General features: G+C 50.0%; 2 protein-coding genes and 1 long non-coding RNA gene across 5 annotated transcripts; all 3 read right to left on the reverse strand.

The window, feature by feature from the left end:
* Positions 1 to 27,224: 27,224 nt before the first annotated feature.
* Positions 27,225 to 34,229, reverse strand: LOC309801658 (BCL-6 corepressor-like). 3 transcript variants are annotated; one of them, XM_082646737.1, is made up of 4 exons: positions 34,073 to 34,229; positions 33,357 to 33,410; positions 32,699 to 32,885; positions 27,225 to 27,314 (listed from the first exon to the last, which is right to left on the reverse strand). In XM_082646737.1, exons 2-4 carry the CDS (start codon positions 33,408 to 33,410, stop codon positions 27,304 to 27,306), a joined length of 252 nt encoding a protein of 83 aa, XP_082502863.1. In that variant the 5' UTR covers positions 34,073 to 34,229; the 3' UTR covers positions 27,225 to 27,303. The 3 variants fall into 3 exon arrangements, 1 of the variants encoding a protein (XP_082502863.1); XR_014293630.1 differs by lacking the exons at positions 27,225 to 27,314; positions 33,357 to 33,410 and adding an exon at positions 32,194 to 32,337; XR_014293631.1 differs by lacking the exons at positions 27,225 to 27,314; positions 33,357 to 33,410 and having other exon boundaries at positions 32,608 to 32,885.
* A 6-nt stretch (positions 34,230 to 34,235) lies between these two features.
* Positions 34,236 to 37,119, reverse strand: LOC309801710 (interferon regulatory factor 6-like; the record flags this gene model as incomplete). Its single annotated transcript, XM_082646776.1, has 3 exons — positions 36,914 to 37,119; positions 35,763 to 35,891; positions 34,236 to 34,462 (listed from the first exon to the last, which is right to left on the reverse strand). Exons 1-3 carry the CDS (start codon positions 37,005 to 37,007, stop codon positions 34,236 to 34,238), a joined length of 450 nt encoding a protein of 149 aa, XP_082502902.1. The 5' UTR covers positions 37,008 to 37,119.
* A 3,652-nt stretch (positions 37,120 to 40,771) lies between these two features.
* On the reverse strand, positions 40,772 to 42,279 carry LOC309801656. Its single transcript, XR_014293629.1, has 3 exons — positions 41,970 to 42,279; positions 41,459 to 41,541; positions 40,772 to 40,913 (listed from the first exon to the last, which is right to left on the reverse strand). It is a non-coding gene; the product is annotated as an uncharacterized lncRNA (long non-coding RNA).
* Positions 42,280 to 64,951: the final 22,672 nt, after the last annotated feature.

Below are 64,951 nucleotides of genomic sequence, written 5' to 3' on the forward strand. Positions count from 1 at the left end.
GGGCTTAGTTGCTCCGTGGCATGCGGGATCTTCCTGGACCAGGGCTCGAACCCGGGTCCCCTGCGTCGGCAGGCGGATTCTTAACCACTGCGCCACCAGGGAAGTCCCTGTGCACGTGTTTTTAATGCATTTTCTTCCTTCAGACTAGTGTTTCCCTGCACTTGCCTGTGTGGAAATCATCAGATCAAAGGAGTGTGATGTGATCTTTTTGTAATTTCTCCTCCTTGGGTCCAAGGAAAAGCTGGTGGAGAGTAAAGCATTAATTGCGGCTCCCTGCAGCTCCTAGTCTTCTGGGAAACTCTGGGTTAATTCTGGGGTCAGGAACCTTGTTTGGCCAGGGGAAACAGTGCATATGTGTAGGTCTTGGGCTGGCTCCCTTTCTCATCAGTGCTCCCCACCAAGTGCCCACCATTCCGTCCACCAACAGAAGAGACCTCTCCCCAGCCCCCCGTGATGAGGTCTGTGGAAGTCACAAACTGGAGGTCCAATCAACAAGGATGCTCTGACCTAACAAATACTCTCCCTCATGTGAGGTTTAAGGATTTGGTTTTGGAGCCCCAGAAGAAAAAAGTTCCTGCAGATTTGGTGTGGAGAAACCCTTGTGAGCAGGGCATTCAAAAGTTGAATTAGTGGCTGGAGGAGGACTGGATGCTGGACGTTCCAGGAGTGAACGCTGGAATTCCAGGTGGGAGCCTGTTTCTGGCCGCAGCCCGGGTCATGCCAGAGGCTAGAGGTAGAAGCCTGGGAGCCAGACACAGCTCAAGCGTGGACTGGATGCTCTCGAGGTAAGGCCAGCTAAGAGCTGTGAGCTCACTGAAGTTCGAAAACCGGCTCCCGGCCCCCACCCCTCCCTCCCCTCAATCTAGTAAAATTGATGCTCATCTCTGTAGTGTTGGAACATGATGGTAAGAATGGTGCTGCCGCGGGTTCTTGTGCTGGTCCTAGCTCAGGCTTGTTTGCTTGCTTCCTTCGCATACTACAGACAGGGCTTTGCATAGAGAAGTGGGCTGGTGGATCACTGTTCTGCAAAGATCCCATTGTGCGACTGCAGCAGGTTACCTTCTCTGAGCCTCAGTGTTCTCATCTGTAAAATGGGCATATCGTTCCTTCTTTTCCTAATAACCAAACAAGAGTTCTTGTACTTTACCTTAAATAAATGTCCTTTAAAAATGCCAAGCCTTTCTGACATCATTTTTGTGCATAAATACAAGTGACTAAAAGAGAAAGGCATTGGCCAATAACTTCATCACAACTGCCACGGTGATTGTAGGACCATCCTGATTTCAGTGTTAGTAAAATGTGAAAACTACAACACCTGTGTACCTACCATCTTGCTTCAGAGACAGAACAATTCCCAGCAGCACTAACAGCCTTGTGTCAACCTCCTTGACTTAGGCTTTCCACCCTAGAGTAAACTGTCCTCAATTTTGTGTTTACTCTTCCCTCAGGTTTAGCTACCGTTTTTTTAAACATGGACCCTATGCAATCCGTTGTTTGAGCTTGTTTCAGAATGGTTCCATGAGTGGAACTGTATCCCATTCTTTTGATGTTTTTAAAAACCATGAGCAGTTAATCTATGCTAATGTGTGTAGCTCATTTATTTTTCACTATTGAATATTCCAATCTCATCCTATCCTGCTGTATGAATTCTGCTGATGGAAATTTGGGCTGTTGCCCGTGTTGTGCTGTTAAGTTATTTTTGCTCTAAACATTCTCAGAGTTGTTTCTTAGATCATGTGTGTTTCTCCAGGGTATATACCTGGGCAGGGAACGGCTAAGTCTAGATGAGAGTGCTTGCTGTTCTGATTGCTAGCTAATACTGCCGCCCTTATTTCTGTCCACTGAATAGCCCGAGGGGACATGAGTCCTGTTCTGGCTCTGTTTACAGACCTTCAGGGGGAATAAGCGTTTATAAAAAGAATGGGGGGGGGATTCCCTGCTGGCGCAGTGGTTGAGAGTCCACCTGAGGATGCAGGGAACATGAGTTCGTGCCCCGGTCCTGGAAGATCCCACAGGCCGCAGAGCGGCTGGGCCCGTGAGCCATGGCCGCTGGGCGTCCGCGTCCGAAGCCTGTGCTCCGTGACGGGAGAGGCCACAACAGTGAGTGGCCCGCATACCGCAAAAAAAAAAAAAAAAAAAAAAAAGAATAGCGGGATAGTGAAGGAGAGCTTCCAAGACCATAGTCTGACATTGAGCCATGGCCCAGAGGGGCAAAGCCAGAAAGGAGTGGAAGCCAGATGGAGCAGTGCTGTTGGCGCTGAGCATGCGTGTGAGGTGGGGCTGCCCTTGCCTGGACACTGGGTCTCAGACTGTGGCACAGCTGACATCACAGAATCCACTGTGAGGCTACGGCTGGGCTTCGGGACCTAGAAATTCAGACAAATAACTGCATGCGTTCTCAGACTGTATGTTTTTTTATTTAAATTGCAGTAAGGAAGCTGAAATGGGCTCTCCGGGGGTATTTCCCAGAGCCCTGGTCCCCTTTGCAGCTCCCAGCTCTAGGTCCTATTGATGGGCTTCAACGGTCACTGGCTCCATGGTCTCAGATGTCACACCGGTGATTTCCAGGCCCTGGCCACTCTCTGCTGTCTCTGTCATGGCCTCCACTCGGGTCCCTTCCACTGGCTCCGCCAGGATGCTCCCATGTTTATTTCGTGATGAGGCCACTGTCTTTTTTGTAAGTCTGGCTCTCACATTCCTGAAGAAAGAGCTGATCCTGCTGAGTATGTTGGTGGTGGGACCAGAACGCGCTGGAGATAAGCTCCTCCCCGATTTGTGCGAGGTCTTGGACTCACTGGTGATAGGAGCACGGCTGATGCCTTTGGGAGCAGCGCCCTGCTCGCTGCCCCCCGGGCTGCCGTGGCCTTTGGCCTTTTGGTCTTCTCTCGTGGCACTGCGGCCGCCTGAGCACGGGCCAGCTGCTTTGGGGATTGTCTTGCTCCCCGCTGCCTTGTGGTGGCTTTCCACGGAACTGCAGAGCTTGGGGCTCGTCAGAGCTCTGTCCTCTCCCCAGTGCTCCCTCCTCTCCCTTCTTCCCTTGCGGGCCTGGGACACTCTCTGTGAGCTGCCATCCTGTTCGCTCACTTTGCCTTCCTGTGGCAAGCTTGAGACGAGGGTCCCCTCATCGTCCTTGTCGGCTCTTGCTTTGACAGTCTTGCTGGTAGGTTCTGCTCCGACCACAGTCATGCCGGCCCCTGGGGAGAGGCTGGTGGACGTGCTGGAAGCATACTCTGAATTGTTCTCAGCACCTGCCAAGGCCGTTTTCCCGCTCCTCAGGGATGTTGTGGCAGTGTCCCCAGTGGCTATGTTGGTTTTGCTTCCTCCGGGCCCGTCGCTGGCTGTGGCTGCTATGGCCGTGCTCCGCTCTTCAGCGGCAGGAGACTTGATCACTGCCGTGCTCAAAGCACCCGCTGCGGTGCCTCCTGCCACCCCTGCTGTCTCCACCTTTCTCGTTGACTGCGATGCTGACGCTTTGTCTAGCCCTGTAGTAGGTTTTGCTTTCGCAGTGGCCACATCAGGCATGGTATCGGGCTTGTGGGAGTCCAGTTGGATTCCGTGCCCCTCAGCAAAAGCTGCAGGCGTGGCCCCGGCCACCTCAGGGCACGTGTGCAGGCTGCTGACGTTCACCTGGTCCTGATGCCCCTTTCCTTGGAAATCCTCCACGGCCGGGCTCCTCCCGTCCTGCTCCTCCTCAAACACAGGCATGCAGGGCATGTCCCAGACGGGAACGGCATAGGTGTTGCTTTCACTATCCACTGGTGGTCGCAGGAGGTAAATCAGCTGTTCCCACTCGGCGAAGAGGTCTTCCTGCACGTCCAGAGGGGGACACAGCTGCAGGTAGAAGGAGTGGCCAGTGGCAAGCTTCACGCGCAGCTGTTGTTTCTCACGATTGTGAGTGGAGATCCTCACGAACTCCAAGGGAAGGAGCCTGGTGAGCTCTAAGGTCTTTGCAGCCTTGTGGCTCTTGCCCTTGGTGGCCTGGCTGCGCTCGGCGTGCTTTTCACAGCCGGTGGCCCGATGGGCCAGCAGCATGATGTCTGGGAGCGGGAGGCCGGGGCTGGTGGATGTGATGCCCATGGTCACCAGGCCACGCCAGTTGTGCACGTCAATCGCTTCTCCCCTGTTTGTGACCTGGATGAAGTCGCTCTCGAATATCGGCGCGTACTTGAAATGGTCGTATTCGCCCTTGTGCAGTTGCTGCTGCAGCTTCCCCGTGGTGGTGTTGAACAGGTCCACCCAGGTGCTGCTCCGGGCCGTGTGATACGGGAGCAGAGAGTCCCCACTCATGGCTGTCTTTGATCACGACCGGCAGCGCGGTTAAGGCGGGTCCCTGGTTCTTCCCTCCCTCGGCCTCACTGGCAGAAGAGCGAGCTGCGATGCTCCTGCGTCACACACACGGCCCCGTGGCAGGTCTTCCAAGCCCGCCCCACAGGCCCCCACGTTTGCCTCCGGGACTCCAAGAGGCAGGGGTGTGGTTAGCGGCACAGATGATCACAGTTGGGACGCTGTAGGGCGCCTGGAGCCCAGGCTGAATCTCTTCAAGTGTGTCGAGAGGTACGGTAGGCTCCCCCTCCGCCTCACCTCACTTCTGCTTCTGGGTTTTTATCTCCCCAAGAGGCTGTGGTGAACTTCCGTCCTAGTGAGAGAAGTAACCACTTTGTCAGCCTAAACCCCTGGCACAGCCTATTTATCCTCTGATGCCCTTTGTGACCTATCAGTGTCACAAAGCCCTTTGTGACCTATCACTGTCACAGAGCCCTTTGCCTCATCCCCCAGCTGCCCCCTCAGGGCAGGGCCCCCATCCTCTCCCAAACACCCCATTGCCCCCACGGAGTTCAGGCCCATCCTGCCAGGGACTCAGGTGCATTACCAAAATAAAAATGTCTTCAAGTGGGAAAGTTTTGTGGGGGTCCATTTTCTTTTCCTCCCCCAAATTCAGCTACTGGATGAAATCTATAGCAATGTAAGACGATGGGATCAATTTGAACCATTTAAGCTCATGGTTTAATTGTATCGAATAGGGCAGAGTTGGCAGTGGCGGTCCTTAGTCTGTCCTTTCATAAAATCTCAGTAAACGTGGACGATGGTGAGTGCCAGTTCCCCTGTGAAGCCTTCCCTAACCCAGAACTCCTTCCCATGCCCCAGACCCCCTCCTCTGAATAGATCCAGTCCCCAAACACACGTCTCTCATTGTATTTGTCACTCAGAGTTGTGATCATGACTCGCGCTGTCCTGTCTCCTCCACCATCTGTGTACCTCTGTGCGGGACCGGGGTGGCACACTGTCTGAAAGTTGTTGCACCGAGGTAGCTCCCTCTCTGCACCATCACCTGCCACCTTGAGCAAGTCCTTCAAATGCTCTGAACTTCCGCTTGCTTATCCGCAAAGTGGAAAAACGTGAGAATCGGAAGGGGGCACACACATTCAAGAACTTTATAAACAGCTAAGGGCTATGCACGTGTTGTTTTTCCCGTAAATTTATTTTATGATTTATTTTTGACTTCTCTTGTTGGGGAGCACGGGCTCTAGGCGTTCGGGCTTCGGTAGTTGTGGCTCGCGGGCTCTAGAGCACAGGCTCAGTAGTTGTGGCGCACGGGCTTAGTTGCTCCGTGGCATGTGGGATCTTCCTGGACCAGGGCTCGAACCCGGGTCCCCTGCGTCGGCAGGCGGATTCTTAACCACTGCGCCACCAGGGAAGTCCCTGTGCACGTGTTTTTAATGCATTTTCTTCCTTCAGACTAGTGTTTCCCTGCACTTGCCTGTGTGGAAATCATCAGATCAAAGGAGAGTGATGTGATCTTTTTGTAATTTCTCCTCCTTGGGTCCAAGGAAAAGCTGGTGGAGAGTAAAGCATTAATTGCGGCTCCCTGCAGCTCCTAGTCTTCTGGGAAACTCTGGGTTAATTCTGGGGTCAGGAACCTTGTTTGGCCAGGGGAAACAGTGCATATGTGTAGGTCTTGGGCTGGCTCCCTTTCTCATCAGTGCTCCCCACCAAGTGCCCACCATTCCGTCCACCAACAGAAGAGACCTCTCCCCAGCCCCCCGTGATGAGGTCTGTGGAAGTCACAAACTGGAGGTCCAATCAACAAGGATGCTCTGACCTAACAAATACTCTCCCTCATGTGAGGTTTAAGGATTTGGTTTTGGAGCCCCAGAAGAAAAAAGTTCCTGCAGATTTGGTGTGGAGAAACCCTTGTGAGCAGGGCATTCAAAAGTTGAATTAGTGGCTGGAGGAGGACTGGATGCTGGACGTTCCAGGAGTGAACGCTGGAATTCCAGGTGGGAGCCTGTTTCTGGCCGCAGCCCGGGTCATGCCAGAGGCTAGAGGTAGAAGCCTGGGAGCCAGACACAGCTCAAGGGTGGACTGGATGCTCTCGAGATAAGGCCAGCTAAGAGCTGTGAGCTCACTGAAGTTCGAAAACCGGCTCACGGCCCCCACCCCTCCCTCCCCTCAATCTAGTAAAATTGATGCTCATCTCTGTAGTTTTGGAACATGATGGTAAGAATGGTGGTGCCGCGGGTTCTTGTGCTGGTCCTACCTAGCTCAGGCTTGTTTGCTTGCTTCCTTCGCATACTACACACAGGGCTTTGCATAGAGAAGTGGGCTGGTGGATCACTGTTCTGCAAAGATCCCATTGTGCGACTGCAGCAGGTTACCTTCTCTGAGCCTCAGTGTTCTCATCTGTAAAATAGGCATATCGTTCCTTCTTTTCCTAATAACCAAACAAGTGTTCTTGTACTTTACCTTAAATAAATGTCCTTTAAAGATGCCAAGCCTTTCTGACATCATTTTTGTGCATAAATACAAGTGATTAAAAGAGAAAGGCATTGGCCAATAACTTCATCACAACTGCCACGGTGATTGTAGGACCATCCGGTTTTCAGAGTTAGTAAAATGTGAAAACTACAACACCTGTGTACCTACCATCTTGCTTCAGAGACAGAACAATTCCCAGCAGCACTAACAGCCTTGTGTCAACCTCCTTGACTTAGGCTTTCCACCCTAGAGAAAACAGTCCTCCATTTTGTGTTTACTCTTCCCTCAGGTTTAGCTACCGTTTTTTTAAACATGGACACTATGCAATCCGTTGTTTGAGCTTGTTTCAGAATGGTTCCATGAGTGGAACTGTATCCCATTCTTTTGATGTTTTTAAAAACCATGAGAAGTTGATCTATGCTAATGTGTGTAGCTCATTTATTTTTCACTATTGAATATTCCAATCTCATCCTATCCTGCTGTATGAATTCTGCTGATGGAAATTTGGGCTGTTGCCCGTGTTGTACTGTTAAGTTATTTTTGCTCTAAACATTCTCAGAGTTGTTTCTTAGACCATGTGTGTTTCTCCAGGGTATATACCTGGTCAGGGAACGGCTAAGTCTAGATGAGAGTGCTTGCTGTTCTGATTGCTAGCTAATACTGCTGCCCTTATTTCTGTCCACTGAATAGCCCGAGGGGACATGAGTCCTGTTCTGGCTCTGTTTACAGACCTTCAGGGGGAATAAGCGTTTATAAAAAGAATGGGGGGGGGATTCCCTGCTGGCGCAGTGGTTGAGAGTCCACCTGAGGATGCAGGGAACATGAGTTCGTGACCCGGTCCTGGAAGATCCCACAGGCCGCGGAGCGGCTGGGCCCGTGTGCCATGGCCGCTGGGCCTACGCGTCCGGAGCCTGTGCTCCGTGACGGGAGAGGCCATAACAGTGAGTGGGCCGCATACCGCAAAAAAAAAAAAAAAAAAAAAAAAAAAAATAGAATAGCGGGAGAGTGAAGGAGAGCTTCCCAGACCATAGTCTGACTTTGAGCCATGGCCCTGGGGGGCAAAGCCAGAAAGGAGTGGAAGCCAGATGGAGCAGCGCTCTTGGCGCTGAGCATGCGTGTGAGGTGGAGCTGCCCTTGCCTGGACACTGGGTCTCAGACTGTGGCACAGCTGACATCACAGAATCCACTGTGAGGCTACGGCTGGGCTTCGGGACCTAGAAATTCAGACAAAACACTGCATGCGTTCTCAGACTGTATGTTTTTTTATTTAAATTGCAGTAAGGAAGCTGAAATGGGCTCTCCAGGGTTATTTCCCAACGCCCTGGTCCGCTTTGCAGCTCCCAGCTCTAGGTCCTAATGATGGGGTTCAACGGTCACTGGCTCCATGGTCTCAGATGTTACACCGGTGATTTCCAGGCCCTGGCCACTCTCTGCTGTCTCTGTCATGGCCTCCACTCGGGTCCCTTCCACTGGCTCCGCCAGGACGCTCCCATGTTTATTTCGTGATGAGGCCACTGTCTTTTTTGTAAGTCTGGCTCTCACATTCCTGAAGAAAGAGCTGATCCTGCTGAGTATGTTGGTGGTGGGACCTGAACGCGCTGGAGATAAGCTCCTGCCCGATTTGTGCGAGGTCTTGGACTCACTGGTGATAGGAGCACGGCTGATGCCTTTGGCAGCAGTGCCCTGCTCGCTGCCCCCCGGGCTGCCGTGGCCTTTGGCCTTTTGGTCCACTCTAGTGTCTCTGCGACCGCCTGAGCACGGGCCAGCTGCTTTGGGGATTGTCTTGCTCCCCGCTGCCTTGTGGTGGCTTTCCACGGAACTGCAGAGCTTGGGGCTCGTCAGAGCTCTGTCCTCTCCCCAGTGCTCCCTCCTCTCCCTTTCTTCCCTTGCGGGCCTGGGACACTCTCTGTGAGCTGCCATCCTGTTCGCTCACTTTGCCTTCCTGTGGCAAGCTTGAGACGAGGGTCCCCTCATCGTCCTTGTCGGCTCTTGCTTTGACAGTCTTGCTGGTAGGTTCTGCTCCGACCACAGTCATGCCGGCCCCTGGGGAGAGGCTGGTGGACGTGCTGGAAGCATACTCTGAATTGTCCTCAGCACCTGCCAAGGCCGTTTTCCCGCTCCTCAGGGATGTTGTGGCAGTGTCCCCTGTGGCTATGTTGGTTTTGCTTCCTCCGGGCCCGTCGCTGGCTGTGGCTGCTATGGCCGTGCTCCGCTCTTCAGCGGCAGGAGACTTGATCACTGCCGTGCTCAAAGCACCCGCTGCGGTGCCTCCTGCCACCCCTGCTGTCTCCACCTTTCTCGTTGACTGCGATGCTGACGCTTTGTCGAGCCCTGTAGTAGGTTTTGCTTTCACAGTGGCCACATCGGGCATGGTATCGGGCTTGTGGGAGTCCAGTTGGATTCCGTGCCCCTCAGCAAAAGCTGCAGGCGTGGCCCCGGCCACCTCAGGGCACGTGTGCAGGCTGCTGACGTTCACCTGGTCCTGATGCCCCTTTCCTTGGAAATCCTCCACGGCCGGGCTCCTCCCGTCCTGCTCCTCCTCAAACACAGGCATGCAGGGCATGTCCCAGACGGGAACGGCATAGGTGTTGCTTTCACTATCCACTGGTGGTCGCAGGAGGTAAATCAGCTGTTCCCACTCGGCGAAGAGGTCTTCCTGCACGTCCAGAGGGGGACACAGCTGCAGGTAGAAGGAGTGGCCAGTGGCAAGCTTCACGCGCAGCTGTTGTTTCTCACGATTGTGAGTGGAGATCCTCACGAACTCCAAGGGAAGGAGCCTGGTGAGCTCTAAGGTCTTTGCAGCCTTGTGGCTCTTGCCCTTGGTGGCCTGGCTGCGCTCGGCGTGCTTTTCACAGCCGGTGGCCCGATGGGCCAGCAGCATGATGTCTGGGAGCGGGAGGCCGGGGCTGGTGGATGTGATGCCCATGGTCACCAGGCCACCCCAGTTGTGCACGTCAATCGCTTCTCCCCTGTTTGTGACCTGGATGAAGTCGCTCTCGAATATCGGCGCGTACTTGAAATGGTCGTATTCGCCCTTGTGCAGTTGCTGCTGCAGCTTCCCCGTGGTGGTGTTGAACAGGTCCACCCAGGTGCTGCTCCGGGCCGTGTGATACGGGAGCAGAGAGTCCCCACTCATGGCTGTCTTTGATCACGACCGGCAGCGCAGTTAAGGCGGGTCCCTGGTTCTTCCCTCCCTCGGCCTCACTGGCAGAAGAGCGAGCTGCGATGCTCCTGCGTCACACACACGGCCCCGTGGCAGGTCTTCCAAGCCCGCCCCACAGGCCCCCACGTTTGCCTCCGGGACTCCCAGAGGCAGGGGTGTGGGTAGCGGCACAGATGATCACAGTTGGGACGCTGTAGGGCGCCTGGAGCCCAGGCTGAATCTCTTCAAGTGTGTCGAGAGGTACGGTAGGCTCCCCCTCCGCCTCACCTCACTTCTGCTTCTGGGTTTTTATCTCCCCAAGAGGCTGTGGTGAACTTCCGTCCTAGTGAGAGAAGTAACCACTTTGTCAGCCTAACCCCCTGGCACAGCCTATTTATCCTCTGATGCCCTTTGTGACCTATCAGTGTCACAAAGCCCTTTGTGACCTATCACTGTCACAGAGCCCTTTGCCTCATCCCCCAGCTGCCCCCTCAGGGCAGGGCCCCCATCCTCTCCCAAACACCCCATTGCCCCCACGGAGGTCAGGCCCATCCTGCCAGGGACTCAGGTGCATTACCAAAATAAAAATGTCTTCAAGTGGGAAAGTTTTGTGGGGGTCCATTTTCTTTTCCTCCCCCAAATTCAGCTACTGGATGAAATCTATAGCAATGTAAGACGATGGGATCAATTTGAACCATTTAAGCTCATGGTTTAATTGTATCGAATAGGGCAGAGTTGGCAGTGGCGGTCCTTAGTCTGTCCTTTCATAAAATCTCAGTAAACGTGGACGATGGTGAGTGCCAGTTCCCCTGTGAAGCCTTCCCTAACCCAGAACTCCTTCCCATGCCCCAGACCCCCTCCTCTGAATAGATCCAGTCCCCAAACACACGTCTCTCATTGTATTTGTCACTCAGAGTTGTGATCATGACTCGCGCTGTCCTGTCTCCTCCACCATCTGTGTACCTCTGTGCGGGACCGGGGTGGCACACTGTCTGAAAGTTGTTGCACCGAGGTAGCTCCCTCTCTGCACCATCACCTGCCACCTTGAGCAAGTCCTTCAAATGCTCTGAACTTCCGCTTGCTTATCCGCAAAGTGGAAAAACGTGAGAATCGGAAGGGGGCACACACATTCAAGAACTTTATAAACAGCTAAGGGCTATGCACGTGTTGTTTTTCCCGTAAATTTATTTTATGATTTATTTTTGACTTCTCTTGTTGGGGAGCACGGGCTCTAGGCGTTCGGGCTTCGGTAGTTGTGGCTCGCGGGCTCTAGAGCACAGGCTCAGTAGTTGTGGCGCACGGGCTTAGTTGCTCCGTGGCATGTGGGATCTTCCTGGACCAGGGCTCGAACCCGGGTCCCCTGCGTCGGCAGGCGGATTCTTAACCACTGCGCCACCAGGGAAGTCCCTGTGCACGTGTTTTTAATGCATTTTCTTCCTTCAGACTAGTGTTTCCCTGCACTTGCCTGTGTGGAAATCATCAGATCAAAGGAGAGTGATGTGATCTTTTTGTAATTTCTCCTCCTTGGGTCCAAGGAAAAGCTGGTGGAGAGTAAAGCATTAATTGCGGCTCCCTGCAGCTCCTAGTCTTCTGGGAAACTCTGGGTTAATTCTGGGGTCAGGAACCTTGTTTGGCCAGGGGAAACAGTGCATATGTGTAGGTCTTGGGCTGGCTCCCTTTCTCATCAGTGCTCCCCACCAAGTGCCCACCATTCCGTCCACCAACAGAAGAGACCTCTCCCCAGCCCCCCGTGATGAGGTCTGTGGAAGTCACAAACTGGAGGTCCAATCAACAAGGATGCTCTGACCTAACAAATACTCTCCCTCATGTGAGGTTTAAGGATTTGGTTTTGGAGCCCCAGAAGAAAAAAGTTCCTGCAGATTTGGTGTGGAGAAACCCTTGTGAGCAGGGCATTCAAAAGTTGAATTAGTGGCTGGAGGAGGACTGGATGCTGGACGTTCCAGGAGTGAACGCTGGAATTCCAGGTGGGAGCCTGTTTCTGGCCGCAGCCCGGGTCATGCCAGAGGCTAGAGGTAGAAGCCTGGGAGCCAGACACAGCTCAAGGGTGGACTGGATGCTCTCGAGATAAGGCCAGCTAAGAGCTGTGAGCTCACTGAAGTTCGAAAACCGGCTCACGGCCCCCACCCCTCCCTCCCCTCAATCTAGTAAAATTGATGCTCATCTCTGTAGTTTTGGAACATGATGGTAAGAATGGTGGTGCCGCGGGTTCTTGTGCTGGTCCTACCTAGCTCAGGCTTGTTTGCTTGCTTCCTTCGCATACTACACACAGGGCTTTGCATAGAGAAGTGGGCTGGTGGATCACTGTTCTGCAAAGATCCCATTGTGCGACTGCAGCAGGTTACCTTCTCTGAGCCTCAGTGTTCTCATCTGTAAAATAGGCATATCGTTCCTTCTTTTCCTAATAACCAAACAAGTGTTCTTGTACTTTACCTTAAATAAATGTCCTTTAAAGATGCCAAGCCTTTCTGACATCATTTTTGTGCATAAATACAAGTGATTAAAAGAGAAAGGCATTGGCCAATAACTTCATCACAACTGCCACGGTGATTGTAGGACCATCCTGATTTCAGAGTTAGTAAAATGTGAAAACTACAACACCTGTGTACCTACCATCTTGCTTCAGAGACAGAACAATTCCCAGCAGCACTAACAGCCTTGTGTCAACCTCCTTGACTTAGGCTTTCCACCCTAGAGAAAACAGTCCTCCATTTTGTGTTTACTCTTCCCTCAGGTTTAGCTACCGTTTTTTTAAACATGGACACTATGCAATCCGTTGTTTGAGCTTGTTTCAGAATGGTTCCATGAGTGGAACTGTATCCCATTCTTTTGATGTTTTTAAAAACCATGAGAAGTTGATCTATGCTAATGTGTGTAGCTCATTTATTTTTCACTATTGAATATTCCAATCTCATCCTATCCTGCTGTATGAATTCTGCTGATGGAAATTTGGGCTGTTGCCCGTGTTGTACTGTTAAGTTATTTTTGCTCTAAACATTCTCAGAGTTGTTTCTTAGACCATGTGTGTTTCTCCAGGGTATATACCTGGTCAGGGAACGGCTAAGTCTAGATGAGAGTGCTTGCTGTTCTGATTGCTAGCTAATACTGCTGCCCTTATTTCTGTCCACTGAATAGCCCGAGGGGACATGAGTCCTGTTCTGGCTCTGTTTACAGACCTTCAGGGGGAATAAGCGTTTATAAAAAGAATGGGGGGGGGGGGATTCCCTGCTGGCGCAGTGGTTGAGAGTCCACCTGAGGATGCAGGGAACATGAGTTCGTGACCCGGTCCTGGAAGATCCCACAGGCCGCGGAGCGGCTGGGCCCGTGTGCCATGGCCGCTGGGCCTACGCGTCCGGAGCCTGTGCTCCGTGACGGGAGAGGCCATAACAGTGAGTGGGCCGCATACCGCAAAAAAAAAAAAAAAAAAAAAAAAATAGAATAGCGGGATAGTGAAGGAGAGCTTCCCAGACCATAGTCTGACTTTGAGCCATGGCCCTGGGGGGCAAAGCCAGAAAGGAGTGGAAGCCAGATGGAGCAGCGCTCTTGGCGCTGAGCATGCGTGTGAGGTGGAGCTGCCCTTGCCTGGACACTGGGTCTCAGACTGTGGCACAGCTGACATCACAGAATCCACTGTGAGGCTACGGCTGGGCTTCGGGACCTAGAAATTCAGACAAAACACTGCATGCGTTCTCAGACTGTATGTTTTTTTATTTAAATTGCAGTAAGGAAGCTGAAATGGGCTCTCCAGGGTTATTTCCCAACGCCCTGGTCCGCTTTGCAGCTCCCAGCTCTAGGTCCTAATGATGGGGTTCAACGGTCACTGGCTCCATGGTCTCAGATGTTACACCGGTGATTTCCAGGCCCTGGCCACTCTCTGCTGTCTCTGTCATGGCCTCCACTTGGGTCCCTTCCACTGGCTCCGCCAGGATGCTCCCATGTTTATTTCGTGATGAGGCCACTGTCTTTTTTGTAAGTCTGGCTCTCACATTCCTGAAGAAAGAGCTGATCCTGCTGAGTATGTTGGTGGTGGGACCTGAACACGCTGGAGATAAGCTCGTGCCCGATTTGTGCCAGGTCTTGGACTCACTGGTGATAGGAGCACGGCTGATGCCTTTGGGAGCAGTGCCCTGCTCGCTGCCCCCCGGGCTGCCGTGGCCTTTGGCCTTTTGGTCCTCTCTAGTGGCTCTGCGGCCGCCTGAGCACGGGCCAGCTGCTTTGGGGATTGTCTTGCTCCCCGCTGCCTTGTGGTGGCTTTCCACGGAACTGCAGAGCTTGGGGCTCGTCAGAGATCTGTCCTCTCCCCAGTGCTCCCTCCTCTCCCTTCTTCCCTTGCGGGCCTGGGACACTCTCTGTGAGCTGCCATCCTGTTCGCTCACTTTGCCTTCCTGTGGCAAGCTTGAGACGAGGGTCCCCTCATCGTCCTTGTCGGCTCTTGCTTTGACAGTCTTGCTGGTAGGTTCTGCTCCGACCACAGTCATGCCGGCCCCTGGGGAGAGGCTGGTGGACGTGCTGGAAGCATACTCTGAATTGTTCTCAGCACCTGCCAAGGCCGTTTTCCCGCTCCTCAGGGATGTTGTGGCAGTGTCCCCAGTGGCTATGTTGGTTTTGCTTCCTCCGCGCCCGTCGCTGGCTGTGGCTGCTATGGCCGTGCTCCGCTCTTCAGCGGCAGGAGACTTGATCACTGCCGTGCTCAAAGCACCCGCTGCGGTGCCTCCTGCCACCCCTGCTGTCGCCACCTTTCTCGTTGACTGCGATGCTGACGCTTTGTCGAGCCCTGTAGTAGGTTTTGCTTTCGCAGTGGCCACATCGGGCATGGTATCGGGCTTGTGGGAGTCCAGTTGGATTCCGTGCCCCCCAGCAAAAGCTGCAGGCGTGGCCCCGGCCACCTCAGGGCACGTGTGCAGGCTGCTGACGTTCACCTGGTCCTGATGCCACTTTCCTTGGAAATCCTCCACGGCCAGGCTCCTCCCGTCCTGCTCCTCCTTGAACACAGGCATGCAGGGCATGTCCCAGACGGGAACGGCATAGGTGTTGCTTTCACTGTCCACTGGTGGTCGCAGGAGGTAAATCAGCTGTTCCCACTCGGCGAAGAGGTCTTCCCGCGCATCCAGAGGGGGACACAGCTGCAGGTAGAAGCAGCGGCCAGTGGCAAGCTTCACGCGCAGCTGTTGTTTCTCACGATTGTGAGTGGAGATCCTCACGAACTCCAAGGGAAGGAGCCTGGTGAGCTCTAAGGTCTTTGCAGCCTTGTGGCTCTTGCCCTTGGTGGCCTGGCTGCGCTCGGCGTGCTTTTCACAGCCGGTGGCCCGTTGGGCCAGCAGCATGATGTCTGGGAGCGGGAGGACGGGGCTGGTGGATGTGATGCCCATGGTCACCAGGCCGCCCCAGTTGTGCACGTCAATCGCTTCTCCCCTGTTTGTGACCTGGATGAAGTCGCTCTCGAATATCGGCGCGTACTTGAAATGGTCGTATTCGCCCTTGTGCAGTTGCTGCTGCAGCTTCCCCGTGGTGGTGTTGAACAGGTCCACCCAGGTGCTGCTCCGGGCCGTGTGATACGGGAGCAGAGAGTCCCCACTCATGGCTGTCTTTGATCACGACAGGCAGCGTGGTTAAGGCGGCTCCCTGGCTCTTCCCTCCCTCGGCCTCACTGGCAGAAGAGCGAGCTGCGATGGTCCTGCCTCACACACGCGGCCCTGTGGAAGGTCCTCCAAGCCCGCCCCACAGGCCCCCACGTTTGCCTCCGGGTCTCCCAGAGGCAGGGGTGTGGGTAGGGGCACAGATGATCACAGTGGGGACGCTGTAGGGCGCCTGGAGCCCAGGCTTAATCTCTTCATGTGTGTCGAGAGGTACGGTAGGCTCCCCCTCCGCCTCACCTCCCTTCTGCTTCTGGGTTTTTATCTCCCCAAGAGGCTGTGGTGAACTTCCGTCCTAGTGAGAGAAGTAACCACTTTGTCAGCCTTACCCCCTGGCACAGCCTATTTATCCTCTGAGGCCCTTTCACAAAGCCCTTTGTGACCTATCACTGTCACAGAGCCCTTTGCCTCATCCCCCAGCTGCCCCCTCAGGGCAGGGCCCCCATCCTCTCCCAAACACCCCATTGCCCCCGCGGAGGACAGGCCCATCCTGCCAGGGACTCAGGTGCGTTACCAAAATAAAAATGTCTTCAAGTGGGAAAGTTTTGTGTGGGTCCTTTTTCTTTTCCTCCCCCAAATTCAGCTACTGGATGAAATCTATAGCAATGTAAGACGATGGGATCAATTTGAACCATTTAAGCTCATGGTTTAATTGTATTGAATAAGGCAGAGTTGGCAGTGGCGGTCCTTAGTCTGTCCTTTCATAAAATCTCAGTAAACGTGGACGATGGTGAGTGCCAGTTCCCCTGTGAAGCCTTCCCTAACCCACAACTCCTTCCCGTGCACCCAGACCCCCTCCTCTGAATAGATCCAGTCCCCAAACACACGTCTCTCATTGTATCTGTCACTCAGAGTTGTGATCATGACTCGTGCTGTCCTGTCTCCTCCACCCTCTGTGTACCTCTGTGCGGAACCTGGGTGACACACTGTCTGAAAGTTGTTGCACCGAGGTAGCTCCCTCTCTGCACCATCACCTGCCACCTTGAGCAAATCCTTTAAATAATCTGAACTTCCGTTTGCTTATCTGCAAAATGTAAAGACGTGAGAATCGGAAGGGGGCACACACATTCAAGAACTTTATAAACAGCTAAGGGCTATGCACATGTTTTTTTTCCTGTAAATTTATTTTATTATTTATTTTTGGCTTCTCTTGTTGGGGAGCACGGGCTCTAGGCATGCGGGCTTCGGTAGTTGTGGCTCGCGGGCTCTAGAGCACAGGCTCATTAGTTGTGGCGCACGGGCTTAGTTGCTCCCTGCCATGTGGGACCTTCCCCGACCAGGGCTCGAACCTGTGTCCCCTGCACTGGCAGGTGGATTCTTAACCACCGCGCCACCAGGGAAGCCCGGAAGATCTACTTGTAGCGGGGGAACTCTGGACTCATGTGCATGTGTTAAGAGACCACCTAGTGCGGATCAGCCAACCTAGACAAAAGCAGGAGCAGTGCCCCTGAACGAGCGTCGTTGCTGCCAGTGCTCTGTGCACTGTGCTCCTTGCTGCCACTGCTGCCTTGGCTCTGGCCACAACTCAGGCCACCCCTCTCCAAGTAAGTGCACCCCGTTCTAGTCACTGGGGAAAACCAGTCTGTATCCCAACCCAAGGGAGATGGCAAACACCTCTTTGACCTCTCCTCTCCTCCGGCCCTCACGGAGAGCGCATGAGAAACACTCGAGGTCACCTGGCTTTCCTTTCCTTTCCCACACCTCCAACCCGCCCCTCAATGCTGCCGGGAGTGAGGTTTTTTCGAGAAGGGAGGTGGTACAATCCTTCCTGATACCCTGCCACGCTTTATGATCTCTATCCCGAATAGAATGTCTCCACAAAGGCAGACACGTTCCCAGCCTCAGAGTCCAAGGAGGATGCTACTCCTTAAGCACCGGGGTCAACACACAGTAGAGCAAGGTCTCCTGATGTGTTCACTCCGAAGGGTTGGTCATGGGGCACAGTGGCCCGACTGTGAGGACAAGACTCGATCTAAGCAAATCTGAAGACACATAAGATCCCAGGTGCCACATACGGCTTTCTCTAATCTTATATGAGAAGAGGGTACATCAGTATCGTCCCGTGGACCTCATGCGCCTTGGAAGGCCCCTATGGTAGCCGTTTGGGGAGGATCCCTTCCCCAAGGGTTTAGTGACTGAAACTGTGCAATTGCAGTCGCTGACTCCCGTGTCCTTTGGGCTCTAGGGGTGTGTTCCAATGAGGGCAGTTGGCTGGGGAGCCCTCCCACCCCCCAAACTTTTCTGGAAAAGTTCTACTGCATTATGTGAGGTCGGTGGACACTTGGTGAGGAATTCACTCACCCCCCAACCCATCCACCCTCATCTGCTGAAGGGGATTTCTAACTCCTGCCACCCCATAGAGCAGCTGGGCTGGCTCTCGACCACACGCTGGCCACGCTCACCTCTGAGCGACGGACACCTGGACATTATAACACGGCAAAAGGGGGCTTTCGGAAAATTCAAATTCCAATAGGTCACCATAGGCCTCGTTGCTGTCATCCTGGTCCTCTGGTCCTGGGGGATTTGCTAAAACATCGTAACTACTTTCATCATCTGGTTCTAACCGGGGGGGCAAACAAGAGAGAGGTCAGTAAGCTGGAGCAAGGTTCCAGCTGTTCTCCAAAAAGGACCCTGGAAAAATTCTTTCCCAAGCAAGCCCTGCTCACAGCACCACCCCCACCCCCCACCCCCACAAGCCCAACTGAAACGAACAAGGCTGCTCACCACACACACAGCTGCCAAAGAACTCCGAAGAGCAACCAGGGTTACCTTCGTCAGGAGCCTGCAGGTTATTTAAACAGCCTGGAGAGAGAGGGGGAGAGAGAGAGAGAGAGAGAGAGACAAACAAGATAACGCCTGCTGGTAAGAGGCAAATGCTGCTAGAGTTCGGGAACATCTCACGCTGGGGCTGGTGTCACCTCCTGACAAGTCCCACTGCACACGCCTCCAGGTATCTGACTGAAAGCTCCCCACACGTCCACCCGCCTTCCTGAGGGACTGCCCGCCTCACCGCCCCAGCCTGCCAAACAAAAGCTAGCCTGGCTAGCTAAGAGTTTTCCAGCCCCCCACCTTGCAAAACTCAAAGTATGTATCTCTTCTTTGACAGACTAACGTTGGGCCGCTTTTCCCAGTAAAGGGTCACTTAGAGTAAACGGGGGGTGGGGGTAGGGGGAACCCAGGTGAAAGGCTGTGAAGTCACCGTCTAGATGCTTGAACAAGACCGTGTCTTGACCTCTGCAGTACCTGTTAAGAACTTCTCCAGAAGTTCGCTGTGGTTCACTTTCTTGATGGTTCTACCTGAGTACGTAGCCAGGGTAGGATCAGCACCGTAGGAGAGGAGCAAGCGGACAATTTCGAGATGATCATTCTTGACAGCATCGTGGAGAGGCCTAGGAGAGGTGCGGGGGATTACACCTGTGCACGCGACGCTTGCTTCTAAGGACACGGGGCAAAATCGAGCGTGTGCGGCCAAGCCTCATAGGCGCGCTATTTCACCGAGGAGGTGAGTGTACGGTCGCTGCGACAAATTACTCTGTTATTTCAACACATAACCCTTTACGGGACAGGTGACAGGACCATCTCAGGCCTAATTCTTCAATGCAAATCTCTCTTAATGCATGGCCCAAGGAGGAACTCAGGCCACGATGAAAACGTTTCCAATGAACTTAAATAGTGACAGACTGTAAGAAGGTAATGTACGGCGGGGTGGGGGGAAGAACCCCAGCATCACGGAAGCAGATACGACAAGCCACTGTTATACCATTACAAACAAAACCCAAAAAGTGCAGTTTGTAAAAGAAACTAGGGGCAAAGTGGAACCTCTCCTGAAACCAACTTGGAGATGAGTGATCAACCCTCTCGCCCAGAAGCAGTCGACAGGCAGGGCGAGTTCTCAGGAGGGTACAGAGTCCTCCTGCCCGTGTCCGCTGGGGTCAGGAACACTGTCCGCAAACCCATCCAGAAAGGATGCTATTTGGAAACCATGAACCACCAAATACCTTACGGTTTTGCTAATTTTATGACTGTCAGGAAAGCCCCAGTGCCCTGCCTCGTGGTGGCATCCCAGGTACAACCAGGAAGATGCTTGGGCTGACTCAGACCTGGGCCTCTGGCCAATAAACAGAGGTCAAGGACAGAGTGGGGGCCAGGCCCGGGGATGTGGGTGGACACGGCAGGTCCTATCAAGCCAGTTGCCACTGGACCTGTCTGTACTCCTGGAACTTTCAACTCACATATATGTTAAAGATTGAGATTCAACACACGTTGGTGAAGAGTCCAGGGTCTTAAAAGAGAACACCCCTGATTATTCATGCAGGCTCAACATTTTCAGGGACTTCTGTCCATAAGAGCGTCACAGAGTTTTAAAGTTCTATGTAAATTTGCCAGAATGATCTGTCCGATTCCATTCTAGAGGACTCCGCCATCAGTGTGCTTACATGGCACTCACTCTCCATCTTTCCTTCTGGGGTTCCCCGCACACCCTGAGAACCACTGCCTATGCCCCAGCAGGGCCAGGCCAAGAGCAAGACCGCCACTGACCCGGTTCCATCCTGGGCACTGCAGTTGACATCGGTGCCATATTCAAGGAGCTGTCGTACGATGTTGAGCCAACCTCTTGCACAAGCCTCGTGCAGGGCACAGTAAGCCGCGTTGTCGCGGTGGTTCACATCACAAATCTTGTTCTCCAGGCAGTACAAGACCACTTCCTACGAGGAGAGGAGAGGAGAGGAGATACCATCAGACCACCATACAGTGAACCTTGTAAGGCTGACCTCCCCATAGCTTGGCGGTGCCCAATTTCAAAGGCATACATCCTTGGGGCCAAAAGCCCACCATGGCGCGGGCAGGCGGCAGGCATCCTGGTGGGGGGCGAGAGTGCGTGCGAAGGGCTTGGAGATGCAGACAGTGTTGTCTAAGGCTCTGCTGCACCAGTGGCCTGGCCATGGGCAGGTTACCCTTGAACTTCTCCAAGCTTCCACAGGGCTGCTGAGAGGACGCATTCGGATAGCGACGAAAGCCCTCAGCCCAGGGGCCGACGTGACCAGTACAGAGGTGTCACGGCTGCTAACATCTTAGATGACACATTGCCAAGCACAGACCATTCTCACTTGATGGGTCTGTTCAGTCGGTGGCAGTGGACGATAACACAAGTTTAGATAAAAGTATGGATGACCAACACTTAAAGGGAGCTTAAATCAGCTGGAGAACACTCCCCAGCTTAGAGAAGCAGGGACACCCAGGTCAGCTACATCCTCGCGCCCCCTGTTAAGACCCCAAATCAGAACCTGGGCCTCAGAGGCTCTTGTCTGTATGTTAAGTAGAGTTAAAGAGAAGCTCTCTCCCTCCATCCTCGAGGAATGACACAAAATGCCTCCAATAACCCCACCCTCTATTTTGCCTCACTCCACCCTCTCGGGGCAGAATCAGTCTAATATTTTCATATTTACTCAAGTTAATGACAGGAACCTGATACACCACAGGCTGCAACCTCCACATTTCAAGAATCAAATAAAACGTCCAGCGCCCCCCACCCCCCGCCGGAGGTGTTCTGTGTCAACTCTGTGCATTAGAATCACTGTTATTAACCTTATTTCTTTGGCTTGTTAAAATATTAATATGAACCACTCAAAGTAAGCAGAGCAGGAATTTATTCAATGTTTTATTACCTTAAGAAAGTTTTCAGACACATCGAAAGCACTTGCCACCAGAAAACATGTTATACTGTTTATACTGGGTAAGTCGTGCCCAGCAGAGAGCTGTCAGGTTCTGAGAGCTGAGAGTAGGCAGAACATGCATGTGGCCCAGCACATGGTCTGCTGGGTAAGGGGGGATGGGATGGGGTCAGAACAGGCCTCCTTGTGACATCTCTCAGGTAACTCATCTGTTAAACCTAAAAGGGGGGTCATTCTAGCCGCCCATAAGTGCGAGATGGGTTCTGTAAAACCTTTTATGCCCTTTAGAGGACACGCCAATCAAAGGTGACCACTCACTTGGGAGCGAACTAGAATGTTCCATTTGCTTACCACGTGAACCTAACGGGGCATGCTGGTAAACCTGGCCATCGGTGCCCTGTTACTTCAGGTCACTGCAGCAGCTCCCTTCCAAAACAAGAGGAGGAAGAGAAAAGGCACACCCACGAATGCGTTTCTCCGTTTACATCCCAACCTGCCAGAAAGCCCACAATCCTCTGGGCTCCCAGGCCACCTGCCCCGAGCCCTGGTATCCAGGATACCGCATGAAGCTGCTGCTCTTTTAGCAGGCCCTCACTAGCCAGACTTGAGTGGACAGCTGCAAGCTAATGAGTTGTGTGCCCCAGCCAGGGAGAGGCCCTGTCACGTGGCTCTGGCATCAGGTCTGGATGCCACCAACTGCTGTGCACAGATCAATTTACTCAACCCAGGGTTTATTTGCTGTGACAATCATGGCCTTCACCTGGAAACCTTCATCACTACTAGGGCAGATTCAAGGGTACCTAGAAATGAAAGGCCGTCCAAGCTGATGGGTAAGTCAACTCTCTTCTCGTGGAAGATGGCAGCAAAGGCAGCAGTAGCCCCACGGCCAGGTCAGACTTTTTGCCACGGGCTGTCCTAACTCAACCACGTTGATCCCACTATTTACACAGTGCTTCTCATTTCCCCAGATGAGGACGTCTTCTGTCACCCACAGGAACCCAGGAGATAGCAGGAAAGGAAGGCAGTACTATCCTCATTCAACACTTGGAAACTGAGGCCCAGAGATATTAAACCCCAAGTTCAATTAACATGAAGTACTAGACCTATAACTCAGGTCTTTGGTACCTGGTCAGCTGGGAAGATTCAAAAGGCCCAAGAGGGCCCCAGTTAGAGGGATGCAATCCAGCTGTGACGAGCATCCCACAGGCCTTCTCTGTTGGGGGTCAAGTGGGCTAACTACACTCTCCTAGCTAGGAGGGTGATGGCCTCTAAATGGATGGCAACCGTCGCCACCAACACTTTCTCTAACTGAAAGGTGAAGAGGCGGGGCGAGTCTGTCGAAGCAACACATTCCTTGGTTTATTTTCTCTGCTAGAAATAAACGGGAGTGTCTGAAGGGCAGCCCACCCATTCCCGAGCAAAGTCAAACTGCTTTTGTTGGACAGCTCTCTGTTCAGCGGCTATAAGCCGAATGCCATTACCTGCAAAATGTAACCATAAAGGCCATGAACCCGACGTTGTTCATTAATTAAATGCCTCATTAACTTTTTAAAAAACATGACTTATTCAATTCATAGAAAATTTAACCATCACCGCTAAAGGCACAAGCATGTGGTTGCACACTGGCGTTTTAGCCTAAGAAATAGAAGCCTTTTTCCCAGGAGGGAAAGGTTTGAGGTCTTTGGCCATGCAAGTGATCTATTTAACGCGGATCTGAAGCCAGAGTGTGTTTCTAAACTTCCAGAACCAGATTATCATGACATAAAGCTCAGACAGCCTTTATACTGCACATGGTACCTTTGGCTAAGCAGAAGAAAATAACCAAGAATGCTGAAGACAGAACTTCAGGGAAACCCTCCCAAACCACACCCTTATCTGGTTAAGCAAACTGTCCTTCAATTTTAAAAGGTTTAAGCTGCCACATCTCCCAACTGGGCCATCATCCCAACATTTAAAATTCTGCCCAGAGAAATCCCAGAAAGTTGGATTCAAAGTTGAAAGCGTTCATCTACTTGTCACAGTGTTCAGCATCAACACTGGTGATCTGTGTAATCTACATATTGAAATTTACATTTGAAGAAAAAAACAAATCCAACCGTACACATTCCCAAGGCTTCCTGTGCAATCAAAGGCCAGGTAGCCTAAAAAAGTATGGATCAAGTGCTCCTTGGTCCAGGCCTCAGAGCCACCAAACCATAATGGAAACTGTCTTAGGACCAACGAGGGTCTTTTGACGTCTCTGGTCCCAAAGGGAGGCTGCTGGAAATGATGCCAAGTTCACAGGTGGGGCTTGGAGCCCCGCCCTCCACGGCGGGTGCAGCAGCACCCCGACCCCCCATCTCTAGCATTTGCTGGAAGCGGGAGTCTACTTTCTCAACCCTAACCTAAAAGTTGGGGTTAGGGGGCTCCCCCCCACCTCCAGCGTTTGCTGGAAGCAAGGAGACTATTTTCTCAACCACGGGGGGTCTAGCTCAACACTATGTGCAACATCTGCTCTGTCCTCCTAGGCGCCCGCTCTCAGCTCTTGGGAAACCAACTGGGTGCTCCTTGGACTTCACCTGCAAGTAACTGCGCTAACTACCAGAAAGTGCTCTCTAGCTAATGGAGAGGTCTCCAAGAGACGTGTAGATATAAACAACAGCACATTCAACCCACAACAACAACAAAAAACACCCCCAAACCAAGCATAGCCCTAGTGCTTCCAACTTCCCACCCACAGTCATGCCTTATGGCCAAGGCAGGCACACCTCGAAGGGCTCACGGCACTATGGACCGGGGCGGGGGGACACGACGGGAGACGGGGGACAGGGGCACAGAGCTGGCTGAGGGTGTGGGCGCCAGGGCTCCGGGCCAGCCTGGGTCCTGCCACCCCAGTGCTCAGCCACACCTCCACGCTCAGCCTGCTGAACCGCATTTTACTGTCACCATTCAACTCCCAGAGGGCTGATGCCAGCACAGAAAAATGCCTTTGCCCTGTGGGCTATTACATCACAATTGCTACTGACAAGTATGGTGGGGGAACTGCACAGGGCAGAGAGAGTCATCTGTCTCACAGAGGTTTTGAACTGTAAAAAGGGCAATTCCAATGTGAGCCAGTCTTGCTGAGGAGCGTGGTGGGCTGTGGAGCACTGCTGGATTGCTACCTGTACGGGTTTCAGCTAACCCCTCTGAGGCTCAGTTTCCTCATCCGAGAGTGGGCTAGTACTCGTTACTCCCAAGTGAAGATGTTAAAAGGGTGAAAGGAGTTACTACAGATCACACGGGCTTAGGCAGATATCAGCTCTCTTTCTATGTTGCTCTAGCAATAGAGGCCATCACTGTCATCAGCCATGCTGGGTTGGGATACAGCAGTGTGGACAGGGAGTTTTGTGCAAGGCTCAACCCCTGCTCCCCGCCCATCAGCCCTCGGCTCCCGTGCCCTCTCAGAAAGAGACTGCTCAGGTCTGTCCCACTCCCACCCCCACTCTGCACAGACACTTCCCACCCGCTACCCCACAGGGGCATCACTCTGCCCCAAACAGCACAAGTTATTAGAGCTAATAACTACTCTCCTTCTTGCTACTCAGAATCCAAAAGGGCTCATTAAAATTCCCCTGGTCGCCAAGCCCTGGGTTAGGTCAGATTTTATATCAGAGATAAGTGAGCCGGACCGGCCGAAGCAGCCTACCTGCCTGAACGGGAACGGGACATCAGAGAGGCCTGCCTTTCTTTTCACACCACGACTGAACAAGCCACCAAAGAGCCCGCAGTGTGAGCGGGGCCAACACAAACACCCTGCTGGAACACCCAGCCCAGCCCGCCACGTGGAGGGGGCTGGGCTCTGAGACCCGCCCCCGATCCCCAGCCAGTGTGTCCCCCACCCAAGGAGCAGCAGCCGGCGGATCCTGATCCGGGGCACCCACAAGGATGCTCACCTCGTAGCCAAGCCGGGAGGCCTGCTGTAGGAGGGTCTCACCCGCGTTCTTATTGACAATAAGTCTCCGCGCTTCCGGTGGCATCGGGCGGGACTGGGTGGTCTCTGGCGGGGAGCTTGAGCATGTCAGCCGCGAGGCCTGGGAAGCTGGTAACAATTGCTGCAAACGGTCCAAGGGCTTCTGTTCCTGCTTGGACGGTGAAAGATCATAGTCGGAACTGGGCTCAGGCCGCTCCTGAGTGGAGGAAAGCACTTTTCCTCCTCTCTGTCAGGGGGAGGCGGCGCGCGAGGAAAGGGTTGCATTTTTACTACCTGGAAACTTCACCACCACCCAGGAGACAGGTCCCCTAGGAAGGGGCAGTGACGTTTTGGGGGGAGGGGTTCAGGAAAAGGAAAGCTTTGTCCCCAGAAGCAGAGAAGTAGGCAGGCGGGATGTGCCTGCACAGGCCCGGGGGGCGGGGGAGAGCCAGGGGCAAGAGGTACCTTGCCATCCGCATTGTCCACATAGGAGTCCCCTGGCAGCGGCAAGCCCCGCCTGGGCTCCTGAGGGATCAAATGCTTGGTTTTGCACGGTCGCTTCCCGGATGGTTTCTCGCTGTTGTCGGTGTATTTCTGCGGCAGGGGCGAAGGCTGCCAATCCATTTCTTCGTCCATGCACAGCACATCTGTCAGGGGGAGAAGAAGCGGGCGTTACACAGTTGTAGCCGGTGAGGAAAGAAAAGCCCATTGTTAGCACTGATGGTTGGAGCAGCTTCAGTTTTTAAAGATATACCAATTATGTTTTCAAAGCACTAATATTTTAATTATCCCACATTCAACCGGCAAATAGACTAACCCACGAAATGCCAAATGGCAAGTCGCTTCAAAGGGCCGCAAGAGAGGGCAGAAGCCAGCCCTTCGTGCGCTCCCGTCCCCACCCGTGGGGGGCCTGGGTGCTCGGGACAGGGCGACTGGGGACAGCCTGAGGCTGGAATGAGAGCACTGACAAGCGTCCGGGGTCACCCAAGACTTCCCTTCCTGCCCAGCCGCGGGCTGGGTGATGAGGAGCAGCCCAGGAAGTCGAGCTCCCGCCTCACTGTCCATTCCATAAGGAAGTGTGCAGGCTGAAAGGACCTCATGAAGAAAACTCCCCGCTCGCCACACGCTACTCTTGTCAACTTGGATGGCGCTCAGGTCCCCTCCAGGGCCGTTTCCCACAGAGGGCGAGTGATTCACCCTCCAGGAGCGCCCCCCGCCCCGTGCGTACCTTGTTCATTGTCACTGCATTTCAGGGACTCCTCCAACCAGCTTCTGTTGCTTTTGGCCTCTGCCCTTTTCCTGCCAGGTTTCTCTTCGGAGATGCTACTGCCCTGGGGGGTGACCGCAGGCTGAACCGCCTGGGTCACTTCCTTCCTGCCCTGCCAGCCAGGTTTGCTCTCTGCTGCCGACACCTGCTGCTCCCGCCGTTCTCTAAGGTGCAGCAAGCGGCGCTGCTTTCTGGGATGGAGCCCTGTTAATTCAATGCACACCTCAGGTTGGTCAGCTCACGATAATGTGGCTCTTCTAAGTGGTTAGAGGAACTGTTTGTCATTTCCCTCTCAGGCCAGTCAGCTAATGGAGAAATAACTACAAATTAATGAAGAAGCCCCCCGGGGCGGGGAACAAACTGTCTTACACATCACTAACAGGGGTGGGGGAGGGGAGGGGTGTGGTCACTGTGTTGGCTGGAACTTGTCACCAAGTCTCGGGAGGGGGCCTATTTGCCTTTGGCCACCTTTGGGCTCCAGCCCCGGCACCTGGCTTTGGGGGGGTGGGGGGTGGGATGGGGGTGGGGGGTGGGGAGGTGTGAGTGGCTCCCCCCAGGGATCCAGGGTGGGACTGGAACTTTCCACTGCTCCGCTCCAGGACTTCCGTAGGGTGCCCTGCGGGCCCGAAGCGAAACCGAGCTCACCTTTGGAGACCCGTCTCCGCTTGGCTTTCAGCAGAGAGTCCTCCGGGAGCTCTTCCACAGTGGTCTCAGTGTGGTTCCTAACGCCAGACACCTTGCGCTTTCTGTTCAACCGGAGGGTGGGGCTGCGTGACGCGTCTGGGGCCACCTGGTCGGCGGGGGGGCTCTCTGGGGGGCTCCGTGTCCATGAAGTAGTCCTCACTGTCTTCTGGGGCTTCGAAGGGGTCAGGTTTGCTTCCATCCTAACACTCCCCTAGGGGAGGGGAGACAACCCGGAAAGGAGGGAACAAAGGTCACCAGGAGCAGGCAGGACCCCCATGCCCAAGGCAATCTGCTACCAACAGACCACCTCCCTTTGGAGACCAGGGGCCTCACACGCTGAAAGCACAAAACCCTCAGAAAGACGTCCCAAAGGAAGGACAGCTGAACACAACCAGCAAAGAAAGCAGAAAATGAGGCACGTAGCCCACTCACGATCCATCCTTCAAGGGTCAAGGTGAGGCATCTACACCATCCCTCTATAGGCATGTGAGATAACTCCCTAACTGCTTAACTCTCCAAGGTGGCTTACTCTTAAAGCGGGGGGGGGGGGTGAGTGACCTCACAGTAAGATCCAACCCATCAGGGCGGAGCTACAAATTACTATGGAAACAGTTGCTAGTAAACAAAAAAGGTTGATGTCATCAAGAGACCAAATAGCCCCCAACTGCCATCTACACAGACATAGCACCAATGTTCACTTGGGTCAGCAGGGGCGAGGGTGAAGAAAAAGGGTAGGGAAAGAATGGTGGGAGGCTGGGAAGCTGGGGAGACCAAGGGAAGAGGAGCCTGGCAAAGGGAAAGGAAAGGCTTCCTGGTGCACACACAAGGGTCAAGGGCAATTTCAAAGAACTCAACCAGATTGCTACAAGTCCGTCTGTCCTCTTTCCACACCCGTGGGGGGGAAAAGCATTTCACTGCCATCAAGGGGCTGCTCCTATTTCCTGTCTAGGAAGAAGGCCCTCAGTGACACCAGTCACCCCACCTGGCACGTCTCCACGCCTTCCTTCCCAGGCAACAAGCATCTAAGGACATTTCAAAGACAAGACTCCAACCCCCTTCATGGGGGGTGGGGGGTGGGGGGGCGGCGGGCAGGGCTGAACTGCTCACACCCCAGCTCCGCCTGTGTTGCTCCTGCCCCCTCTGCTCAATCTAGCATCCACTTGGGGCTTTTCCTCCAATCACCCCAGCCTAACATCACTCCTCACTTTTGCTCTAGCCAAAGAAACAGTTCAACTGCTTTGCTAGTCACACTGTTTCTAACACACGAATAATTCCATAATGATCACTGTGCTGTTAAAGAGTTCCCCGAAGATGACCCTGTGTCCATCACCGGCCGGGGGTGGGGGTGGGTGTATGAGTTTGGTATTTCGTTAACACCTGAGCTAAGCTCCCACAGCCCGTTTTTCTAGATGAAATCATAGACAGACCCCTCACATGATGCTCGCATTCCTCCTCTACTCCCTAGACCACTTCAAGTATCACTCCCACTTCTGCCCAGCCGGCTGGTCCCCTGATCAGCCTCTCTTGGGGGCATTCCCAGCATTTAATGGCAGTCAGTTGTGGGGATGAACCTCACCCTGGCCTGGGCTAGCCTGACCTGTGTTCTCAATGGTGGAACACACTTAGCTTTTCTCCAAGGGTACCCCACACAGATCCCCACCTACTCTTGCCGGAATGGTGGAATCACCCCAACCGCGAGGGTCTCCTGTCATGGCAGCAGGAGGAACCCCAAACTCCTGGCCTGTGCTTACGGGTGATGCAGCCCAGGCTACCGCAGGCCCGGTGAAGACGGCGTGCTGCAACTCTCACTCCGGCTGCTCTGTGACCCTCTTAAACACTCGGGCAGGAATGGCGCCGCTTTACAACTCGGCCCCCTTCACTTGTAAAGTGGGAATGTTACTGCTAGCCTCCCTCCAGGGTGGGCTTCATAATCACGGGCCAGGCTCAGCACAGAGAAAGGCTGGAAAAAGCCCTTTAACCAAAAGATGCCAAGACTTTCAGACCAGCCTGAATCTCAGGCCTGAAATGTAGGAAATTTTAAGAGGTGAGCCCTGCTGGTTACACCATTGGACTTCTCTGGTCCAATCAGCCTTCCCTAAAAGCTCCGTGGGAAGGGATCCATGGAGGAATGGAAGGGCTACCTTAAGAACCCCCATGTCCAATTTTAAAGTTTCTTTTTCCAAACTAGGTCCATCCACCCTTCCCCCAACCCCGGAGCCTTTTAGGGCAAAGATCTCAATTCCCCTCAGCTAAGGCCCCCCAAGACCTTACGCTAGTGTGACCTTACCCAGGCCAGTAATAACCCTGAACGACACCCACCCCGACTGCCCAAGATACCCATGGCCACCAGCTATGGGGTAGAGGCTCCGTGTCACTTGGAGCTTCTCAAAGACTGTTCTAACCACGACCCACAGGAGGATGACCCTTGAGGGCAAAGGAGATGGGGAGATAAATAGATACACGGGGATCCTAACCATCAGGCTTTGCCATCATTGCTACTTTTGGCCCTTCTAAAAGTGGGAAGCCATGTGCCCTTGGTCACCCAGTCTAAGCAAGATGTGAACGTGGTCCCTGCAGCATGGTCCTATGACTCACAGCACATATATCCCAAATTCATTATGGTTGTACCACAGCATCACCTCACAGAAGCATCACCACAGCAACATTTACAAGTCACTGTGCCAACAAAGCACCCTCACCACTGTTGAGCCATGCCCAGTGAGGCCTCAACAAGGTGAGAGGGTTCTGAGTCGCTGGAAGGCTCCCCAGGATTAAAATCCCCTTCTCTGTAGCTTAACTATAATAGCACCTCCAGTCAGGGCTAACCTTGTTCAAAGTTACACCCGCTACAGAAGGAGTGCAGGGGACCTCTGTTCCAAAGTAGTTTACAAACGTGCAGGTGCTCAGCTGGAAGAGAAGTTCCCTGAGCAAAGAAATTTCATGAAGCCCCTTGACTGAGGCTTCCTCCAGCTCCTGGCCAGGCACTGCCACTGAGCAGGTCCTAGGCCTGTCCCAGCCAAGTGGTTGGCAAGGGAGATGGTTACTCCAAGTTTGAGAAGGAAGGGACCAATGCCTCCTTGCCCCGCCCCATCTTCAAATGCCACTGAGGGTTCCTAGTGATGAACTTCCAAGTCTGAGGAACCTCCAAACTCATTTGGTGAACTTCCAAAATAAACATTTCACTCAGCCACCCATGTGACCATAAAGAATAAATGAGTATCTCAGCCACTGTGTTTTCAAGTTAATTTCTTTTTTAAACAAGCCCCTAGCAACAAGATGCACCCGCACCAGGACAACCAGGGCCGCGCAAACAGCACCCACCACCTTAGAAGCTCCTGGTCCCTCCATGGGTAGGGGCTGCCTCAGAAGGGGGAAGGCATCTTGAAGGCGGCCTGGACCCTCTCTGTGACCCCTGCCCGCCCCAAATCCCCGCCCCAGCTCCCATGTGCTCACAGCTCGGCTCTCGGCCACACGGACACCCATGAGAAGGACCTGAGCCCATATCAGCTCAAGACATGATGGCCCAAGTACAAGAAGGCCCATTCATATCCAGCTGAATGGAATGAACGCCTGCTGTGCCTTGGATGTGGAGGCCGCAGTAAGAACAGTGGCCCCTTCAGGTGGCCTTTCCTGACCAGCTATTTACAAACCCCACGTCTCTACAAGACAGAGGGTGGGTGGGGAACCCACCTCCATTGCCCCAACCTTTCAAACGGAGCCCCTCAACTTCCCCAACCCTTCTCCTGCCCTCCCATGGTGGCGATTCATGGCTCATTGGGCCATGTCCCGGGTGCTCCAGGAAGAGACCCGTCGGTCGGTCTGAGATTGGAGGCAGGCAGTGGGGGGAGGGGCTTTCGGAATCATCTGGGGCTCAGGCCCTGCTCCTCATCAGCCATACCGAGTTCTCGTCTCCACGCTCAGCAGGAACGACTGGGAAGGACGCACACAAACGTCTCTGGGAAGAAGGGCGGGTGAGGCCACTGAGACGTGAAGGGCAGCGGCCACCCTGGGTTTGGCCACGTTGCTGGAGAAAAGGGCAAGAAGACTCGAGGCCGGTTAACTGCCCGCTCCCTTCCTCCAGCCTCCCTCACCGTCCACCCAGAACAGGCAGATCCCCTCCTCAGAAAAGTGCATCCCCGTGAACTTGGCCTTGCCCACTTTTATCACATCTCTCTGAGAAACTTCCCCAAGAACTGAGTTATGAGGCCACTCAGGAGGGTAAGGGCTGCGTGTCAGCTGTGAGCACAGGCAAGGAGGGAGGCCTTCTTGCTGCTTCACTCCAGGGTGGCCTGGACCCTCCGTTTTTCATTCCAATCCCGAGGGGAGGAGCTCGGAATCGTCTACTCCAGGCACATCAAGAGCCCCATCCCTCGGGTAAGGCCGCCACTGACTAGCCACAGAAATCCCCTTCTACAGGAGCCACGTAGGACAAACCGGTCCCGGTGTGGCTTACCCAGAACCCTGGCCACAGGCCTTTGTCTGACCCCAAAGATGAGCTGGGGGAGGGCAGTGCTCCAAGCAGCAGAGAGAAGCACACGCTGTTGCTGACCACAATTTTCCCGAACTGCATCAGGCATCCACGACCTAAGCGTGCGGGTGAACGCCGACCCTACGACTGGGTCCAAGGGCCTGGGCCCCCCAAACGTGCCCACCACCCCCGACTGTCCTGTCTCAGGAGGATTTCACGCCCACCCTGTCCTCGACGTTCACCTAGGTGCCCTCACTCACCATCACCGGTGAGGTTTCTGGGGTCCGGAGCAGGCTGAAGGCCACAAGCACGCACACTGAAGAAAGCGGGAGAAAGACCTCCACTTGCTGCCAACACATCTCATTAGCCCAGGAAGTCTCGAGGGCAAAGCCTGAAGTCAACCCCAGTGGGGGAGCAGCTGATGGGACCGCAGAGTGTGACTCGAGGCAAGCACTAGCTTTCTCTCCAATTTTGCCTCCAAAACATAATACACCCTGTCTGGTAGGAAGAACGCCCTCGTTTATCCCACGCCCTTGGAGCGTGCTGTCAACTCCTAATGACTGCAAACAAGCCTGCCACAGAAAATAATTATGCTCATCTTTCTGGTGCCTTCATCAGCCCTCATCTCATTTTAACGAAACCTCTGCCTTTGGAGGGAGAATCCGAGTACTCTCCACTCCCTCCCATAGGAGACTGTCACTCTGGAGGGTCTGGCTCTGGCTGCAAGTGTCATTCCACTGCTACCAAAAACCCGTATCCGTACCTGCTACAAAACAGAACACATACCTGCTACGCTGGAGGTCTTGCACTGCCATTCCTCTGCTCTACTGTATCAGACTATTACTAACTACAGGACTAGCATTTCTCCAGAAAAAGGAGACGCGTGCCAGGAAACAACATTTCATAGGTGCTTCACTACTGGATGCCGCAACGCTCAAAAGGACAACCAGCCTTGCAATCCACAGCTGGGAAGGATGGCCAGAGCAGCCCGTTCTCCGAACAGCCAGCACCCAGACGCTGGGCCATCAGAAGCGTATTGTTTCCTCTCACCTCCCTCGGCACTGGGAGTGGAACCGCCCCGTTCCCACCGACGTGGTACCACACGCGAGCCGCCTGGGTTCACTTACATCTCTCACTGTCGTTCTGGTCGGCAATGGCCTCCTCCAGGGCGACCGACTTTGGCTTTTTGTCCTGACTTCCTTTCAGCCTTTCCCAGTCAGCGAGGCTGAATTTGCACACCTTGGAGTCTTTGGTCGTGGGGTGGCCACCTTCTCGCTCTTTCATCTCCAACTCTGAGAAGCGCATCACTGCACGCTAGAAAGAGAACGGAGATGGAAAAAAGACACACCTTACCACCAAAGCTATTTCACTGCCCTTACCTTAAAGGAAAGTATCTTCAAAGAAAAGTTTGCCCCAAACCAACCACAATTTATGATACAACTGAGATATTTTAAAATTGAACGATAAAAATGTAAGAGTGTCTACGTGTAACTAGTCACACACTCTTTATTCGTAAAGCCGTATGTATGTAGAGATATATGTGGTGTGTATGTATAGCCATACATACACTGTGGCACAGAGATAGACATTCTCTTTCGAAGGTAAATAAAACAAAACAAAAACACAATGCAAAGAAAGCAAAACAAAAACACAACAGAAAAAAAAACAAATGCACAATGAATAAAGACGACCATGGCCCACAAACTTCCCTTTGTATATTTGGAAATGAAATTTAACTCAAAAGGTTTATGTAAGATTCTAGTAATAAAAATTTGAAGAACTGACCTCACAGTAAGCAGCAGGTAGACATAAAATACTGTCCTCTTGTAATCCTTCCATCTATGTAATTAAAATGGGCACTCAATGGATCATTTAGATAACTTCATCCATTTTTATAAACATAAACCAATTTTTTTCTTAACACTGCAAAACAATTTGGCTTTATTTGTCTTTTAATTAAAAGTAAAATATCTTAAGGAAATTCCTATACAACACGTATCCTTCACTAGCAAGTTAAATACATACTCTATCCCTTTAAGCAAGGTTTGTTTTTTTGGTTTTGTTTGTTTGTTTGTTTGTTTGGTGGAAAAAAAAATTGCACGAATCTCACAGACATGCGGCCGCTACACACCTCCACCAAGTATCACATAAGGCATTCTAAGAAGCGCTTTTAGGTATATTTGTTAACGTACAGTAACGGCAGAGAAATCAAAGCAATTGATAGGTAAATGTCATGCAGTCTTTTAGACATCCTTCGCAATAATTAAAACTTCCGTTATCAGCATTCGAGTGGAGTTCGCTTAAAATCTACAGAATAACTTAAAAGTATCCACTTACGTCCCCTTACTGGACACATTTCAAACATTTAAATTATCCTAAGCTTCATTAACCAAATCAGCCCGGTGTCCTGCCCTATCATACCCCCGGCCCCCTCCTCTTCACACATTAAAAAAACCTGACATCTGGTCAGGCTCCTGAAATTCGGGGGGGGGGGGGCTCACCTGCAATGCCCGCTGCTCCCGGCTGAGCTGACTGGAGTCTGCGTACAGTGCGGTAGCGACACACTTGAACCGGTCACCCACGTAACCAGCGGAGTTTGCGATTCTCTTTGCCAGCTTAGATGGCTTCCGTTTCAGAACTTTGCCATCGGTTCATCCTGCCTCGTCAGCTCCGTCTTTGGTGTAGGTGGGGGTGACGTCCACACTCGGTGGGGCACTGCCCACGCAAAATGGTTTGGGATCCTCTTGGGTTTTCCCGAATGTGACCGCAGAGCCGTCGCTCCCCAGGGTCGGCTCCAGGAATGGAGTCGAGACCGGCGTCGCCAGGTTCTCCTTGTTGGTTACTGCTGGAACATTCTCCTTGCTTAAGCCGTAAACTGGCTGGCCCGGAGCCTGTTTGAAAGTATAGGCTTCGTGGAAGTCACTGATGCGCCCCAGCTCCTCTCTCAGGGCAACGAAATCCCGGTGTGGCTGTAGGGCCACATTTTACTTTTTTATTTTTAATATATGTTCACATGTTTCCATAAAGGATCCAAGGTGGCCCATAACGTAAGGACACACAATATTAGCTTTAAAAAAACATGAAAAAAAAAAAAGTGAAATCATGATCCTGGAAACGGGTTGCATCCTTTTAAGGGGTGAGAATAACAGAATGAGTGAGCCAAAGATTTGGGAAAGGATCTCACATTTCCAAATGTCCAAATCTTAAAATTGCACCAAGTGGGAATGTAGCTGTGGCAATATTAACCTGAGAGAGCTCTATGATCGTTGTCTTTACTCATCACTTGGTTGCAAGGTTATAAATGACAGGGTAAGTCAAGGAGGGCAAGTAGACAGATAAGAGTCATTTCCTGATTCTCAAAAGGGGCATCACCTAGGGAAGGGTACTCCAAAATCCTACAGGAATCATCTTGATATACTAATTTTTCTAGGTGACAAAAGTATCTCATTTGACCCTAGCAGCCAGATGGAACTTAGAAAAGTAGTGAAAAGCTACTCAACTGAATGCAAGTCATATGACTAGGAGCATGTCAGTGGAAAGTTCAAGTGAAGATGCTGTGGAAGAGCAATTCACATTGTGTCTGAGCGTCCTCAGAATGTGCAATGGGAGATGCAGTGCCTGCTTTGTCTCACAGGGACCCTCCAACCTCTAAACTCATCTTTCCTGGGAAGCGGAATTCAAAAAGTCAATTTAAAAAAAAGATAAAAGTCTCTAGTAGAGAAATTTTATCAGAGCCTAGTATTAAGAGCTGTAGAGCCACAAGTTTCCCATGATACAGCCTTAGCAGAGGCTGTTAAGGCAGTGACAGAAAATTTGTACCGAGGGAAATAGCAGAAGAGTTTGCCTACAATTCACGAAAATGATCCCTGCACTTGGCCTAAAGGAAATCAGCAAAATTTATAACAGCTTGTGTATTTGTATGCGGGATGGAGAAGGAATTTAATTTTTTAATTTCTCTGAATTATCACATAAGATTCAGAAGATGCTCTCTCTGCCTAGAAGCCACCCCACTGGGATAACTATGCCTACAGGGTTCCTTTGCCTATGACTCCTACTTGCTAACAGACTGGCAGCCTGGCCCCAGGGCCTGGTCGCTGCTCCCAGTGCAATGGTGGATATGGTGTCAACGGTTGCAAAATCAAAGCCCCTTACATCCTCTCCATGCCTCTGTCCCACCCCCACCCCACTCACCATTGATGTTCAGGAAGGGGAAGGTGTCCTGGATGGGAACGTGGTGCTGTGACTGGTCCAGCTCATCTTCCTCATCTTCTTCATCCACATCATTATCTTTCTCATCCCAAGGAGCAGATCCAGTGGATCCTACCCGAGAAACACACACACACAAAGGTCAAAAGTGAGGCGCTCACGTTGCACTGTCATCCCTGCAGCTCACCCACTGTTCAAGCTAGGCACCGCCAGCACAGAGGTTCCTTGGGTTCAGTGTGCACCCTCAATGCCAAAGAGTGGGAACCAAGGGTGTTCTCCCCACTCCCAGCTCCTCCTACGGAGCCCCAGTGCAAGCTCTCATCCCCTCCCCTATCCAGGAGCTGCAGACCCTACTCCCTTCTCCTAGAAATCTTTTAATTCCTACTCTAAACCCCTTTCTGCACATTAGCATCCATTCTAAGGACCCAAGGAGCACAGCTTCTCTCCTTTATAAGCTTACTGTGAAGGCAGACCCTTCCCTCATGGCAGAGCCTCACTAGATTCACTGCAGGTCAAGTCTAAATTATCTGGCTCTTAGTCGGAACTTGCTAAACATTGAGTAAATATAGGGATCAGGTGGTATTCTCCTAGGAAAAATACCATACAAATTAAATGATCACTTACCCATCATTTATAAAGAGAACTTAATAGCCTTCATAATGTCATGTCAATTGATTCTTAGAACAGCCTTTGAAATACGCAGGGAAGATGAGAACCCAGATGTTATAGTGAGAGAAGCTGAGGCTCAAAAGGTTGAATGACTTGATTCAATGTCCCACAAGTAGTGAGATGGAAAGACCGAGGTTTATAACTCAGACCTTCTAAGTTTTAATCCCTCCTTCTTCTAAACTACCTGGCCTCTCTTCTCAGTGTTGAGTCCCAAGAGAAGTTATTTTTTATAGAACTCAATACCCCCTCTTCTTTCTAATGCTTTACTGTTCCACTGCGTGGGCAGGAAGACTGTGCTGAGTTTATATCTTTTGTTCTCTGGGTTCTTTCTAGGGACAGGATTTCTTGCTTTATTTACCAGTCTTCAACTTTGTAAGCGAGGCGACTTACAAGTCGACTATCGCTTTAAGGGCCCAGCCTGGAACCTGGCACATTGTCCACCTTCTCCCCAGCAGCTGGGGCCTCACCTGGGTTAATGATAGAGCCCTGGGGCTGGGGGATGTCACACACTTGATATATCTTCACTGGGTTCATGAGCACCTCCTTGGTGCCGTCGTACATCAGGTTGAATTCCCTGCTCTTGTTGAGCGCACAGTGGAGCTGGGCCTTCCATTTAGCTGGGTCGGGGTCGTCCACCCCTTCCTGGTACTTCCCCTGTCTCCACAGCCCAGGCCCGAGGGATAGGAAACTGCAGTGAGTGCCTGCTTGTTGCCCAGAAACACTGGAAAGTGTGCCCGCCCTCCCTCATACTGACACAGATACACACAGCCCTGCCTGACCGCCCCATCACCCCAACTCCAATTGACAGAGACTGCAGCAGAAAACACCACGCTGGGGACCAGGCAAGGCAGGGCCTGAGAGAAATTAAGCCAAATGCAAATATAGTATTTTAAAAAGAGGAGGCAAATTAAGCCAAATGCAAATACAGTCTTTTAAAAAGAGGAGCCTCATCTCAAGTGCTTGTGCCAGCATCATCTGTCAAGACTACAATGGCCTTAATGAAGGGTTGAAAATAAAGAAAAGTCTGGAACAAGTATACACCAAAATACTAATGGTAACTTTTGGATAGCAAGATTTCAGGTAGTTTTGTTTTGTTTTGTTTGCCGTATTTGTTTTACACATGAATTGCTTATATAATAAGAAGAGAAAGGGAGGTGGCGTATGATATGAAGAATTTAGGCTTCCTGTTCCCTCTCCCTTCAGTCTTTAATCTGATGCACAAATAACTGTTGAAACCAAGTACCTTTAGGAGTAGCAGCCCATAGGAGGGCAGGAAGCACGCTCTGGGGGTTCAGCTTGCCTCAGTGCGAGGCTGAGGGCCTCAAGTCCTAATAAACTCACACCACCTGCCTTTCCCTGCTTCCTCAAACTCCCACATTGGGAACATTTTGCTGGGAACACCAGTGGCTGGTGGCCTGGGCCAAGACCAGTGCGGCCCCACCTCTCTGGTTTTCAATTTCCAGGTCTAACAGGCATTTGTGTGTCTGTTCACGGGATATCAGCCCTCCCCCACTGTTAACGTATCTCAAATGTCTACACTTTCTTCAGGGCTGTGACGTATGTGCTGGTGCAGAAAAGGGGGATGTCTTCTGCAGAGGACTCAAGGTCAGGAAGCACACGGCAGCTTGTTCAAGTGGACAGGGCACATCGCTTGTCCAGTCCCAACTCCCCGCCTCTGCTCCTGAACTAGACTACTTCCTCAAGCCCAAATGGAACTTTTCCGGCCCCGTCCTTTGAGCTCTCTGGTCTCCCTCAGTCAATCCCTGCAGAGCCTCACAATCATGAGGAAGCTTCTCTCAACAGCCGAGCTAAATCCTTCTCCTCCAATGCACTCATTTCTTCTTACCACCTTCTCAGACCTGGGGGCTCCTCCACTTGATGTGCAGTATGGAATGAAGCAGTTTGACAAAGCTGCTGCCCTTGGGCACTCAGCAGGCTCCATTCCATCCAACCCCCTGTAGGGGATTTCAACCTCATCAGTCCCTAGTGTCGGAGAGGCACGTCTCCAGTTGCCCCTGGCAGTACCTGGCTGCTGCCTCCTCATGTTTTCCCCTCTCTTTGCTTGATCCTCTGTGCCCACTCCCGCTCTGGCGCCATCCAGCTGGCTTGGGCTGTGCTGACTTTGGCACAGGTCTGCAAAATTTCTGTGGCTCCATGAATCCCTGCCCCTCCACAGAGAGCAGCCAGACTAACATCCTGCTCACAACACAGCCATTCCCCAGGGCCCACTCAGATGATGCAGAGAACCTGAGGCTGATGCAGCAGAGGGTGGTACCCACCACATGACAATCGTTGTGCTTTATAAACATCCCTTATTCAAAGCCATTCTGAGTCTTGCCTCTGAGATCCTGGTCACTGGGCAGGTCCCTATTTCTCTTCCTAAAATGGACACAGTCTCTGCATTTTCATGGCAATTTATGAGCCCCTTCCCACACACTGATTTCACTCAATTCTCACAACAATCCTGTGAGGCAGGCAAGACTGGTTTTAGCCCCATTTTACTGAAGGGGAAGCTAAAGCCCAAAGAGATTATGTGACTTGTTCAAGACCACACATGCAAGGGATGGTAGTAGGATCTGAAGCCAGGTCTTCCAGCTCCTGGTCAGAAGGGGCCGTCTGATAATGGGGGAGCTGATAGGCCTGGGTTCAAACCCTAACCCCACCGCTTATTGGCTATGTGACTTGGGCAAGTTACTTAGCCCCTCTGAGACTCAGCTTCTGCATCTGTAACATGAGGGTGCCGCCCCCCTTACAGTGTTCTCGAGAAGCAAATGAGATAATGGACCTAGGGTATGCAGCAGGCACCCACTTAATGCTAGTCAGAACGGCCCACACCCCATATCCTGCCAAAGGCCTGTCAGAGCTTGGGATCTGTGAAAGCACCCTCACTCTTCTCCTGACACCCAGGCCCTCCCTTAGCATTCTGCAAACAGATACACAGATATAAGTAGGACAAAGCAGCTTCCCACAGCCAATTTTTCCTCAAGCCCTAAGCATACAGAACATTCTCACGAGTGGAGCTTTCAGGAACCAGTCTCCTCCCACATGGCCAGCCACCACCAGGCACTTCAACAGCAAGTCCAGTTTCAGACCAAGGCCACAGCGAGAGGCCAGCTGGGCCAGGGCAGGCCCATCCCCCTCTGATGCCAGCTCCAGTAGTTGGTGCTGATTTACAGATGTTTTCCTTACCACTTTCATATCATTATTTAATGTTTACATTAAAAGCATTCATTTACTTTCTAATATTCACAGGCCAATTTTTCTTCTACCTCTCATCTCTACACCCAATATAACTGAGTTGGGTGGGAAACAACTCTAAGTTGGCTCTCTCTCCTTTGAGGTATGAGCCCACCTTTCCTGGCCCAGTCTCAGCAAGAACCTGGAGCATCAATCTTGAGAGGCTCAGGGCAGGGACTGGATTTCACTTCTGACTTCCAACTTACAGTCAGGGAAGAAATGGGCAAACTCATTTCTCCGTGTCTCGGGAGTGCAGGAACTAAAGCTACTCATGAGATGGAAGACTGACCAGCACAGAGAAGTTGGTCTGGAGCAGAGGCATGGGCTCCGGAGTTACAAACCACATAATACCCCTTCCCACAACGAGCTTCCCACCTACTTCTGTCTTAGACTTTGGTTTCACTGACATTTTATGAAATGCCACGTGATTCAATCTTAGTTTCAGTGAAGCAAAATAACTCTCACATCAGAGTTACTCTTCAGTTAAGAAAACATATTTGTAGAATAAAAACCTGTAATTAAATCGCCTTTCATTTTTAAGCGGAGGTTATGGATGGGGCAAAAGGTTTTAACATCAAAAGAAAAACTTGCAAAGGGCCCTCGACACCCATTCTACAGGCTGTTAGGAGCCTGCGAACACTCAGGAGTTCTGCCCTGATCTGGACAGCCATTCCCGGGCCAGAGCAAGAGCCCTGAGCGAATGAAGGGTTGATTGCTGGCTGACCCTTGGGAGTTCTAGAACAACATACACAGCATACACACACTTATAGGAGTTTAGCCAATCACACCTGGGATCCCTTGGGATGTGAGTTGAGTAGCTTTCACCAATGGGAAAGAATAAATGGCCTCAACCATAACAGACATGCCCCCACAAGAGAAATTACTATGCCTGCTAAGTTTGCCCCCACCCCCCATCATAAACATTCTTTTTGTTGCATCAGCATTTTGGATCTAGTACCTTCTTCAAGCCAAAATTGAAAACAGAAAAAAATCCAGAAAGGTCTGAGAGAACTGGAAAACACTTCAAGTCAGATGGTAAAAGAATACCTTTACCTTGAAAATGGTATTTTCCTCCTCTTGGTGGGGGCTATGCCGGGTGGCATGTTTCCAGGGAATCTGGAAGCGTTTGGAGTCCCTATGTAGCCAGATGAGCCCAGGGTACAGGCCACTATCCACTTGGGCCACCAACCAGGGCTTCAGCCGAACTCGGCGGGGGTGGAGAGCCATGATCTGGGTTGGGGGGAGGGGGAAGAAATGGGGAGAGGAGAATTAGGCCAGCCCCTGGGAAAAGGTCCCAGCCACTGTTCCCATATGATAGAGCTACAGTTCCATTAGATTACAGCAAAGAAACTAAATATGGGAATAAACTGTGCCAGGTGGGGAAGAAAAGAAAACAGGTTAAAAGGTTCTTTGGATTCTTATTCCAAAGCCATTTATTTTTCATGCTCTAGCCAAATCAGACTTATCACGTAAGTAGGTCACATTTCTTCTATTTAAATCCTGAGGCAGAAAAATAAAGAGATGATGTCATCCCTGCTGGAAAACAGTCCTTCCACAAGTACCAAGGGAAAAGAAGAGAAACTGCTCTTTTCAATCTCATCTTGGGAGAAGGAAGAAAAAAGTTACGAAAATAGCAGGTATATAGGCAAGAACTTGAAGCATGCTCTCTTTTTAGACAACTAAGGTGAATGGGAATATTTTAGTAAGAAATGACACCATCAGGATGAGAGAGAAGTAGGCGAGGGATGGTCCCTGGTTCCAAAGTCCTCACTTACATAGATGAGCAGGCAGTGTATCCACAGGGATCTGAGAGCTGGGCCTCAAGTCAGTTTTCCTTTCTCTAGGCCACCCAAAGTTTCTGCACCAAAAAAAAAAAAATGCGGAGTGTGGGGGTCTGAGCTGGTTAGCCCCACGACAATCCAGTGTCTAGGAGAAGGCTTGGGAGCACTGGAGACATAGTGTAAGAACCCTGCCCTGTATGTGAGTCTGGTAAAGCTAAGATGCCCTAGAATGATCAAATACCACAGTTCCTAACCCTATAGAGTACTAAAGCCAGTCATAAGACAAGCTCTGTACTGCTGGGACAGCCTCCTCACCTGGGTCTGTTTACCTCCCCACAGAGGCTGAATTGAACTGATTGGTTGCTGGAGCCAGCCTGGGTAAAGTCTGCAGTTGATTCTCATAAAGGGCATAGTGTAGCAGATAACATTGGTGGCAGCAGCCGGCACTCACAGCAGGGAAACAAAGGCCTGCCCAGATTGGGTGCCTAAAGGAAAAAGCAGTTACCGGAGAAGTGTTTGCCTGGGGTGTTGTGTTTAGATTTTTTGGCGTTCTCATTTCTCTTTGTTTTTACTTCGGGTGAGAAAGACAGGCCTGCAAAAGAACGTTCATTCAACAAATATTTGTCCGTCAGCTACTGTGTGACAAGGGAGACATTAGTTACTAAACACAATGTTCTCATCAGACTCCCTGAAGAAATCCACATTGGAATTGCTCAAACATCCACTGACCTGAGAAAAGGAAGATAAATAAGTCACCTTCCCACCCAGAAAGATTCCCACCTGGATCGCGGTTCAGAACCCAAACCAGCTGAGTCAGCCGAAGGCTCCCCCTCGGAGGAACTTAGCTTAAGGGGTGGGTCCTAAGGCCACTTCTCTCCCCAGCCAGGCTCCCAACAAATGGGAAAACTCAAGCCCAGCTCGGTCACTGGCACTTTAAGAGCAAGGCAGGACCTGCTCTCACCTGAGCCTTCTGACCCAATTACCAAGTTCTGCAACTGAAACCTTCCCCCCTGGGAGCAGTTCACAGTGGGTAGGTGAGGTAGCACTCGGTATTCAAGTGCCCCCCACCCCCATGTTCTTGGCCTCGGTGTAGGTTGCTCTGTAGGACTGCAAAGTCAAGCTATCAAACCATGGAGGACATTTACCTTATAAGGAGGAGGGAATGCATATTCTCCCCAGGGCAAGTTCTAGCCTTCTCTTCCTCAGTCCTGGCCTGCAGGAAGGGGGATGGGGTAAGGGAAGAACAAAGAGAACAGGGAAATGGGCAGCAAACTGGTCCACCTAGTGAGGGGCTTTCGAGAATTTCTGTTGCAATGTTGGTCAGTCTTGTGTTGAGGTCTGGCAGACACGTGAAATCCACCTCTTGATGGATCATGGGCTTTGAAGAAAAGGGCTTATCCTAGTTGATCCACAGCACATCAAAAAAAATTAAGGCAACCAGGCCAACGCAAGGAACTGCACAGAGTGATGGGGAGGGAGAGGCAGCCACCCTTAGAGGTCGATGACTAAGATCTAGAGCCCTGTGTTCTCAGCATTCTCCCAAGATGGCAGTACACAGGAGCAATGCTGCCCCAGCCTCCTCCTCCTCTATGCCCCACCTCCATCACAGCTAACCCTCTCCACCTTCTGAAAGTCCACCGAGATCTCCTCCACCTGCCACCCAGCACCTAAGACTATAAGAACAGGCAGAGAGGCAAACTTTGGAAGCAACCAAGATCACAGAGAAAAATATCTAATTAGACATTCATAGGTTGCAATAGCAAGTAGCCATTAACATCGAGGCATCTGAAGAATTTTTACTGGATTTGGGAAAATGTTTAAATATGTACTTAAGGGGGAAAAAGGCATCATACAATATTGACTGTATAGTAGTATCTCCATCTTGTAACAGGACGCGCACTTGTGTACATAAGCACAGAGAATTTTTGAAAGGGAAACAAATAATACATTGATGCGACAAGAAGTTCTTAGTGGTTACCTGGTGATAGGACTGTGGGTGAATTTTATACGTGCCTAAGTACTTCTATATACGATTCACATTTTCCTACAATGCCGTGTGTCGATTCACAACTTAAAAACAAAATACTACAAGTAGTATTTTTTTTAACCACAGGAAGCTAAGACATTTCTTGGTCACTGGGAGATATAAAAGATGATGGCCTTCAGCTAATGAAACCATGGTAACAACAATCCTCTACCTACATAGGCTTAACAGTTTTTTCATGCGCTTTTGTTTAACGTGTCTGATTTCATCCTCATAATGAAATGATCATCCCCATTGTTATCAGCCCCATTTTACAGCTGGGTTAACTGAGGCACAGCAAAGTGTTTTATCTGGGGCCTGGACCCAACACTGCTCAGTCAGAGTGTGCTGTACCATATCCTGCCACTGCACCCAGCCTTCTAAGTCCCTCCCTTCTTCTATACACCAAGAAAGTAAATGAAAGACATCAACAAAGATCCAAGCCGCATGGAGGGCCAATGAAGTGGTTAGGGAGGAGACTGCATGACACCCACCCTTAAACACACCTAAACCAGAGTTCTCTTTCAGAACACTCTCACCACCCAAATCCCAATGCCCACAGAACAAGCTTAGCCTACTTTAACTCAGCTCTGGCATCTCTAGCTGCCATCACAGCAAAATTCAAGGCCTGTGTCTCCAACAGGTATTCAACTAGCCAAAGAACAAAGATTTAACCCACCCACTCCCCTCATACTGGGCACTGAGCAGGGACACTATCAACCTCCCCAAGGCATAAACCACCCAATCTCACACCCCCATTCCAGGGAACAGGTCCCCTACAAACACCTGTACTGCCGCCTCTGCAGCCCCTGCCCAGACTAGTTTCCAGGAACACGGCCACCCCAAAGCCAAGATTCAGTCGTCAGTGGTTTTGCTCAGAGTAAAACACACACCCTCATTTCTTGCAGACAGGCCTCCGGAGTGGTCCTGCTTTTTCCCTTCCTCCTGGAGAGACCTGAAATGCCATCTTCCACGTTCCCCAGTCTTTCCTCCGTTTAGTTTAGCCCTGTTCAGGGGTAAATTCTGGGCCTCGAGCCATAATGCCCACACCCTGCCTCTCTGCTTGATTGAGGTTGGCGGCTGGAGAGGGAGCTACAGGGCAGAGGTGCTGCTGTCACCCAGGAGACAAACATCGAAAACTACTCTCCTGGGTCGGCATCAGCTTTCACCAACCCCTACTCAAACGCCTTCTTCCTCTCCCTTCCCTGGCTTCCACTTCTGACATCCACCAAGAGAGCAGGGCTGGGGTAGGGATGACCCCTTTACCACACAGCAGGCTCCCTGTAAACAGTGGCACCCTGGGCCTGCTTTCCAGTCAGGCCTGGAAGACTTTCCCCACTTCTCTATACCAGCCCTCCAGCCCTTTCAGGCGAAGAGGGCCTCACCCCCAGAGCAACCACGCCCGGCGCCGCCCTCGCCAGCACGTAGCTTCGCTACTTGGAAATTCACGGGTGTCTCTCAGGCCCAGGGCAGGGGCCTGACTGTGCTAAACAAATCCCAGGAGAGGAAACAAACGGGCTAAACTTACTGGCCGGCCCGACGCGCAATTTCCCAAAACACCCACCAAGATCAAGCGCCGGCCGGCCTGGGAAATCCCCTCTTCGGGATCCAGGGGCCTGCGGAGCGGTGCGCTGGGAGGACCAGCGTGGTGGAGGAGCCTTAGCGCTCCCCGACGGCTGGTGGGTAGGGGCCCGAGAGCGTCACACTCCAGTTGGGCGGGAGGGAAAGGGAGTCGACAGAAGTAGGGGGTCGGTAAGGGCCCAGCGCCCCCCCGGGCTAGGACCGCCCGAAAGCTACCTGAAGCAGAGCGATGGGCACCCAGCCCTACGGGCTATCCCCAAACAAACAGATGTCCTTAAGCAAGCTTTCCTCACCCCCACAAACTCTGGAGGGGGCGCTTCTTCACCGGCGGGCGTGTCCTCCCTCCCTCAAGCGAGGCTCCAGACGTTGGCGTCCCCACCTTTCTTCAATCCGGCTGCCAGAAGCGAACGTCCCTCCGAACCAAGTCCCCAGTTAGGATCACCCGTCGCCACTGCTCTCCTCGGCCGCTTGGGCAAGCAACACCTGGCTCTGCGCAGGTAGGCACTGCAGGCTCCGCTCCCGGTCCCACACCATCCCTCACCTTCCCCGCCCAGGTGAGCCAAGCTCACGTCAGCGCCTCGCCTCGGGACGCCGCGGACCCATCTGCCGTCCGGCCACGCCTCCCAGGTGTGGCCACGCCCCCCCGCGTTCAGGATTGGTGGGTTGCGAGAAATATGATACTCCGTGTTCCTGGGCAGCCCAGCACCCCACCAGCCCCTTCCCCACTGCCCTCCCCCGCTTCTAATCCGGGCTGAGAAAATTCCGGGACTGGGGCCTAGACCTGACCCCTTGGGGCTAGTGGTCTTCTGAACTGGAAGCGACTGGGAGGAAAAATAAGTCGAAAAGACTTAGATCTAAGTCGAGATGGTGCCTCCCTTCCTTCATGCCCCATAATCCCCCTGCGATGTGGAGACAGTTAACTACAAATAAGGATTTAGAGATTCTGTGTTGGCCCTAATACCTGTGGGCCTGTATAAGTGGAGTGAGGTATGGGGAAGGGAGGGACTCGGGACACTTGGTCCCTTCTAAGGGAAGACCCGTGGCTTACAGGGCAGGAATTCTGCCTTCACTCTGCCTTTTAGCCCTATGACCCCGAGTGAGTTGCTTAGCTGCTCAGTTTCAGTTTCCTCATCTAGTCAATGAGAATAATAGTCCTGCCTTTTCCAAATACTATCAGGTAATGATTAAAAGCATGGCCTCTGGAGCCAACTACTGAGATTCAAATCCAACTCCATCAGTTACTACAGACTTGGGCAAGTTTTTTAAGCTGTCTGGGCCTCAGTTTCTTATCTGTAGAAGGAGGTAAATAATAGTACCCACCTCAAAGGCGTGTTGTGGGCATTCAAAAAATTACTTCATATAAAGTGCTTGGAACAGTATTTGGCACTTTCCAAGTGCAGTATAAATACCATTTTTATTGGTGTGAGGATAAAAAGTACCATATTGGCATTGCCTCATGGAAGAAACAGACATCTACTGTTACCTGAAATCCAAGGCCTGTATGTCCCTTAACAGGTACTTGATAAAAGTTCTCTCACCTTTCCCACTGCAGAGAACTCCAGTCCACGTAAAGTGCATGCTTACGGTGAGCTGTGTACTAGCACATGAGATGTGGAAGCATTAGGCTGTCACAGGTAAGAAGGGGCATAAGCAGGGTACTTAGGTTTTGGAGTTTAAAGCAATGTGTGAGAGACCATGATGGAGTAGTGTTATGACTGAATTGTGTCCCCCCCAAATTCAGATGTTGAGGTCCTATAACCTGCAGGATCTCAGAATGAGATCGTGCTTGGAGATAAAGTCTTCACAGAGGTAAGCAAGTTGAAATGCAGTCATTAGAGTGCGCCCTAATCAAATACAACGTGTGTCATTCTAAAAAAAAAAGGAAATTTGGACACAGAGACAGATAGGCATTGAGGGAAGATGATGTGAAGAGACGCAGGGAGAAGACAGCCATCTTCAAGCCAAGGAGAGAAGCCTGGGACAGATCCTTTCCTCACTCAAAGTCCTCAGCAGGAACCAACGTTACAGACACCTTGATTTTGGACTTCTAGCCTCCAGAACTGTAAGACAATAAATTTCTGTTGTTTAAGCCAGCCAGTCTGTGCTACTTTTTTGCAGTAGCCCTAGTAAACTAATACAGATGGGTTGGAGAGCTCCAGATTTGGTAATACTGTGGACTTGATTCCTAGTCCCAATTCAGCCTAGGGACATAGCTAGCAAAGGCCTGGGAAGGCAGCAAGGCCCAGATCCTGACTCAGGCAGCCTCTGTCTCAGTCACTGCTTGTGGCCACTCTTCCCTTCACTTAGGGGAAGGGAAGGGCTATCTCGTCAGCACAGCCAGCCTATTACTGCTGATGAGCTCACCGGACAAGCCATATCTTCCATCAGGCCCAGGGCTGGGCTCCTGAGACCAAGGAAACAGTCCACTGCAGGTGTGTGTGATGGAGGAAGACCACCAGGAGAGTGTCATTTGAGGGGAGCCAAAAGCCCAATGGCATACGAGTATGAGTGCACACACGGACATTCACCTTTCCAGTAGCTGAAATTACCATAACTAAGGTGATTGATTTCTTAGTGATCTTCTTTGGAAGACACATTTTTTTTTTCTTCTGCTCTGTGTGGCTTGTGGGATCTTAGTCCCCTGACCAGGGGTTGAACCCTGGGGCCACAACAGTGAAAGCTCCAAATCCTAACCACTGGACCACCAGGGAATTCCCTGGAAGACACAGAGTTTAGAATCAGAAAATTCGAGCTGGGAGGGCCCTTCAAATCCTCTAGTCTAGGGATGAAACTGGCTTAGAGATGTTTGTTTGACCCACACGTTTTTTGGTTTTTTACTTTTTAAAAATTTTTTGGCTACATTGGGTCTTCGTTGCTGCGCGTGGGCTTTCTCTAGTTGCGGCAAGCGGGGTCTACTCTTTGTTGCGGTGAATGGGCTTCTCATTGCGGTGGCTTCTCTTGTCAGAGTGCACGGGCTGTAGGTGCATGGGCTTCAGTAGTTGCAGCACACGGGCTCAGTAGTTGCAGCATGCGGGCTCAGTTGTTGTGGTGCACGGGCTTAGTTGCTCCACGGCATGTGGGATCTTCCCGGACCAGGGCTCGAACCTGTGTCCCCTGCATTGGCAGGAGGATTCTCAACCACTGTGCCACGAGGGAAGTCCCCCACACAGTTTTTTAAACATTGGGAGATTTCACATAAACATCCAGGTCCTTAGCATCTCTTGAAGAGTCAAATGCTCTGGACAGCCTAGGTCAGCATTTCCAACAGGCAGCAGCTGCCCATTTAGAGGGAGTCTACAGGTAGCAGTCAGGACAACCCCATCATATTGGATTCACTCATTTACTTTAATTTCCCGATTCTGTAGGCATATGAGTTTGCAACCTCTAGTCCAAATATCCCTTTTTTAAAGGTGAGAAAACTGAGGCCCAGGGAGGTCAAGTGATTTGCTTAAGGTCACATAGCAAATTAGCCACAAAGCCAAGACTAGAACCCAAGCCCAGAGCTCTTCCCACTTGGACCCTGTTCAGCACCCCAGCCAGACTCTATTCTGACTGTGCTGCACTGGTCGTTAATTTTTTTTTTTTAAGTTACCCATGCATCTAGACACTGTCGATATTATGGTGAACAACTCCTGTGTCACCCTACTGAAGAATCAGTGAAAGGGAATAAAGCAGGAGGAATTAAGGTAGAGATCAGGAGGAAACTCCTGGCTCTTCAAATGATGAGAGCTGGCAATAGGCTACCCTGAAGTCTCCTTTGCTTGAGACATACCTCATCTGCTTGGTCTGAGGAATAAGAACATCTTGTGAGTCTCTGCAAGGGCTCTAGAGGAATCAGTTCTTCTATGTTCTCAAAAGAGCTCTCACGGGATTCAGACTTCCCCAGTGTGGCTTGAGCCTGCAGTGTTCCCAGCATTTTGCCCTCCGTCCCTGCTCAGGTGAGGCATTACTGAGTCACTTGTGAGTCTGAGTTTCAGGCAGTGGGATGTACGTTTGAGCACAGAGGCCGTGATTCATAACTACAGGGAATCAGGGAATTTCCCTCTCTGGCTCCCAGGCAACTCTTACCTGGTGAGGAGGGGTCTTTTTCACCACCCTGTGGCTTTGGTCTCTGCAATATCAAACATAGGACAATAAAGCCCAAAGCCCAAATGTGACCCAAATCCCACCCTCTTCTTGGCAGAGTAGAGGGCATGGCAACTGGAACCTTTCCCAATGGCTCGGTACAGTGGAGAGTGTTCCTGGAATCAGTGACAGCAAATAATCTCAGAGACTGGGCTGCACATCAGTGGAGCTCCTGAAGAAGGGGTAGGGACTTCAAGCTAAACAATCCAATTCTGTGCTCTCTCAGAGGAACTCAGACCCCAGCCAGCCTCTGGAAGGCAATTCTGGAACCCACCAGGTCTACCCCAAGTCCTTTCTGGGCCCTGGCTTATCTCTGGCTCCATCAAGTGTTTCAAGGTACTGGGGCCACCGATGGGCCTAACACATGGCCTGAACAACAACCTAAATTGTAGTGCACATTGCTGTTGTCCCTTCCTCTGTCCCCTTACCCTCCATAGACTGCATCCCAGAATGCAATCCAAATCCTAGAATCACTGAGCTTTCTGCAATGGAAGCTGCAGCAGAAATCCATAAATGAATCTATCTCACTTTCCAACCCAGACAATGAAACAGACTTTGGCCTGGGACTTTAGGAGAATTCTCCGCTAACGTGTTCAGAATTACTTGTTTCTGACTCTCTTCTTATCCTTGGACCAAGCTGAGCACTGGTAAGTGTTCTCAGAGAAGCAGCTTTCTTTATTCCAAACTTGGATCTGTATAAGAGGAGGAGGAGAAAAAAGAAGGCTCAGTAACTCCCTTGGAAGTACGCTGCCCACCCGGGGCCCTCCCTCCAAACTTCTTCCCTTCAGCACCAATCTAACAGCCCACTTCCAGCTCCCCTGGCAAAGAAAGTTGTCAGTGGACCTGCAGATAAAAGAGCCAAACAAGAAGTTACAAGTACCATGAACGTGAGGGTTCATAGTCCTGATTTCAAATATGTTTCCCTGTTGGGACAGAGCAGTGTCCTGATTTTGACTTTGGTCAGCACTAAACTACCTATCCTTTGATTATCTATGGCTATGATATGAGATCGTGGATATGAAAGCTCTCTGAAATTGGACAAGTGCTGTGTGGATGGGAGGGCTTCTCACTGCTATTATCTGCTTTTTGTTTCCTCCTGTAAATCATTCTCTCCAGGCCTCAGTCAAGTCCTTGAGGGCAGCAAGGCACAGGCCAGACAGGAACTCCTGTAAGTCAGGAGCTCCTGGCACAGGGCTAAGGGCAGGGTGATCTGCACGAGCAATGGAGAATATGTTGACTTCAGAAAAATGAGTTATCTGGGGATACAGGATCATTGGGGGTCAGTGAGACGAAAAACTGGACTTCTGTTCAGTAAGACTGATTGACCAAATGTGTTTTATCGTGTCTCCCTCCCCAGGCCATTCCAGTAAAATGACAATGAAGGAATAAAAAAAAAAAAATTTAACCCACAAGGTTAAGAGAAGACAAAAGCACAGGCGGGGAGATAAGATGGATGAAAGATTTCAACAGGAAATATTAGGAGATGAAATATTATGTTAACAAAAATAAGGAGTGGGGAGGGCTGATATTTTGATTATAAAACTTTCAGTACTATTTAATTTTTAAAGCAGATATATATAAAATTTAAGAAAAATATTATTATAAGTTTTTTTTTTTTTTTTAAAGAAAGAAGCAAGAGCACCTGGGACTCAGGAGAGACCTGGGTGCCAGATCTTTCTTTGGTACTTGGTGACAGCAGAGCTTGTCACCGTCTCTGTCTGAGCCTGAGCCCCTTTATCTGAAGGAGCTGAACAAATCCCACAATCACCTTCTAGTTCTAACAATTCCTAGTTCTACAAGTAACTTATAGAGGCAGCACTGACGTCCTCAGAAAAACAACCTGTGCTTTGGAATTAGTCAAAAGTTGTCTCAGATTTCCCCTCTTTCAATTCCTAGCTGTGTGAGCTGGCTGGGCCTCAGTTTACTCAACTCATGCATGAGGATACTGCCTATTTCTCAGGACTGACAGAAGGATTCAATGAAATAAGTAAAGCAACAAATAAGTGAAGCAGCAAATGTATGTTTTCTCAACTGCTGCACCTCCCATATTTAGGCAAGGATCTGGCACAGTTCTGGTCACCAGGCATTGGTTTAATGAAAACCTGAAGAGTTCAGAAATGAGTCACTGTATTATTTATTCTTGGGGTAGGGAGATTGTGAAGCATCTCATTTCTGTTGATTGTATTAGGGGCAAGGTCCAAGTGTGGATATCAGAGCCTAGTGAGTAATTCCTTTGAGGAGAGGTAGCTAACTAAAGGGTAGACAAGGGAGGGCATGAATGAGAGGTTCTTTGACCAAGTACCCTCCATCCCTCCACCCCTCCACTGTGGGAACTTTCTCTTAACAGTGTCCACATCCACAACCTCAACCTAGATTAGCCTCCTATTCCATTACCTATCGTTCTGCAGAAAAGGTAAAGATGGTGTCCACAGGGATTTCCTCTCTCTTGAGTGGCTCTGGACTGGCACACTGATTTTCCACACTATGGGCTGCCTTCCACACTAATTTCTCCACATCACTTAAAACTTTGGTTGCATAGCATTCAAACAGGTCATTCGATCTGGATGCTGCTCCTAGACACCTACAGCTCGACCCCCCTCCTCAATTCCCACAGTCTGAATCCCAATTTGTCTGAGTTGAACTGAGGCCTACAAGGTGACTAAATGCCGGGGAGGGTTAGCCCAATCCAGGAAGAAAGGGAAGATGTACATACAGATATAAGAGTTCAGTGTTGATCTCGTGTAAGCCCTGACCACGAGCGCATCCGAGTCAAGATCAAAAAGGATTTATATCTTTTCTAAGACAGACCCAAACCAGAGCCCTGGGTCCATCCCACATGAGACACAAGCATCATTCCTTCATTCATCCTTCAGTAAATATTTATTCAGCGCCTCTTATATGCCAGACAAAATCCCTGCCCTCATGAAACTTACTGCCTCCTACTGTTTTCTTTTATTCCCACTGAAGCACTCTGTTTAAACCTTCCCACGTGTATCCTTCTACTACTGTGGCCCCATCCTATCCCCTACCCTAATCTATCCTAAGCCCCTTTGTGAGCTCTGATCGGTTTACTCTTCTGGTCAAAAATATTCTGTGATTTCCCAATGTTTATTGAATCAAGAAACTTGATTCACTCATCCAACAAATGTTTATTGCATGTCTACGATGGGTCAGGCTCTGTTCTAGGTGCTGGGGATACAGCAGTGAGCATGAGAAACAGATAAAAACTTCTGCTCTTAGAGTGCTTATATTCTAGTGGGGGAGATAGACAATAACCAAGATAAACAAGTACGACAAGTAAAGCATGTTAGTTGGTGATAAGTTCTAAGAGCAATAAGGCAACAGGTCAGGAAGTGGAGGGGGTGAGGGAGAAGTAAAATTTTAGATAGATTAACCAGCAAGAAGAAGACATCTAAGGAAAGATCTAAGAAAATGAAGGAGGGAACCCTGGGGATAGCAGAAGGAATATGGGTCCAGAAAGAGAGGCTGGCAAGTGCAAAGGCCCTGAGGTAAGAGCACACTTTAAAGGATGAGAAGGGAGGTCAGAATGAGGCCCAGTGTCTGGCAGAGTGAGGAGAGAGGGGAGACGGTTGGGATGTGAGATCTGAGATCTAATAGCTGCAGCTTTTACTCTGATAGAGATAGGGGCCACTAGGGGCTTTGAGCAGAAAAGTGACGTGGGGTGACTTGTTTTGCAGGATCACTCTGGCTGCTGTGTTTAAAATAAAGAGAAAGGAGAAAATGGCCAAGCAGAGAGATGAGTTGGAAGGCCCCTTGCTGGCCCTCTTCTGTTTGTCCAATCACATCTCTTACTATTCTGCTACCCTGTAGCCCTAACAGACTCTTCTTCCCTGAACACACTTGGCAGCGGCTGACCTATCATCCTTGATGAAGTGGCCTCCACTTCGAATAATAATAACAACTGGAATAATAGCTGCTACTTATCCAGCATCAATAATTCCATTCAATTTTTTAAAAAGTATTGTCTAATTTCACTTACAGACATTATTTCATTTAATGTTTATATTTTGTCCCCACTTATTGGGAAAGCTGAGGCTTTTTACAAGTTGCCACCAATTGGAAGGTCCCTGGGCCCAACCATAAGATAAAGAACACTTGATTCCCTTTTGGTCTCAAGTGGACCATTTGCATCTTTATGGGTGTCCAGACCATGTGACCCTCTGGGCATTTCCTCACAGGAAGCCTGCACAAAGGAAGAGGGAGGTGTTTAGGATGACCCTTAAATGTCAATATTAATTATCTGGAGAGAAAAGCAGAAACAAAGGACATTTTAGGCAAAGAAAATAGCACTGTACAGGTTCAGAGGTACCACATGGGAGGGTCAGGAAACTGCAGTTTACTGGTGTGTAGCATTTATAGGATGCATTAGGCAGGAAGCAGATCTGGAAGGCCTTGAATGGAATGTCATATCAAAGAGCTAGACTTTCTCCTATTTACAGTGAGGGAACATTGAAGGGATTTAGGTAAACAAACAAGTAAACAAAAATATTGTTTAAGCTTTAACAAGGTAAGAGTGTCCGGGAATGTTGAGGACTGTGTCTACTTGGGAAGCATGCATTCCTTGTAAAGGAAGCAGCCAGAGTTCTGGCTGATGGTTGCTGTACAGAAAGACAGGCCCAGTTTTGCCACTGGGAAATCTAGATTTTTATATAAAATCTTCCAGTTTTTTATATGTTTGCAACAAGTTTTTAAAAATTTTTGATTACGTATAAAATTTTAATTGTATATAAAACCCCGCATAGGAGCTGCCCTCTGGGGGCTTCTGCCTGGAGTATAAGTAAGCTCCAGGAGGACAGGGACTTTGTCTTATTTCCACTGTGTTCTCAGTGCTTGCCACAGAGCCTGGCACACAGTAGGTGTTCATACATGTTTGCTAAATGTACATGTATGTGTTAGTTATTAGTATTCGTATTGTACACTTGAGGAAACTGAGGCTCATGGAGGACAATAGATGACACGGGAAGTGGCCACACTCAGGTTCAAGTTCAAATCTCTGAACTTGGAAATAGACAAAACGTCTTGCAAGAAAGATGGATTAAGGTAGACTAAGAGTAGAAGAGTAGAAACAGCTCTTCGTCAGACCCTTACACCACCCCCATCCCCTATCCAGGATGTGGGGACAGCTCAGATGTCCTGTGTGTGGCTCCACTTGATTTTCACCTCCCTGGGAAATTTCTGATGCCGTTCTCTGGGACTGTTTTCCCTCTCTTATCTCATTCAGACCTAGGAATCAGAGATGAGGCAGCCCACTCACCACCTGTCCCTCCCCAGCACAGTGACATCTGTAAAATGTTGAGTTGCTAGCAGTAGCAGTTTCTTCTGGGTCTTTCAAATCCAAACAAGGAACCACAAGATCTTGCTGTCCAGGATCCTGGATGACTAAATCCCTAGGGGTACCAGGTAGCTACAAGGCTTTTTCTGATCTAGTTCACTCTTTTACAAACATTATTAGCAGAGCTGCTCATGGCTGCTGCATACATAGAAATGAAAGGAGGGGGGCTGTACAGCAGAAACTAACACAGCATTGTGAAGCAACTCTACTCCAATAAAAATTAATTTAAAAACAAGAAAGAAAGGAAAGGAGGTGGGAAAACAATAGAGCCAGTGAAGGGGGATTTGGGGAAATAGAATATCAGTGTTTGAGGCTTCTAAAATCGGAGTCAGGATTTCTGCTAAGATCTACTCAGTTGCCATAAAATCAATCCTTCCTTCCTTTCCCTCTTTCTTCCTCTCTTCCTCCCTTCATCAAATTAGACAATAGTTTAGTCAGTCAAGAAACATTTGTTGTTCAGTGTTCAACAGACTCCCATAACTGGCAGGGAATGATTTGAATGATGCCCATGAACTGTGTCACATTTTATTCATATATTCATACACTTTCAGTTTATTCAGAAAGGATAAGGAGAGAAGGAAACACTAGCATGTTTTGCCAACTATTACACTTCACAGGGGAAAGCTGTTGTTCCTCTCTACAGTTCTGGGAGGAATTTACCAATTTCTGGACTCTTTCCAGAAGCTGGTATTTGAAGGCACAGTCACGGCTCAGTGCACTGCTTTCTGTGCCAGAACCCCACGCACTGCATTGCTGGCCAGTCAGTTCATCTTGCACACATTCATTTTCCTTAAGTGGATTTATTTTCAAGTCCATCGGGGGATTTTTCTTAAATTTAATCTTTAAAAGAGTCTTATCCAAGGTAAATGGATAAATTACCAGCTGGTAAATGGTGAGTAGGAAGCTGGCCAGGCCCGATCTGCCTGCCCCTGTGTCCTTTGCATTAGGTCATGGAGGGGAACCCAAGCTTTGGAATGTTAATCTTGCCCACGGGCCTGAAGTAATATCCCAGGATGTGAATGTGCATGACCATGTGTCTGTCCTGGGGGCGTGAAGAAGGCAAGATGCTCTGTCCTTGACCCTGACTGACTGAACCCAGGGGCTGGATCTGGAGGTTTAGGGGCCGGGGAACCTCTCTCTAAGTGCTTCAATGTCTGGAGGCCCCAAGAGTTTCGCTGTTTCAGAGCAGGCATGGCCAACTCCCAGTTGCTATTCTGCGCTGTGGCAAGTTCCAGCCTGTCTTCCCTTCCCGCCCAGCCTGGGAAACCGGAGGCGTTTCTACCTCAGGCCCAGACCCGTCCTGGTGGCCTGGATTCCACTGCCTTGGCAGAAAGCTCATCTCAGCCCAGGGACCATTTCTCCCTGGGTTTTGTCACAGAGGAATTTCTATTCCAGCAGTTCAGGGTGATGGGGGTGGGTGGGTAGCCACGGGCTTCTTCTCCCTTAAGCTACAGAGTGGTGGGGTGCATATCAGTGTGTAGAGAAGGAAAGAGAGGAGGGAAGGGAAGCTTGAGACATTCCATCCCTGAGGTTGTTTCATCCCCAAATCCAAGCCAAATAAGGGAGTTGGGAAGGCTGGACTGTCTGCCCAGCAGCCCAGTCCTGAGTCCCTGAAAGGAGGACTTTCTCACATTCCTACAGGAGGGTGGGAAAGAGACTGGGTCTGGGCAGGTCTGGAGAGCACCTGTTCCCTGTGGCTTTGGGGGAACACGTCCCGACTCGCTGAGCTCTCAGGTAGGAGTCTCTGGGTAGGAAGCCCAGCCTCTGATTGCGCAGGGGCTGTGTGTGTGTGTGTATGTGTGTGTGTGTGTGCGCACGCAACAAATAATTGTTTAGTGCATCCGTGAACTTTTTGCTTATCTGAAATTCAAATTTAACTGAACTTATCTGGCAACCCCAATATAGGGGGCAGGACTTGGTTGAACTGGACTGAGGCTGACACTCCATCCCCCTGCCTCTCCAATTTCAGGGAGGCAAGGGCCAGTTTCTGGACACATAACCCTGCCTTGACCTGCTCCCCACCCTGAAGCAAGAGAATTCCTTGGGCATTGCCTGTCCCACACAGCTAGGGCCCCTCGGACTTCAGACTTCAGTTCTGAAACTCCAGAGACTTTCATGTCAACCGGTAATGCTCCATCCTGGAGTCCCTTTGAAGATGAAAAGAACTCCTGAGAACTGAAGTGCTCTGTTATTGTAATTAACATAATTAACAGCACTTTTGCTCATAGCCCTGTAGGAAACTGGGGGACTTTGCTTTTTGTAAGAAATACCTACCTGACTCTCCCAGGAGATGGCCAACCTCTTCTAATCCAATACGAGGGTAGATGTCCCTGCCAGCCCGTGTCTGCTCCCACCTACCCTGACTTAGCCTTGTCTTTTTATTTGTTCAGATGGTTTTTCACCACAACAAGGCACCCGGCTCTCCAGGCACAGTAGCCATCCTCTCCTGGGAGATGTCTGTGCCTTCTTGATGAATGGTAAAGCCTGGAGTAAAGCCTTTTGGTAAATGGTCTACCCTAGCTCTGGAACGGACAGAAGGGGTGCCAGCTGCTGCCATCTCACTTCTCAACCCAAACGCCCTGACCACTAGGAGCCAACTCTTCCTTAATGCCAGGAATCAGGTTGTTGCTATGTAGAGTGGCCATGTGGGAGGTATATAGCATTTCCTTCTGAAGGTAGCTGGTCATACAGTGGTAACCAGGGTAGCTAAAGGTCATGCCCAGGGGCCTTGTCCAGAGTCTGTTGTCTTAATTATTTATTTCTAGGAGTGCATCCTTCTGCTTTCCCCAAGGAGGTGATCAACTCTTGCACAGGAAGAGCCAGCGCATTCCATTCCCTAAAGGTGTAGCATAGAGGAGATACTCAGCATTGCTAATTGGGTTGTGAAAAGTTGATGTTTGTGATAGACCAAAGAAGCATGCCTGCCTCTCTCCGGATTCCCAGGGCTCCTAGCAGCTCTCTCTGGGTTTCCTGGCACCTACTGTACGATTTTTATCCGGCCTGTCACGTGACTGTACAAACTTACACCAGTGCTCTGTGTCGTTACTACTGGCAGTGCAAGGCCTCTGCCCAAACTGGCTGAAGCTTCAAGAACTTTAGACAGTTGACTCTGATGACGGCTAGAGGTTATAAAATTTCCCTGTCACCCCAAATCTGTCTTCAACACCTTGGTATTGTCCTACCCTAGATTCTCTTAGGAAATCACAAGAAGGAAAATTAGAGTCCTGGACCTCAGTAGAATGCGCTTTCAGGTCTTTAGAGCCTGTTCCTCCCCCCACAACATACACACACACACACACTCATTTGTGAGTGGCAGAGTCAACTCCTCCCCACCTTCCTATTTCATTCAGTTTAATTTAATAGGAACTTATGCTTAGACAGCAAATGATGCTCAACAACAATAATGGCTCACATTGAGCTTTGTAGATCTAGTCTCTTTGAGATTCAGAGTCACCAGAACATGTCAGATGAACTAGAGGGGTCCTGACAAGGCTCAATGACAGTCGTGACAAGGCCACTGAAATGACCTTCACTGTAAGACAGTAGTGACCTAGGGCCTGGAGCCCATCATAGGGGTGAGTTGGCTCTGGGAATGGCATGAGGCTGATGCTGAAGCCTCCTTCCAACCCACCTGCCTTGACACTATGGGTGTGCCAAGGGAAATGGCCATGCACTTATCAAGTGAAGAACTGGACCCTAAAGAGCTATACCACTGGGAGCTAGTGGCATGCCTGAGACTGAGTATAACAACTTGGGGGGAGTTGGGGAGGGCACAGGGAGGGCTGGGGAGAATGTCTGCTCTTGCCCCCTGGAGCACAGCCAGGCTTCAGTAGTGACTGCTGATGAATGTAACCAGGACTGACCCTTTGGACTGGGTCAACATCATTGAGAGACTTGGCCAAACCAGATGGAAGACTGAACTCCTTGCTAATCTACTCATGGAGAAACTTGGTGTCTTAGTCCATTTGGGCTGCTATAACAAAGTACCATAGACTGGGTGGCTTATAAACAACAGATATTTATTTCTCACAGTTATGGAGGCTGGGAATTCCAAGATTTGGTGCCTGGTGAAGACCAACTTCTAAGTTCTTAGAAGGCCATCTTCTTGCTGTGTCCTCCCATGGTGGAAGAGACGAGATTGCTCTGTGGAGTCCTTTTCATAAGGGCAGTAATCCCATTCATGAGGGCTCCACCCTCATGACCGAATCACTTTCCAGAGGCCCCAGCTCCTGCTACCATCACATTGGGGGTTAGGATTTCGACATATGAATTTGGCAATGGGGCGTGGGGACACAAATATTCAGTCCATTGTACTCAGTGTCATTGGGATTCCAACTTTAAAAGAGACTTGGTCCCTTTAGTTAAAGGCTGAAGTACAGGGACAACTTTGAAGAGCAGTTATTCTTCAAATAATATATACCCTTCGAGGGAAATAAACCTTAACTATCTTTTCTAAGACAAAAAGCTAGTGTTTTCTTCATTTTTGAATCAGGGCTACACAATTGTCTAATGTTATTTTCTTTTAATGAGTCTTCATGGTCTTTTTGTTTTGGGAAGAACAAACACTGGTTCCTGGGTATATTCCTGGCTGGTTGAAGAGAATGTCCTCCTTGGATCCCAGCTGACAGTGCTCAACACTTACCCATGCTGCCCTCATCTCTTTTCCTGCCTTGTCCCAGATACATTCACTGTCATCCACTCCAGCCATCAAAGAGACTACAGTACAGTTACTTTAGGATTGGAGGACACAATGATCCAAACATTCATCTGGCTCCAAAATCCCCTCTTCAGGCAGAGCTGGAGGAGTTCTAAGTCTGCAGAATGAAGGTAGTCCGCCTTCAACACTGACTTACAAGCAGCTTTGCAATCTGCCTTTGTGGAATTTTCAGTGCAAGAATTTATGGTAAACTCACGAAGGACATCTTTAGCTGCAAACTTTATTTCTAAAATTTTTAGTTCTAGTCAGAATAAATGCACCGAGAGGAAAACAAGGAGAAATAAAAACCACAAGAAGATGCTAGAAATCTTCTTCATGAGAAATGTATGGTTGTTCAATATGGGAAAGGCTGACATTCTTGGGGCTTCACTATCTGAATAAGAAAAGCTGCCCCCAAAATGCAAGGTAAATCAGCGCCCAAGGAAAAAGATTAAGATCACTGAAGCCTCCCACACCAGATGTAACAGGCTGGGCAGTTAAGCCTGTGATGGGAGAACCACACCAGGGAGTGATTTGCTAACAGTCAAAAGTGGGAGAACATAGCAGCTGCTGTCAATTTGAGCTAAGAGGCAATTATAGATTCACTTTCATTCAAGATGGTAATTCTTAACTTCATTTTTTAAAATGTAGGACCGTAGTCTCTATCCTGAGGATTTTTTCCCCCACTTCTTTTCTCCTAAAGAAAAGCATTCTCATAAACTGTCATGTAGGTTAACTGGTGGTGCTCAGAAAAGTCATGAATTTTATGGGCAAAGTGGAATGTAAAAGGTGAATGAGAAAAAAAAACCCATCACATTTAAGTCAGGCCATCGCAGCCTGGATTAATCACTCCACCTCTGTTCTCTCGGTGCATGGCTCTTACTTTCATTCAAGAATTTATCATGTTGTGATGTCATGGACAATCATCGGCTTCTAGGACTCCTCCTTCCCTCAGGACTCTGAGCTCCCTGAGGCCAGGGCCTCTGTTTCATTCTTTCTCATAAACTCCCTTGCCACTCAATATATGACCAGTGTACAGTAATGCGCAATCAGTGACTACTGAACAAATACCCTCCAGGTCCTATACTAGTTCCAGTGGCATATATGAAGTCTAAACTCATTTTGTACTTACTGTGATGGAGATTTGAATCCAGATCCAACTGAGTCCAATACCCTCATTCTTAAGCCCTTTGTAAACCTGCCTTTCCTGAGACGGATTGATCAGTAAATGGGAGAAGATATCAGCTTTCCTGCTCCCCAAATGGCTTCTCCTTCTCCATCACCTTGCTGGGTCTTCCTCATCCCCCCCCAGCCCCTGAAATTTACAAGCCCCCAGGGTTCAGTTCTCAGGCTCCTTCTCTGTATTTACACGTCCGTGATCTCATTCAGTCTCATTCATATGCTGACCACTCCCATTTGGGCATCCTGGACTCTCCCCTGAATCCCAGATGTGCATGCATATTTGACTACCTCCAGGACCTCTTCACTTAGCTGTTTAATAGAAACCTCAAATTTAATGTGTGATTTGAATGATCTTGACATTATTTTTTTTGATATACCAAAGTAATAAATGCTGTTTATGACTTCTTTAAGTTTACATAGTGCTCCAACATATTAATACCCTCTGAGCTTCAAAAAACCAAATACATTTACAGTAACATTATCAGTCATCAAAATGACAGGGAAGGAAACTTTACCTTGTGAGAATGCACAAATGTTCTCATTAAGGCAGCATTGACCCAGACGATCATTTAGTATCTGTCAAGATGGATAAAAGGGTCTCTGAGCCACAGGAATGGAGGGAGAACAGAAGCAGTTAACAGCGATGGGGAGCAGGGCCCATTAGCTTGGCCCCTATGATCCCCCCATGTTGTATCCATGCCCCACACAGGAACTAGCATGGATGGCGTGGATTTCACAAAGTGAATTCACTCCAGTCTCAACTGAGAATAATTCTATCAGGAGAGACTTGAAAGACTAGTTTCAAGAAATGTTGAGAAGTGGGAGGAAGCCTTTGGTAAAAACAGGAAAAAGGGCTTCCCTGGTGGCGCAGTGGTTGAGAGTCCACCTGCCGATGCAGGGGACACGGGTTCGTGCCCCAGTCCGGGAAGATCTCACGTGCCACGAAGCGGCTGGGCCCGTGAGCCATGGCCGCTGAGCCTGCGCGTCCGGAGCCTGTGCTCAGCAACGGCAGAGGCCACAACAGTGAGAGGCCTGCGTACCGAAAAAAAAAACAAAAAAAACATGAAAAAGTCTCCAAAGTCTTTTGGAGGTGGGCAGCATCAGTAGCAAATCGGCTGCTCCAGGAAGGCGTCAGAAAGGAAGATTTAATGTCCTTGTCACCCGTACAGACATCACCGTGATTTCGCTGAAGTCCAAATCGATTCACATAACCCCCTTGCTTGAAATCCTTTAAGCGTTCCTCACCTTACATGGGATTGGGCCTCAATGCCTCAGCAAGGCATGCAAGGCCTTTAGTGGGCTGAATCCTCACCTGTCCGTCTCTCCAACCTCTCTACTCCCAGCCACCCACCTCAGCAACAGGGTCCACAGACAGTTCTCCAAACACATCTTTCCACCTTGCTCATGCTATTCCCTCTCCCTGGAACCTTCTTTCCCAGGAAACCCTGACTCAGTGCATCCTCTGTGCAACTCCCCATGACCTTTCCTCTCTCCTCCACAGCAAGAGGAGCTTCTTTATCTTCTGGGTTCCTAAAACCCTTTGTAGACACCCTTCTAATCTAGCCCATGACAACATAATTATTTGTTAATTGCTTTGTCTCCCCCAACTAGACTATGAGGTCTTTCAAGGGGAAAGCCTGAGGTCTGAGCTTTTTAAATCATTAATGCCTAACATTATGACAGGAACACGGTAACTGTTTAGAAAATGTTTGATAAATGAATGAAGGTTTGCCTGCTAAGCCTCTGCCAGAAAAATGTGAAAAACAGAATGTAGTTACACCAACATTCCACTAGAGAGAGGGAGGTAAAACTTTATCCCCTCTAGTGTAGCATTTTAGCCTTGTTCTCAGTCAGATGAATATAATCTGATAAAATATTTCAGTTTTAGGCTAGGCCTAATATAAAACAACCTCTGATAAGCTTGAGGAAACATAATTATTACAGGTCACTCTATGCCAGGCTCTAGGTTTGACAATGGATAGTTCTTCTGGGTACAGATGAATAGAAAGGGTAGGCACTATATATAATAGTGTTTTACATTTTCAAGTTATGTAGAGTGCATTGAAACGCACTACAAAGCTTTTCTCTTTTCAGACATAATCTCGTTATCTAAAACATGCTCCACCTAGAAAGCTCATTGCTCCTTACACAATAAACGCTGTGGAATCCGATGACTACCCAGCTCTCTAATTTCCTGTTGCCCTATATCCCTCATACCCTGTCTTGAACACACACACATGCTGTTCATGAAGTCAGCTGAAACAACTCATACCGCCTAAAATCTAGAATCTAGATTAATCTCAAGTTCAATACCGATGTTCAATGAACATGACAGGCTGACAAATGCTCAAAGGCAGCAGATGACCCTCCCCCCCCGGCCCCCAACCCCCAGCAGCCCCAAAACCCTGACTGAGCTGCTTCCTTAGCACCCAGCATCTATCAGTTTAGCATTTATCACAGTGTATCATAATAGTCTGCATACTTATCCATACCTGGATGAGGCTGAGAGCTCCTTGAAGAGGCTGGAATGGATCTTATTCTTTCCCCCAGCCTCAGCTACTAGCACAGCACCTGGCACATGGTGTTTCATACATTTTTTTAAATGAATAAACAAGCTCATTTCATTATACAGGTAGCGAGAGACTGATTTCTGCCAGCACTCTCAGGAAGAGGCTGGATGGCTTTGGGGTGTATACAGACGTGTATGCATACATGTGGTGGAGGAGACTGTCTGATTTGAGGCATCTAGGAGGAGACAGATGTGTGGGTGCACACACACCTTCCCCAGAATCTTCCCAAATCAGTAGCTGAGGTGTCGGAGCTTTCATAATTAGAGAGTCACACCTTTGGATTATTTATGGCTCCCTGTCAACATATCTTGAACACATGTGCCCTTGTTACCACTTATATTATCACATAAATTTCAAAACTCAAACTTCCCCAGCATCTGATCGATCTGTATCCTCAAATTGTGCTCCTTCCCCACCTTCCCATTCCTGCTCTGTTGAGAATCTCAGATAGACTCCTGTTTACTTTCTGTGGTTTGTATTAGGACATAGTTTGTCTTTTCAAATACATCACTATATGTCAAATAAGCTCTTTCCAATCATGTACACCATAATATTTGCAAGGGATTAAAACACATCAATTTGTATAATTCCATGAATTCATAATGATACTAAAAATTAAAAAAAAAAACTTGATTGGTCAACATTAGAAGATCCAGTGAATTGACTCCTTGTGTTGAAAATTAGTAAATGAAGGGAGAGAATCAAGCATTTCTTCTGCTTTTCCTATACAAACAGTACCACTGGGTAAGCAAAATTTAGGGGAAGGAAAAGCTTGCTTTCATAGAAATAGTCCAGCAAGTAAGTGAAGAAGAAATGATAGAATTAGAATATCACCTCATGATAGAATTAGAATGTGACCTCTAATGAATTAACGAATTTAGACATTGACTACCAATGACTGGTAACATCACAAAATGAAAGGCAACCAGACGGTGTACGCCTCCTGATGGAAGTATAAAATATCAGCTATAATGAAATCTGATCAAAGTTCGAAATCCCACAATGTATTCGCGAGAAACACAGAGAACAGCAGAACATGTTCAACTAACAGTGTAAAAAAAAAAAAAAGACGACATTTATGAGACAATCAGAAATCTGAATACTGACTGGTTATATGATGATATTAAATAATTGTTATCATCTTTTTTTTAGGTGAAATAGTGCCATTGTAGCTATGTTAAAGAAAGAACCCTTATCTTTTAGATATTTATAAATAAATATTTACAGATAAAATAATACAATGTCTGGGATTTGCTTCAAAAATAATACAGGGGCGGGAGTTAGGGGTAGTGGGTGGGCATATAAATGAAACAAGATGGCCTTGCATTGAAGCCGAGGGTTGGGAACATGGGAGTGTATTATACTGTTTTGTCTACTTTTGTATATACTTGAAATTGTCCAAAGAAAAAGTTTTTAATAAAGAAAAACGAACACTTTTCTGAATATTCTGACCATCTTGTCTTAAGGAACAGAGCACCCCCCTCCCACCCCTTGAGATCGTTATGCTAGGGAGTCTCCCCTAATTGAAAATACCCAAGTAACATTAATTCATCAGCCTCTCTTTACAAACTAGTATAAAAGATTATTTCCTGGATTGTTTTTACCCCTGAAAATACTGAGTCCCTGAGGGCAAAGGGCAAAGAAAACCCTGCAGGAGGGAAAAGGAAGGGCTGAGCGTGAGAAGAAGAAAGGGAAGAACAAATTTTTCCTTTATTACGATTTTCCCAGGGCCTTCACTAGTTGGCACATGCATCTTCTTTGTGTGGGTTTTACCAAGAGAACTTTCACTGGAGGCATGAAAAATACGTTTAAATTCCGAACTCTCAGGTTAAAATTTCACAAAGCGTCCCCTTTTATGTTGTCAAAGGTTAATATAAATATTTTCAGAAGCGGGCTCAGTGAGCCAATGATGAGACCACTTGGGTGGAGCAAGGGCACAGTTGTGACTGAACCTGGG

This window comes from Mesoplodon mirus (genome assembly GCF_964341445.2).
Source record: "Mesoplodon mirus genome assembly, contig: SUPER_3_unloc_2, whole genome shotgun sequence".
NCBI lineage: Eukaryota > Metazoa > Chordata > Mammalia > Artiodactyla > Ziphiidae > Mesoplodon > Mesoplodon mirus.

Excerpts from the sequence above, each read along its gene's own strand:
- LOC309801658 (XM_082646737.1), bottom strand. The coding sequence starts at position 33,410 with ATGGAAGGATTACAAGAGGACAGTATTTTATGTCTACCTGCTGCTTAC. Across the intron at positions 32,886-33,356 it reads TACCTGCTGCTTACTGTGAG|CGTGCAGTGATGCGCTTCTC; the intron begins GTCAGTTCTTCA and ends TTCTCTTTCTAG.